Genomic DNA, 61,578 nt, shown 5'->3' with positions numbered 1-61,578 from the left:
AATGGAAATGGGGCCAAAAACACCGGAGGCTCTTTTCATCCTCCCTGGCGTGAAACCCGACCACCCTGACATTTCCACAGAGGGGCCTCCTACCGGCCGCGACTGTTGCTATGAACGACTGATTGAGCTGCTCACAAACGGGTCCTGTGTTCGTGCCCAGAGCCCCTTTCCTCTGGATCTTCGTCGGCCATTCCCATGTTACAGGGTGCTTTAAAAAAAAATTGGTTAACACTTATATGGGACTATCGTCTTTAATGGAAAAGAACGGATAACACGCTGTGCCGTGATAACAAATGTATGTTAATAGCTGCAAAGAGTCTCCACTTGTTCACCATCATTGTCAACACGTGCTTGGAATATTCTCCAGGTGGTCTCCAAAGCCCGGAGGCACATTTCTCGTGGTGTTGTTGCAAATTCTCAGAAGTGAGACTTGTATTGTTTTTGGTTTCGCAAAGCGCGCATTGTGAGATTTATCCAGGTGTGGCGATGGTTGTGGTGATGGCGGTACCCGTGGCAGTACTGTTAAAGTGGCAGTACTGTAGCAGTGATGGTGGTCCACAATGTGTCGTTAAACCCGCCACCACCCGGCAAAGCCAATTAGTAAGGTTTCGTCACGTGAAAAAAAACATTGCAGTGAGTTACGACTTCAGCACACCGGTGTGTTGGGAGAGTAAACCCACGATATTTACAATTCGTTGGTGATTACAACCAGCCTCATCAGACGATTAGCCAGAATTGTGGCATTTGTGTTGGTGCTGGTGCAAGTGGTACTGATGCTAGTGGTGGCAGTGTTATCGGTGTTGATGGTGATGTTGCTCCCGGTGCTGGTGGTGGTCCATTTCCTGAGAACCCCTCTAATCCTATTGCAATGATAATTGGGCCCAGGAATGCATCAATAAGTGGATTATGCTAATTACAGTTTCATTGACCTCACTGCAGCCGGGCAGTGGTGGCTGTTCGCTGCCTGTGACCCAGCACTGCGGAGGCATCAGAGAGGGTTGGTGGTTCACACGCACACACAGATATGAAACTCCCTTCCCGTGGACATCGCGGTGCCACACCCCTGGCTCGCCAGAAGGCAGTAACAGCAAGTTGCAAAACCGCCATCTGTTTCCGTCTGTATCGAGCAGGGCTCTGCAACCAAAACAACAAGAGGAGAACCATTATGAGATCTCTTTTACCAGTGGCAAAATATAATGGTAGGTTTTTACCCTTTTAACTGGTACAAAACTGACACCTTTATTCAAGGCATCATGTTTGCAATGACCATAACACAAGTAGTCAATTGTGGTGCCACAGCGACGGGGCCGCTCGGCCGAGCCAGGGAGCCGCCCGGCTTCCACCGCCGCACTGCCCCCCATCACCCCCCCCACATAAACACGCACCCGCACCCACGTAGGGCCTCGTGGTCGGGTCACCTACCCTGAGTTTTCACCCGAGGGCCCCCTAGGGGGGTTACCCCACGGTTTCTCAGGGCCAGGGAATTGGACAGGACCCTTCCCAGGCCAAGTAACACTGCGGCGCCGTGGGCGGATTTGAGATCGCACGACCACGGCGAGCTCAGAGAGCCCCGCAGTTAGAAACGCATACAAACACAAACACGGGTCAGCAAGGCAGATAGCTGGGATCAGGACCCGGGACGACTGATTGGTCGAAAGTTCAAAGGCCGGCGGGATCGCAAAAGAGCGGGAAATCCTAGGCTCAGGATTGGTCGAGAGACCAAGGCGGTCGGGACGGGGGCGCCTAGCCTTTGATGTGAATAGTTTAAAAGAAAACGCAGGGGCAGTAGGGAAGTCTCTTCTTCTGGAGTTTGGACACGGAGTCGGCGACGAAGGAGTCATCGGGCGAGCCGCTAGATTGTCTGCAGGACGATCTGAGCGCCGCAGGGTCACCAGGGACTACAGACGGTATCGTGTTGCGCGCCTTACAACACCTCAGAGCGGAGAGTAGGATCCGTGGGAGAGGATTAGTTCGGGGTAAGGACGGGTAGGAAAGCGGTTTAGCGGAGGGCGCAGCATAGAGTGGGTTAGGAGCGCCTTGCAGGCCCGCACACACACACGGGTGGCTCGGTGGGTTAACAAGGGCTAATAAAATCTCGAGCGTAGTAACGGAACCGTTTTGTTGGGTGTTTTTGAACGTGGTATTAGCGTGCACTGCATTCGCGGGTGTGTGGTCGTTGTATGCATAAAGGCCGTGGTCTCTGTACGATTGTGCGGGTACGGAGGTGTGTGCGTTAACGCCCGGGGAGAGCACTTTTGTGTGTTGGCGTGACTACGCAGCCGTGTGAGAGGAGAATCGTCCTTGTACGGTATTTGTCTCGCGCGCACGGCGGCGGCTTGAGTCGTTGTGTCGGCGTGTGCCCCGCTTGTGTGTGCTCGTTACTTGCGTAAGCTCTCGGCGTGCGTAATCGGCGTACCCCAGGTGCGCGATCGTAACGTGAGCGGCCAGTGCGGCGCAGAGCGGCGCAAGAGTGGGTCTCGCGTGTGGAGCTGTATGTGTGTGCGCGCACGTTCACGACGTGTGTAACACAGGTGCGCGATCCTAACGTGAGTGGTCAGTGTTGGGTGAGTGCCGTGCAGAGCTGTGTGTGGGTGCGCGCGTACGTGGTTAACCATGCCTGCTACGCGGACCCGCGGTGGAGGGGAATCCTCGGGTGACGGCTCCCACACCATGGGTGAGGAGCCTAGCGGCGGTTCGCTTAGCAGCGGGGGGGCGATTGATGATGTTAGTCCGGCCGTTAGTATTATCGAGGGAGGGATCTCGGGGGCTAGCGACCCCCACAAATTGGTGTCAGAAGCGGTACGGACCCCCGCGTTACCTCACGCTAAAATAAGACTAATATTTACCGGCAGGGGGGCCCCTTCGTGGAAGGCATTCGCCCGCAATCTCTTAGGGGCTAAGGAAATTAATGGATGGACGGACGTGCAGGCAGTACGTCAACTTAATATGAATCTTGATGGGCGGGCAGCCGATTTTGTAGAAGCGTTACCCGCGAGCGCACAGACACAGCTAGAGGAGCTGATGCGCCGACTCGATCAGCGTTTTGGCACGCGTGACGAGGAGGAAGCAAAATCGGCCTTAGAGGCGCGCCGTCGCCAACCTGGCGAAGATCTCCGTGATTACGCCGAGGATGTGCGCGAGTTAACAAAGATCGCACGCCCGGGGTACGCAACTGAGGTTATTGAGGAACTGGCTGCCGAGAAAATCCAGCGGTACCTGTCTCGCACGGCGTGGTGGCAGCCAGACATGAGCTGCCCACGTCTTCCCTTTAACACCCTTGTCGAGCGCGCACGTAAGTGTGAAAGAATTCACAGCGAACGCGCGCAGCTCCGGGGGCTGGGACGAGAGCGCGCCATTGCGAGCCTGCTCTCGGAAGACGAGGAGGAGGAACAGGAGCTCGCGAGGACGGTAAGGGGCCGGGAAAGAGAGCCTCCAGTGTCCCGCGAGACAACCCCGGGATGGGTTGCCGGTATACAAACGGGTATAAAGGATGTCTCCGGCCAGGTAACCCAGATAGACAACAAGGTAAACCAAGTAGGTGAGGAAACGAATAAAAATATGGCCAAACTGCAATCCTCCGTTGAGACCATCCGATCCGAAATGGGGGACCTACGCGCCACGGTGGGAGGGTTATCTGGGAGGGTAGCCCGACTAGAGGCGGAGGGTGGACAGCGGCGTAATGGGGGGGGAGGGAGTGGGCAGGGGGCCCACTACGGAGCCACCCCCCCTCCCCGGGCATGTTATATGTGCGATCGCCGAGGGCATCTAGTGAGAGACTGTCCTGAAATCACCCGAGCTAGGCAGGCGCGGGGGTTAAACTCCAACGCCTCCTAGTGAGCGGACCAACTAGGGGTGCAATCGACGCGGTCCCGATACAAATAGACGGTAATGAGAATAATGGCGAGCGAGTGATCCATAAACAGGTTACAACAACAACACCCAAGGGCGCCGGGACCTCGGGCGATTGGCTGCGGGAGCTGGTGGCAGGGATAACGGGAGCCACGTCGCTGGTGGAAGGCCAGGTGAACGGGCAGCGCACCCGGATCCTGCTGGACACGGGCGCTGTGGCCTCTCTCATGAGCGCCGCGCACTGCAGCATGCTCGGGGTGGACGTGGGCTGCCTGCAGGCCCCGGATCGCGCGCTGCACACGGCAAGCGGAGCCGGGATGGGGTTGCTGGGGAAGGTCTCCCTCGAGGTCCGTCTAGGAAACCAGGTGTGCACACAGGAATTCTACGTTTCGAGTGTGTTGTGCCACGAGTGCATTGCAGGAACGGACCTCCTGGAAAAGTTGGGACTTAACGTACAGCCCCGGCAACGATGCGCTACGGTGGAGGGCAGCGGGGAGCGGATTCCGTTCCTAGGACAGGAGCCGAATCGCCCACGCTTCACACCCGTGGCCGCTACGCTGGTGTCGGCCGTCACCATCGGGCCTCTCGCCGAGATGCTGGTGCCAGTGGCAACCCTCTCCACCGACCCAACCCACCGACCATCGGGCGAGGTAATGCTGACTCCTCACCCGGAGTTGGCATCGCGATACGGGGTGGTAGGGTCAGCCACACTGGTAAACGCAGATGGGGGCCGGCTGTTTATACGTGTGTTTAACCCCCACAGTACCCCAGCGATACTGCGGCGGCGCACCCCGATAGCCACCGTACACCCCCTGCACGCACGCCACTCTAACGACTCGGTGTTCGCACTCTGGGCTGAGGACCCCGGGCGTCCTGAGGGTGACCAGGACCTGGCCTGGCGAGTCGGCCCGACTCCCCGAGCCGAGGTCGTTCCCCTGCTCGACGCGTTACATGTACCATGGGCGGATTTACCTAAGGGAGAGGCCGATCGGCTGCGCGAGTTACTGCGGGAGTATGCCGACGTATTCAGTGAACACAACTCGGACGTGGGTCGGACCGATCTTGTTAAGCACCAAATTGACACCGGTGCAGCCCGACCAATCAAACTCCCTGCGTACCGAGTGGGCGCACCCGAACGCGCCCAAATCAAAGAGGCAGTTGGGGACATGCTTCGCGATAACATAATTCAGCCCTCGGCGAGCCCCTGGTCAGCCCCAGTGGTACTAGTAACGAAAAAGGATGGGTCAACCCGGTTCTGCGTCGATTACCGTAAACTAAATGCAGTCACGCTCGGCGATGCCTTCCCCATACCCCGCATCGACGACACCTTCGACAGCCTCGCCGGAGCGCGATATTTTTCCACCCTCGATCTCGCGTCCGGGTACTGGCAGGTGGAGATGACGGAGGAGGATCGGCCAAAAACAGCATTCACCACCCCGATGGGCCTGTTTGAGTTTCAAGTGTTGCCGTTCGGACTCACTAACGCGCCCGCGACGTTCCAGCGGTTGATGGAGTTGGTGATGCGGGGCTTGCAGTGGGAACAGTGCCTGATTTACTTGGACGATGTGATAGTGTTCAGTAGATCTTTGTCTGAGCATTGGTCCAGGCTTCGAGAGGTGTTCCAGCGACTGCGAGCGGCTCATCTCAAGCTCAAGCCACGTAAGTGTTACATCGCACAACGCGAGGTGGGGTACCTCGGGCATCGCGTCAGCGAGGCAGGCGTGCACACCGATCCGGAGAAGGTACGCGCCGTAGTGGAGTGGCCACGGCCAAGGAATCTGACGGAGATCAGATCATTTTTGGGGCTCGCCACCTATTATCGTCGATTTGTAAAGGGATTCAGTGAGATTGCACGCCCTCTCACCCAACTCACCTCCCCTAAGCACCCCTACCAGTGGACGGGGGCCTGCCAGACGGCCTTCACCACTCTCAAAGATCACCTCACCCACGCCCCCACCCTCGCTTTCCCCGATTTTACCACCGATTTTATTTTGGACACCGACGCCTGCAGCAGCGGGCTGGGCGCGGTGTTGTCACAAGTACAGGATGGGACGGAACGAGTCATCGCGTACGCCAGCCGGACCTTGAGTGGGGCCGAGCTGAACTATTGCGTGACCCGCCAAGAGTTGTACGCCGTAATTTTCGCATGCAAACAGTTCCGGCCGTATTTGTACGGCAGGAGATGTCGCGTACGCACTGACCATTATGCTCTGCAGTTCCTTCTTACATTCAAGGAGCCGCGGGGGCAGATGGCCCGGTGGTTGGCGCAGTTGCAGGAGTACAACCTGCAAATCGAGTATCGGGCTGGCCGGACGCATGCAAACGCGGACGCCTTGTCGAGGCGACCCACGGTGTTCGCCGAGACGAGGGCGGAGGAGGCCTGCCCGTGTTTCACGGGGGGACGCTGCCGGCAGGCAACGGACCCCCGAGAGGCCGCGGCCACTGACCCCCCCCCAGCGAGAGAGAGTGCAGTGTGCGCCACAGAGACCCTCGCAGGTGGCACCGAGGATCCCGTCGACCGCCCGGCAAGCGCGGGACCCGCAGCTCGGGACCCGATCGGACGGATCCAGGAGGACGTCGGCTGCGCCTTCCCGGGCCTGAACGACGAGCAGCTGAGACAGACCCAGCAGCGAGATCCGGATCTGGCGGCGGTGGAGGCGACACTGCGTGAGAAGGAGGATGCACTACCAGGGCCCTGGAGCGGTTTGTATGCCCGGTTGTGTGTGGAAAACGGGGTGGTGAGGGAACTGGCCGACGCTGGGCAGCCTGGGTGCATCTGCGTTCCCGCCCATGTGCGACCCCAACTACTACGACTGGTACACGACCACCCGCTCGGGGGCCATGATGGGGAACGGCGCACCTGGGAGACTCTGCGTCGCCAGTATCTCTGGCCTAAATTGGCACAAGATGTGGCCGCCTGGGTGCAGGGCTGCCGGGCCTGTCAGCAGTGTGGGCAAAAGCCGGCGAGGTACCAGGTACCCCTGAGGCCGTTCCGAGTCAGTCGGACGAATCAGTTGGTCGGAATCGACCTGCAGGGGCCCTTTCCACGATCCCACCGGGGCAACCGATATATTCTTGTAGCGGTGGAGTACTTCACCCGCTACCCCGTGGCGGTGGCTATCCCGGATAAAACAGCCCTCGTAGTGGCCCGGGCCTTCGTGGAAAACTACGTACTTAAGTGCGGGATCCCCGAACGAGTCATTACCGACCAGGGTAGTGAATTTGAGGCCGAACTATTCCAGGCGCTGTGCCGAGAGTTCGGGATCCAGAAGGACCGAACCACGGCATATCACCCCCAGGCGAACGGGATGGTAGAGAGGATGAACCAGACTCTGGCCGGGAAGCTTAAACGCATGGCAGCCGCGAATCAACAGGACTGGGACGAACACCTCCCCTATGCCCTGTTCGCCTACACCACCGCCGTTCACACATCTACAGGACAGACCCCGATCCTAATGATGTTTGGTCGCGAGTCTCGCCTGCCCGCAGATCTGCTGTTCGGTGTCCCTCCGCCGCAACGGGAGGAAGGGAGCCACCCCGTGGAGCACTTGCTGGAGACCCTGCGAGGGGCCAGGGGCCGAGCCTACCCGCACGGAGAGGCCGCGCACCAGCGGCAAGAGCAGGGCGCCCGACCCCGTATGGAGCCCCCCTTCTACACTGCGGGCTCCGAGGTGTGGCTGTACACTCCCCGCGTCGGTGCCGGACAGGTGGGGAAGCTGACCACCTACTGGCGAGGACCCTGAATTGTGAGACGGCAGATCTCACCATGGACGGTGCTGATTCAGGGAGGAGAGAGGGGCCGGGAGATGGTGGTCAACATCCGCCGACTGAAGCCGTGGCGAGCAGCCCCCGAGGGGGGGAGCCCCGCCGTCCAAGTACCCCGAAACCCCGGGGTCCCCCCACCCCCCGTGCCCGGGGGCCTCGCGCAGTATATGGGCCCCACGGAGCCCCGGGCTCCGAGGGGCCCCGGGCGGGGCCGGGGGCGACGAGGACGGCGACCCTTAAACCCCACCGCCTCTGAGTTTGTTCCCCAGCCCGCAGGTGCCAGAGACCGAGGGGAGCCGTTGGAATGGAGGAGGAGACCACCGCCGGAGCCCCAGGAGACGGAGCCGCCACCCCCGAGGCCAGCCACAAGGGCCGGGCGAATCCCGCGGACCCCGCGGCGATACCTCGTGGGGGCAACCCAGGCGAGGTGCTCCAGTCAACCCGGGACGGGGACTGGCACCCCGGGGGGCTATGTGGTGCCACAGCGACGGGGCCGCTCGGCCGAGCCAGGGAGCCGCCCGGCTTCCACCGCCGCACTGCCCCCCATTACCCCCCCACATAAACACGCACCCGCACCCACGTAGGGCCTCGTGGTCGGGTCACCTACCCTGAGTTTTCACCCGAGGGCCCCCTAGGGGGGTTACCCCACGGTTTCTCAGGGCCAGGGAATTGGACAGGACCCTTCCCAGGCCAAGTAACACTGCGGCGCCGTGGGCGGATTTGAGATCGCACGACCACGGCGAGCTCAGAGAGCCCCGCAGTTAGAAACGCATACAAACACAAACACGGGTCAGCAAGGCAGATAGCTGGGATCAGGACCCGGGACGACTGATTGGTCGAAAGTTCAAAGGCCGGCGGGATCGCAAAAGAGCGGGAAATCCTAGGCTCAGGATTGGTCGAGAGACCAAGGCGGTCGGGACGGGGGCGCCTAGCCTTTGATGTGAATAGTTGAAAAGAAAACGCAGGGGCAGTAGGGAAGTCTCTTCTTCTGGAGTTTGGACACGGAGTCGGCGACGAAGGAGTCATCGGGCGAGCCGCTAGATTGTCTGCAGGACGATCTGAGCGCCGCAGGGTCACCAGGGACTACAGACGGTATCGTGTTGCGTGCCTTACAACACCTCAGAGCGGAGAGTAGGATCCGTGGGAGAGGATTAGTTCGGGGTAAGGACGGGTAGGAAAGCGGTTTAGCGGAGGGCGCAGCACAATAAAGCAAACAAAAAGAAGCAACTCTGATAAGGATAATAATATGCACTGTCCTTGAAGTTGATTGGCCCACACCCGAGACGGCTTTCTTTAGAGCCTAGTCCCCATTGGTGTAGGGCCAGATGACACCAGAAGGCGTACAACTGTAGGCGTACAACTGTACGCCTTCTGGTGTCATCTGGCCCTACACCAATGGGGACTAGGCTCTAAAGAAAGCCGTCTCGGGTGTGGGCCAATCAACTTCAAGGACAGTGCATATTATTATCCTTATCAGAGTTGCTTCTTTTTGTTTGCTTTATTGACTACTTGTGTTGTGGTCATTGCAAACATGATGCCTTGAATAAAGGTGTCAGTTTTGTACCAGTTAAAAGGGTAAAAACCTACCATTAAGAGGAGAACCATTTCAGGCATTTTTTTCGAATTCGGTGAAAAGAAAACCCAATATTTCAAGAGCCACAATCTCCGTGAGTAGGAGACGATCCTGAATAAATAAAGAGTTACGGAGCAGTCTCTACGAACCGCAGGGATCCGACCCTCTGGCCCATGCTAAACTGAACTTCCATGGTGAAGTGGACTTCCATGGTCAGCGTGGGCACGGCTCGTTAAACAACGTAACAAGAGGAGCCATATTTTCATATTTCCGCAGTTCATTAAAGAGCCGCATGCGGCTCCCGAGCTGCATGTTGCTGACCCCCTGGTAGTGTTGCCCCCTCCCCCAACCTCGTGTGTTGCGTGGTTTTTTTTCCGGGTGCTCCGCTTTATTCTCTCACTTCTATAAAAATGCTCAGTAATTGACAAAAAAAATCTTAAGATTAAATACAATGCAGGGCCCTCTTGAAAAAGAGTCATATGGCTCGGTGTGGATTTCCTGGATACAAAAATAAAATAAACCACAGGTCCACCCATAATGCAATTTGCCAGCAACATTTTATAATTATGCTGGCTTTTAATACAAATTAAAGCTGATTTTATTTATTATTTATACGTTTTGCTTTTTGAAACGTGTGTCTGCTACTCAACAGAGACTTAATAGGTAACTCCATACACCGATTTTAAAACTGGTAATCAGGAAACACACTAAACATTTACTTCTCATCAGGCCTTATGGTTTAAATAAGTGTCGTCTCCAACTCTTTCTCATCCACTCTGTCTCTTTGCTGGCCTCTAAATATAGGTGCTATGAAGAAGGGTCATTGCCTGAAACGTCGCCTAGTATATACTAGGGGTGCCACGTTGGTGATATGTTAACTACCTCGCCTAGTATACAGGAGGTCGTGAGTTTGATTCCGATCCTGACGCCTGCTGTATATTTGGAGTTTGCATGTTTCACTTTCCCCGTGGTCGCGTGGATTTTTCTCCGGGTGCTCCAGTTTTTGCCTCCACAATTAGAATCAACATCTCGCGTTTAGTGTATTTGGCTGCATTTTACATTTCCACCCCATAAGCCACTTCGTTGAGCTATCATTTGTGGCCAGGTGGCTTCGGAAAAGTGTGCCTTCCCTGGTAAAATACATGTTTTATATATAGTTTTAGTTTAGTTTATATATCGGAATCAGAATGTTCATTCATACTGGAGGAATCCGATGAGATATAAAGCTCTTTTTCACATGTCCAGTAGGGGCGGGTCAGAACGTTACAACAACTAATACAAAAACACGATAGGAGTACAACGTTTAGGAAAGGTAAGGGGCCGTCCATAAATGACGTCACGCACCTGGAGGGGGGGGGATTTGTGACGAGGGGGGGGGGGTTGAGAAATGTGACGGCACATCAAATGCGCAACTTTAAATAAATATAGACAACACGTTCTCCTTAATTAAATAGACTTTTTTTTTTATAAATGTTTTCTCCTACGACAGAGTGCAGCGCCACATTAAATACGCACTACAATGACAATAGTTTAAAGCGATTTGAAGCATGTTTGATTTTCAAAATGGAAATATGGTTTGGGGGGGGGGGCTTTGTGACGTCATATTAGAGGGGGGGGTCTGACTTTTTGCGACGCCGTGTGACGAGGGGGGGGGTCAAAAATCGTCCAAAATCGCGTGACGTCATTTATGGATGGCCCCTAAACAAATCACTTAAAATATATATGCAAATAAAACTCAATTATTTAACTTGCCAGGTAAAGTCCACTGAGGTATTCATTTATTTTTCAGAAACGACGTGGCCCACAAATGATAGATCAACAAAGGGGGTTATCATGTGGAAATGTATCGCAGCAAAATAATCTAAATGATCTCACGCCGTGGTCAGGACCAATGTTGGCTGTGAGCAGGGTCATTTTTCTATTTGGACATATGTGAAAACTCCTTAGATACCTGTGCACAAGAGCTTTATAGCTTATCGGATTTCTCCTCCAGTATAAATATGGGAACTCGTCTACCGACGAACATTCGGTTTACGAACTTTCAGATGTACGAACAAACGTGTCTGCATATCCAATTGATTGTTCGGACTGAGAGTCGTAAGCACCTGTTGTGAACATGCAAAACACACGTGTTCTGATAATATATGGCATTGTTTTTGAAACTGATTGGCCAACATCAGAGACAGCCTTCTTTAGGGCCTAGTCTCACCAGTGTCAGACCAGAAAATGCTAAAAGGCGAACAGATCCTAACTTGTTAGGCTATGTCCTCTGTAACCTAACTGTACTCTGCAACCTAACTCGTTATGTTATGTCCTCTGGGACCTAACTGTCCTCTGGAACCTAACTCGTTATGTTATGTCATCTGGAACCTAACTGCCCTCTGGAACCTAACTCATTAGGTTATGTCCTCTGGAACGTAACTCGCTAGATTCTATACTCTGTAACCTCACTGTCCTCTGGAACCTAACTGTCCTCTGGAACCTAACTTGTTATGTTATGTCCTCTGGGACCTAACTGCCCTCTGCAACCTAACTCGTTATGTTATGTCCTCTGGGACCTAACTGCCCTCTGGAACCTAATTCGTTAGGTTATGTCATCTGGAAACTAACTATACTCTGGAACCTAACCCGTTCGTTAGTCGAGGGGTCGTTGTGTTCAGATTAATTTGTTTAAAGGCAAGGCTACGTGACGAGCAGGCCACGTGCTCCGCGCCAACCAATCAGAGCCGTCTTCCCCCGGGGGGTGACGGGGGGACTCCGTCCGGGCTCTTGCGATCAACTCGCGGCTCCGCCTCACCGCTCCCTCGGCTCCCCGAGGCTTCCTCCACACCTCCTCTGCGCTCCCGTTACCCCGCGCGGGTGTCGTCGCGGTTGCTCTGGGGTCTGGCGGCGTCTGCTAGAATCCGCTGGGATTCGCGTACGGCGTTCTTGGGGTTGGTGGGTGGTGTTTGCGCCGGGGGAGCCGCCCGGATACCGCACCTCGGCTAGTTGCCCTGCCCGGGGAGGCGCCCCTCGTCCCGCAGGGCCGTGCGCGGCGAGACGTAGGCCCGCCTTCGGGACCCGCCCAGGTAACATTGACGGACAATATTGCGGTGGTGGCATTGTTATAATGTCAATAATTATATTGTAATGCGTTGAATGATTTTTATGGCACGTGCTTGATTCACTTACTGTTATTCTTTAGCAATGGAGCGTGTTTTATGTACTGTCTATATTAATCTTGAATAATGCCGACATCCAATGACATTGTTATCTAATGTTATTCATGTAGAGATAAGCGTGCATTATATAATACAAGTATGCGTTGTTAAATTTCGATTTAAAGCTTTCGTGACTGCAGGGATTCATCTTCTTGGTTTTTCGGTAAAGTCACGTAGAAGGGAAGTAATAAAATAATAAAAATAAAACATAATAAAATGAAACAATTCTCACGACGTTTCGGCCACAACGCAAGCAGCCGTCCTCAGGTGAAGAATGAGACAATCCAAGCTAGGAGCTTACATATAAGCTGGGTTGGGGGTGGGAGAAGAGCGCCTTAACAAAAAGAATGTGCATATCAAGAGGAATTTAGCATATACGGCGATATTACAGACCAAATATGCGTTGTTAATAATGCCAGTGATTTAATAATGCTGTTGAATGTTTAATCATGTCGGGTATAATGCAATGTAATATAATTTGGTTAATTGTACAGTGTTATAATTTACTGGGTTACCTTGGTTGTAGTAGCGCCTGGCAATTGCTATTTTGAGTGTCGGGTCCAGCATTGAACCCTTGGGCATTTCACTGGTGCCTTTGCCTCGACTGGTTTGCAGCAATACGCATTATTTTTTAAGTTCGAAGATTTTACCACAATCCCTTGATATTACAGACCAATTCAGGCCTTATTGATCACCCAGTGCCCCTTAGACATCTCAACATTCATCCTACCAGGTCCAATCACAGGGGAGAAACACAAATAGACCAAACAAACATTTGCCCGTATCGAAACGGCTGTACGCCGTATGGTGATAACTCAATTTCCCTGTACAAGAATACGGGGTAAACCGTATGGGTTGACACGGTATGGCAACCTCGTTTGCAAGAGTGTCCAGTGTGTCACAAGACCCATGCATTGTGTATGCGTGTCTGTGGCGACTGCTCTAGTCGGCATTTACTTTATTTATGATGGAATCTATAAAACAATGTTTGTGTACATGTCGTGTAGCACATGCCGTTGACTGCGTAGCGTCGGACGCAACACGACAATGCTGTAATGTCACAGATGATTACAACCGAGGTTCGACTTGAACGTCGTTTGGAGTGAAACGCGTCTCCTTTATGCACTATTATCGACGCACCTTATGTGAGCATTGCATCTTGCATCTGTGTGCGCTCCTCCATATTGCCAATTTATCAGAGCCATCGCAGAGATTAAGAGAGGTTGTGATCAGAATTGTGTTTGGCGAATCCTCGCTATTATCCGTGCCTCGGCAAAGACACGAGGGAATCGCCAGGGGCTTTGGCAGATCCTGTTGTCTGGTTATCTGCGACAAGGTAAATACTCTAGCCGATATAAGACGAGGTGTAGGAACATACAGGCGGATCACGCCTTTTCCCACCTGCTCGTCTGGTGATGTTTTTTTATGACGCTACTGGGCAGTTGGAGGCAATCGCCCTTCCCAGCAAAAACGGAGAGCAGAGGAGCGATGCTCACAACAACGAGCAGAGCGCCGGGTGGATAAAACACAGCACAGTAGGGGTCACAGGTGGTGCATCGCCCAGTCATCTCAGTCAGTCGACCCATGGCACCTGCTGGGTCTGTTCCGTGACCTGCCAGCGGGCGTTCGATCCTTCACGCGGCCTTAACGTGCACATAGCCTGGCACAAGCGCCGTGGTAATGTCACCACCACTTAGTGGCGAATGGCGGTTGTTGTTGGTCATGGACTGGCGATGATGATACTGTTATTGTTGAGCGATTAATTGTGTGAGAATGACTCTCTTTCTGTGTTCCACTTTGTCGGGGTAAAAACGGTGGCGATGTTGATTGCGGTAATGTTCATCAGCGGTGATGGTTGCGGTGATATTGATGATGACGACGATGGTATTGATTATGCTGAGTAAATGCGAAGATAAACACGGACGATAGGATCCATGGTGAGCTTCTTCCTCATCAGTTCATGCTAAAGGGGATTTCCCATTGCACGAATGTTTATGTTTTTACACGACGCCTTTTCAAGGTCTCGGACTCGTTTTCAGGAGTGCCCCCTGCCACATTCAGATGTCTGGCCAATTCATTTTTAAGGAGTGCTTTGTGTGAGGAAACCCGAGTACCTGGCGAAAACGTATGCATGAGAGAAGATACGACACAGATGGGTTAGAAGCCTACTTGGTGTACTGCTATATCCTGGCTATCTTACTGCTTTTACGGGTTTTTACACTATACACCTCTACATGATCCACTAACCCTTGCCTCCAAATCATGTGCCCTATGCGTGTGAGTGTGTGTTGGGTTTGTAAATATCATTGTTCACATGTAATTTTAATAATTCCCACAATATTCAACGTGAATATGCTGTTGTACAATACAGCTGTTGCTGTTGTGGTCATTACTATACCACTGCATTGTGGAGGGAAAGCATTGAAGTAAGCAATAGGGATTGTTAAGGTTAGGGTCATCCACTCCAGAATAATATGAAATTCATGTCATCGGCTCAGGACCTGTAGTGGCAATAAGCACAGTCATGAATCGCTGAGCCTGTTGGAAACCTGTCCTGAATTTGTATTGTCTACGCATCGAGTCTTTAATGCAAGGTTTTTCTGGTCAAGTGTGCTCAACTCATTTGAGGAGTTACTTTTGAGCAGATCTTTATGAGCTTATCTCCGTATTGAGTGGTGAAAACTCTACATTCTTCAGGAAGGGCCGAACCATCCATTCTTGGGTGGGGGGAGCTTATGGGCTGTGTTTATCTTCAACCGGGATGTTAACCTGCAGTCTGCTGATTGCGAGTCTGGCGTTCCAGCAAACAATTCTTTTAGAAAAATTGTCCAGTTTTATTTCTTTTTAAACCATAGGTTTGCTGTGACAACGCTCGGTCGGCGTCGGCTTCGCCCATTATCTCATGGGGGTTGATGAACCGAGTGCCAGTTGAGATACTAGCCCACGTCACAGGAATGTGGAATTTCCCCTGACTATTAGGTTGCAAACAGAGATGAACGCCACAACAGTGCTCGGGGTACACTTTTGACTTTTGATTGCATATGTTACAATTACCAAATTAGTTGGATTTATTTTTGTTGATTTTATATTGTCGTTAAGCTTAGGGTGTTGTACTGTTGCGAGTCTTGCCGCCTGTACAGTAATTGTGGTGTGACTGTTGACGTTTTGTGAAACCTTAACCACACAATCATTAACAGAATCTCATCCAGCTGTGTTTCTTCAGCAACAGGGTGGTACCTGGCTACACGTGTAGGAAAATTCACAAGCTCAAATGGCGGAATCTCAAAGTCCACTGCTGGCTGTGTGGGGGAGGAGGCAAACAGGGGATTTCTGTCACTGGGTCAGTGATTTGGGGGTTATGATGGTTCAATGGATTTGTTTAGTGACAGAACCAGCCTGGCAGCCTGAGAATGTGTCATTGTTCATGTCTGAGGCTTGGAAAACCAAACCTTAAGCCACCCATAAGATTTGGATACGTTTCGTGTAGCCCAGGGGTTGGCAAACTATGGCTCCGAACTGCATGCAGTGGCTCTTTGGCTGCTCCCTTGTGGACAGCTGTTTAAAAAACAAACGGATTTTAGTTTAACACGTAGAGTAGTATGCTTTCGCGACCAATATTATCCATAATGGAACCGTCACAGCAAAATTACTATTCTTAGGTTTTTTCGGTAAAGTCACCTACGTGACTTTACCGAAAAAACCTAAGAATATGAATCCTTGCAGTTACGAAACCTTCAAATCTAGAAGCAAAATTGCTGTATCAGTAATTTTGCTGTGTTGCCTCCGAAACGTCGTGATTTAATTTATTTGTTTTCTTTTTTAACCTACGTGACTTTAACAAAAAAAAAACAGCGAGTATGGTATGCATTTAATCAAACCTGGGATTAATTTAGGTAATGATGATGGGAATGTGTGTCCCTCCGATTATGTGTGTTTTTACTAATAATTGACAGACTTTATATTCTGTACATCAATTCACGTGAAATAATTGACAAGGTTGGTGTATCATCTTTTATCATTGTGAAAGGGTAATGTGTTAGTGAACTTATTCAGTGTGTGGTAGGTGGGAGGACTTGCGTATTAATTCAATGACCTAACTTATAAGTAGGTGAGTTAATTTTAGACCAAAATTCTTTCTCAAGTGAGAGATTTAGCTGAATATTCGAGAGATTATGGGAAGAAAAATGTTGCAAAACCAGAAACGCGGCATGTGGGTTTATTCTGTGACTCAACTACAGTAAGACAATAAGATGAACAAGAGTTGTATATGCTTATACAGGTAAAGAATCATTGGAAATGCCAGCTGAAAGTCAGCCAAGTGGTATTATTTGGCTTAATGGCAAAGACACTGAATTGGCAATGCCAAGATCCTGGGTTGGAGTGCGGGTTTTGGCCATTTGTTATTCTAACAGGGTCTTCAAGTGTTGTGAATTATTGGTCTCAGCCTAGTTACGATTGACTGCACACAAAATATAATGTTATAATGTTTTGCTTTATGCAGCAAAGCCCAGTATTGAGGAATAAGGTTGTAAATATAACGGTTGATTGACTTGTGACAACCCCTCTACAGAACGTGAAGGAGCGTTGCCTCATTGGTTGAGGTGACTCATGGCTAAGTACTGTGCGAAAGACGTTCAACATACAAGTTGTTCTGTGGTGTTTTCCGTCACTGGGTCTGATGATTGGGGGTTATGATGGTTCAGTGGATTTTTTTAGAGACAGAACCAGCCTGGCAGCCTTAGAATGTGTCATTTTTCATGTCTGAGGCTTGGAAAAACAAACCTTAAGCCACCCATAAGGTTTGGCTAAGATTCATGTAGCCCAAGGTTCTGCAACCCCTGTCGTGCCGTGTCGGCCTTCATAGGTGCTCGCTAACAGCACTTGCCCCCAACAGTCTCACAGGCTACACGGGGTATCTTTGTCTTTATCCTGTGTGTGGGGGGGGGGAGCGACTGCGTAGCGATTCGTGCGCTGCGCTACGAACCCGGCGACCCGAGTTCGATTCCCGCTCACTGCCACCACCGGTGACGATTATTTGAACCGGTCTTGGGCCTCCCCTAGGTCGACTCAGCCTCAAACGAGTAACTGGTGTGGTGTTTGCACATCGCCACTGGAGAGACAAAGGCGACCGGACGTGGTGAATCCAAGTCCTGGGTGAAGCCTGGTAGTAAAGCTCGTATTGTATATAGGCTGAGCAGTTCAGATATCAAACGGGGGCACTAACGCGGCTTAACACGTCAATTTGCAGCCGCATTGATGACTGATCAACGGCAACATTCAAAACCTGTATTTTAATTAAATTTAAAAGTTATGCCCTGCTCGCATGAGCAACGGTGAGCCCTAAGCCAGTATAAATATATTCTGCCTTCTTGTTTCGAGAGGACTGCTCTGTTCAAAGCATGACCGACGTTTTCCTACAGAGCAACAAAGTGATACTCATTTTATCGACTGCACAGGGATGATGTTTGGAGTGGACCCCTGAGCGCGAATTTATCTTCTGACCTTCCCATTGAATCGAGCGCCTTGACCACAGCACCGCATGACAGCAGTGGCATCGTTGCCATGTGGGAATTTTAATGCATACTGTTCATTTAATTTATAATTTACTAACCCCTACCATGGAAATATGGAATTTTACCGCCAGTTCGTGGCTGCCGAAGGAATGCTACTATGGTATAATAGAGGACACCAGACCTGAAATCCAGAGGTTTCCGGTTCCATCTCCCATCACGGTAGTTGAAACAATGGGCAAGTGTTTTTAATATCCCACCGTTTCTGTCCATCCAGGAGTACAAATCCACGAACCACAGTTAGTCAATCTGCAGGTTGTGTGTTTTGGGAGCAAGTTGTGGGTACTTCTTCACCCAAGGTATCTGGCAAGTGGACAAGTAGGCCAACATACCCTCTAGAGGAGAGCTTTCTATAGATCCCTCTAATGGGGGAGGCCCTTCTGACAGCAGTGGCATGAGAAAGTCATTGTGGGGACTGCACCTTTGCTACGGCTGCCAAATAAGATGAGCGCCACCTCTTGCTCATTTAAATAGGGCAGTGTTCTTCATTACAAGGCTCGTGGGCCACTGGTGGCCTTTAGTGCGGCCCCCAATGTGTGACACCTGACAATACACAAATGTGAAACGCCCCATCATGCTCTCAAACCCTAATGGTTTCAAATGTGTGGCGGCCCTCACACTGATGTCTTATCGGCGAAAGTGGGCCCCACTTTGAAAATTGGTTATAAACATTGAGTAGGGAGACCCTGTGACTCTAATTGCGTGGCTTGCCATTGCGTTTGTGTGCTTAATGAATTGGTAGACTAAGTCATAACGTTCCGTGTAACTTTAATTCTGGTATAATTGTAGGGCGGTGTAGCATATACACTTATTGAGCAGTGGGGAAGGCGGTCAGGCAAATGCAATTATGAACAACAATTTGAGAATGAGTAGAGAGAGAGTATGTAGCGTGCAGGTTAATTTGCATGCTAGAATATAATTAACTTTTTATTTGATGCAGGTCAAAGTGTCTCCCTGTTCAAATTAGCCTACGATGTTACGCATCTTCATTGGCAGCTTTGAGCCAGTGGTGGACATTCCACGTTTCAGTAGCGTGAGCATTTTTCTCCATACGACGAGTATTGTTGACATCCCACCAATTGTGCTACTTTATTGACCCTGGCAAATTTATGGGGATGAGCTGAGATTTGAACTCCAACTGGGATTTTAATTCGCAGCTTTCTGACTGCGAGCTGAGAGCTCTGGCACTAGCAAAAATTGAGACCATTATTGATATTAAGATTCATATCCTTGTACAGTTATTGTTTAGGACATTTGTATGATCTCGTATTGACATTTAGTACACTTTTAATCGTACTATACTCATTAAGTGGCTAACTTGGGTTGTCAGTATGTTACCCAAGTGTAACTGTAAGTTCGATAAAAAAAATGCCCGTGCACTCTTGTTGATAAAGGGAGAAATGCTCATAAAAATGCCATGGTGCCCGACTTGGACAACCGGACGTTTTCATTTACGCTGGAATGGCAATGGCCAATGGCGCATTCGGTTTCCTGTACGCGTCAAGCCGACGTGTCCAATAAAAAAGCCGCGCTTTCTGAAACTAGACATATATAATTACCTTCAAGGCTGATGCATTGCTTATATTTTGGATGATTTTGAAATCTTGACCGAGGTTGCCTAATTTGTGGAACCATCCTGTAATGAACTGGGCATAACGAGTTCGTTCGTTACGTGTCTTGTTTGAGTTGGGCGTTTCCAGAGGCGCTTGTGCGAACGAATGCAACGTACATGCACGCAGACACAACTGTCAAGGTGTTGCTTGTGCCGGGACATTACTGAGGGTGGCTCTCAATCTCTACGCTGCAATGGGAGATGGATGGGAGTCTCTAACTGGAGGTATTGGTTGATTAAGGATGGACACTGTAGTAGTATTATTGGTGTCTATGATAGTCTGATTGTTGGATAGTGAGAAATGACAACCATCCAGCAGTGGATTGTTCATGGTTGCTGTTGTGATGGTGAGGTAAAAATTCAGTTTAATACGAAAGGTAAAAGTCTATGGGAGGTGTATAGTTATATGGTCAATCTTGACTTAAAGCTTTCGTGACTGCAGGAATTCATATTATTTGGGTCTTTCGGTAAAGCAATGTAGATAGAAAAATAGTAAAATTATCATGACGTTTCAATCGCAACACAAGCAGTCGTCATCAGGTGAAAAAATATAGCGAGAGAGCTACCAAGGCAGGACAAAAATGCAGCGGGAGAGCTGCTGAAACACGAAGTTATATAGGCTTGAGATGGGCTCAGCCCAAGGGTAAGTGGGCGGGGCTAGAGGTGGAATTTGCATGTAAATGTAAGATTGGTGATGTACCTCCATAACGACGCAGCTGTGGAGGTGGCCATTGTATTGTGAGAGATTAGCTTATCAATGTAAATGCTCGATTTAAAGCTTTCGTGACTGCAGGGATTCATCTTCTTGGTTCTTTCGGTAAAGTCACGTAGAAGGGAAGTAATAAAATAATAAAAATAAAACATAATAAAACAATTCTCACGACGTTTCGGCTACAACGCAAGCAGCCGTCTTCAGGTGAAGAATGAGACACTGCCAAGCTAGGAGCTTATATATAAGCTGAGTTGGAGGTGGAAGAAGAAGAGAGCCTTAACAAAAGAATGTGCATATCAAGAGGAATTTAGCATATTCATGGGAAATGCGTAGGAGGTGGGCGGGGGGGTTTCAAAGTCATATTATGCCCATGCATTATGCAGGATCAGCAGCACCAAAGGGAGGGGGGGGGGTAGCATTAACAACGGGAGGGCATGTTAATAGTATGTAGAAGCAATGAAACATGTGAATGGGAAAACGGTGGCAGGAGATCCGCAGTGGAGCAAATAATGCATTCCCTGTGGAGAACACAAGATACACAGTTAATGCCAGTGAGTGGACTGCGGTCTGAAAGTCACCATAAACGTGAACAACAATCAGTTAAACAAGGCACCGTATTTACCGGGTAATACTTCACGCTACCTTTACCCTACCGGGTAATTCTTCCGAGCTACCTTTACCCTACCCTTTACCTTACCCCTTGGCATATCGACATCTTTACCCTTTACCATTTTACCCGGTAAAAAGGGTAAATTACCTTACCTTGCCGAGGCCTACTATCAGAATATGAGGGCTCGGGGTAAGCATTTATATCATGAGGCTGTGATGTTCCCACCCTACCTGCCGATGCTACCAGTCTCTCTGAGTTACATACACGCTAAATGTCTCACTAACACAGCCACCGTTGCTCCTTTTCCTCAATGTGGTGTTGTCCCTCGTTTTTTTTACGAGCTGGATGTCTCACTCGCACAGCATTTACATTGACAAGCTAATCTCTCACAATACAATGGCCACCTCCACAGCTGCGTCGTCATGGAGGTACATCACCAATCTTACATTTACATGCAAATTCCACCTCTAGCCCCGCCCACTTACCCTTGGGCTGAGCCCATCTCAAGCCTATAAAATCTTATTGGTTCTTTCGGTAAAGTCACGTAGAAGGGAAGTAATAAAATAATAAAAATAAAACATAATAAAATAAAATAAATTTTATTTTTATTATTTTATTACTTCCCTTCTACGTGACTTTACCGAAAGAACCAAGAAGATGAATCCCTGCAGTCACGAAAGCTTTAAATCGAAGCCTATAAAACTTCGTGTTTCAGCAGCTCTCCAGCTGCATTTTTGTCCTGCCTTGGTAGCTCTCTCGCTATATTTTTTCACCTGATGACGATTGCTTGTGTTGCGATGGAAACGTCGTGATAATTTTATTATTTTTATATCTACGTGTTCTTTCCGAAAGACCCAAAGAATATATGTTCAATGTCTTCACAAACTATTGTGTAAATTAAAATACAACTCAAAACTTTATCTGCGGGTGGATGTTATAGCTTGGTGGACTTTGCTGTGGCTTTGAAATGCTGGATAGTAAAGAGTAATGGCACAGGGTTTGAAATTGTAATTTGTTTTCCTAAAGCCACTGATGATTATCAACATTTGATTTTCATATTTCAGAAATTTCTAATCTTTCACCGTGCAGTGCATATTTGCATGATAATTGCGTGCTTTTTGTATTTGTGTTTTAGATTGTACTTCTGACTTGTGTACTTTTAATAGTGTTTGTTTTTATTGTTTTGTACATTGTCTACCTTGCAAAACTGATGCGTTTGTCAAAATGGCCTCTCACCTGGTTTTAACAAAGAGCCACCTATGTTGAACTTCTTTCGCACCCTATGCAGCCAAGCATGCTAATCTGAGGTGCGGAGGGGGGGACAACAAACGAAATACAAATAGCAGTTCTAAAGAAATAAGTTCAACCTAGAATTACCTCACCTGCAAGTTTTGTTAAAAGTTCTCGTTTTGCGTTTCCAGTAACCCGAATGACAAACACGATTGGTTGCCGGTTTGCCGCACAAATAGCAACAACATCTCTAGGGTTTGTGCAACACCAGTTGCTGAGCACAGAGCCAAAATGCCAAGCGGTCAGCAACATGACGGCACTATCAAAGTTGTAACGGATGAAGAGTGCAACGCGTTTCTTGAATTAAGCAGGGAAGCGCTTCGGAAAACCGATGATTGGCGGGAATTCCAAAGTGGAGCTATTCCTGGAAAGAAGCCGAAATGTAGACTTGTGGCTTGCAGGTATGGTGGTTGAACACAGTACAGATGAGATTAAACAGTCTGGTAGACTCCACATGAGTGCAGACGTTGAGTGGACTTCATGAGAACAGTAACCATAGTATTAGTGATAGCGATAGATGTTGCCACCGTGGGCATCATGGTGGCGAGATCTCAACTACCTCGCCTGGTGTACAGGAGGTCCTGGATTCGATCCCAACCCTGACGCCTGTATATTTAGAGTTTGCATGTTCTCCCCGTGGATTTTTCTCTAGGTCCTCCGGTTTTTCCTTCCACATTTAGAAACAATGTGTATTTTAGAGTATTTGGCTGCTATAAATTTCCACGTGATAAACCACTTGGTTGAGCTATCATTTGTGGCCAGGTTGCTTCTGAAACAGAGCGATTATAGCTCACTGAGCCTTACCTGGTAAAATAAAAAAATAGGTTTAGTTTTTTTTATTACGACGAGGGATAAGTAGGTGACTGACCGCCGATGAGCGGGTAACTTGAGTGAATCAGTGAGTGCTCAATCATCAATCACCCTGACTTCATTATAGTTCATTCTATCAAGTGCAACTAGATAGGAACTGGGTTCTCAACTCCAGATATGGCAACCACTGATCCAACTTTGGCTGAATATGTGCTGTGATTTTAGCAGGAGTAATAATTGTAATGTTGAAGGATTTGGAGCGGAACAGAATACCGGGATTCTTTAATGCCTCCTTATCCATATTATTAACACAGCCGTTCCATGACAGCTCAGATGAGATCGTTGCACCAAGCCAGTTTTAATGATGTCACTACGGATTAGAATATCATTGTTAAATATAATGGGAGGCACTGTGGATTTGCTAGCCATACGTGTTATCATGGACTGGGCTATTTTCTTAGTTTAATATGACCAGGTTTTTGTCACCCCAATTTAGTCATATATTTTATCCATTATTCCAACTTAAATCAACAATGTCACCCCTATAAATAATTGTGTAGTGATTGTAATTGTCACTGTGTAGAGCCGGGACTTGCGAAGTCACGGCCGGTAATGTTGTCATTGCGGGCAGCCCGGGTTGCGGGCTGCAGTACCAACACTAGCGGTGGTTGGGTCAGCGCTGGTTAGCGCGGAGGCACCGCGAGTAGTGTGGGGTGCCGGCTCCCAGTGAGGGAGCGAGAACGAGCGTTAGCCAGCCAGGGTTACGCTGGGGCATGATACTCTGGCTGACTTGTTGTCACGTGACCGGACGATATTGGAAGGGGGCCACTGGTGGCCGAGGGGCGAGGGGCGGTCACGTGGTCCCGGAGAGCTCTCAGGAACGTTCGAGAAGGGGCCCGAGGAGCCTGGAAAGTGGGCGGGGCTAAGGGCGGAGCCAGCCCCAGCCCGGGGGCATATAATGAGAGCTCTGTGAGGAGCTCGGGGTTCTTCAAGTGTTGGTGTTCGAAGATTCACATCGGGGAGAAGAAGCCTTTAGCCACGCGGTCTGGGACCCAGCAGCTTGTGGTCCGGACCGGGATAGCGAACCGTGTCTAGTTCTGCCGTAGCGGGGCTAGATGGGCATTCGAGACCCGAGCGTAGGTTATGTTGTGTTCGTGTTGTTGTGTTAATAAATAGTGTTGCTCCCAAGTTAATGTCTGCGACTAAGTTGGGCTCACTACAATTGTTTTCAAGTCAGGTTTGATTGCTTATGGGGTGCCACGGTCGTGAGATGTTAACTACCTCGCTTGGTATACACGAGGTCGTTGGTTTGATCTCTACCCTGATGCCTGTATATTTGGGGCCGTCCATAAATTACGTCACGCACCTGGGGGGGGGGGGGGGTCAGACATTTGTGACGAGGGGGGGGGGTTTGAGAAATGTGACGTCACATCAAAATGCGCAACTTTAAATGAATATAGACAACACGTTCTACTTAATTAAATAGACTTTTTAATGAATGTTTTCTCCTACAACAGAGTGCATCTCCACATTAAATACGCACTACAATGACAATAGTTTAAAGCGATTTGAATCATGTTTTATTTTCAAAATGGAAATATGGTTTGGGGGGGGGGGGCAGAGCTTTGTGACATCATATTTGAGGGGAGGGTCTGACTTTTTGTGACGCCGTGTGACGAGGGGGGGGGGGTCAAAAATCGTCCAAAATTGCGTGACGTCATTTATGGACGGCCCCTTTGGAGTTTGCATGTTCTCACCGTGGTCGCATGGATGTTTCTCCTGGTCCTCTGGGTTTTCCCTCCACATTTCAAAACAAGCATTTCGAGTGTTTGGCTGCTATACATTTTCACAGAACCCACTCCATTCGGCTATCTTTTGTGGCAAGGTCGTTTCTGAAAAAAAGCTGTTGCTCAGTGGGCCTTACCTGGTAAAATAAAAAAATAGTTCATAGTTTAGATAGTGCAGTGTCCAGTGCATTAGGCAGCGAAATGTCTTTTACTTTCAGCCTCGGATGATCACCCAAGACAACAATAATGACTCAAGTTATCGAGGAGCTGGTTTGTTAATGGTTGATGGTTCCCTCACTTTGCATGGTACAGCAGAATTGAAATGAATCGGCATAATTTTGCATGCAATTTCCTGTAATTCGCACATTATTGGCAATTTGTGACTGCCCCCTTAATCTCTGGGAGCAGAGATCCACGGAAAAATTGTTTGATTTCTTTCCGGGAGCGGATAATTCCTCCTGTAATCCTCGGCATATTACGCTGGCAGCTTTCGCGGATTAAGTTACCAGCATGGCCAACCTCCTAATCCGTAAATTTTTCACGGATTAACGGAAGCGCATTGCTAATTGTTCCCACAATCCTTTGGCACACCAAGTCATTGGTGCTAATTTTCCCACCCCCTCCCCGCAGATTATAGGTCTAACCTCCATGGGTGCGCCACAGATTACAGGATCTACGATTCAATCCCCCCAAATCAATGTGGATTAAGTCAAGGCGATAGGATGATAAGTACACGCATGAGTTGGATCATCCTTTTTTCGGGACTTGGGACCCGAGCTACATTGCCAGTTGTTGGTACAATGCTATAATTAGAGCTTGAATAGCCTACGAAGAATTGGGGCAAGTTCTGTAGCCAGCATTTTTTGACACGCAGCCTTGTATACCATTGGGACCATGAGCCTTGGAGGTGTTAAGTTTGGATTTTTCCTGATATACATTATGCACAGTGAATCTTTGTTGCTTCATCCGACTTTTAGAAGGAATTGCTGTCGGTGGCATTTTATTATTGCCATCAAGAGTCGAAATTGATGCATATGAAGTACCGTTGATGACTCTTGGACACCGTTGGTGAGGCACGTATTTATTCCGTACAAGTAGTCACAACTGTGGACATACAATACTAGAGGGGGTATCGGCCCCCTCACCCGGCTAGCTGGGAATACACTGCTAGCTATCTCTGACCTACCTCCTAGTCCTCCACTAACGGGCTAGGGGAGGCTGTCTGGCCCGACACTGGTAAGTCGGGCTACGGTACCCGGAGTCCCAGAGCACTATCTCTGGTTCTCGGGACCACGCCGCTGGCTCGGTCCTGCGCGGCCCTGACAAGGGCGGCGTCCCAGGGGAGTCCAGGGCTCTAGCTAGACGATCTTCAGTCTTCACTGGTTTAGCTTTAACATTCTGCCCCGAGCCCTCTGACACATCCCCCTTTATACTCCACCCCCGCTGAGGGGTGGGGCCCCGGGCTGCCTGGTGCGGACGTCGTTGAGAGCACCCCCCCCCCCGTGCACTCACGTAGCCCCGCCCACTGTGTTTGTTTCCCATAAGCTGCCATGCATAACGGCTCTCTCTCTAACACCCCTACACATATATGAATCAAAGCGATTGGCCTTGTCTTTTTGTATCAACAATAACAGACCCAGATTCATCCCTTTATTGGTTGAAATAGTTTGACAGCTTTAGCAAATTACTCGAATGGATTAGAACCAACTGGACAAAATGCTGCCAGTTTCTTGCATTCACTATTTTACAAAGAAATATTTAGCTCGCTTGATGTCACGTTTTGTTGTTGCAGTTATGTATTTGCCAAGCAGACAGAACGACTGGCAGTAACACCATCTTATGTAGAGGCTCTCTTTAAAAGGGACTGGTGCTTGGCGTTTCAGGTTACGTCTTGGTTCCGAGTTTTAGTCTTCCCAAAAATGATGACCATAAGGGACAACGACTAACATGCCCAGTACCATAACATGAGTAACAGCTGGTACACGCATTGATAATAATTCCATTTATCGCGCCTTTCTTAAAGGATATCAAGTGCTGTACAGGACACAGCAGCAGCAGACACTGAGCATACAATAAATTATATTATCAATTTCCTAAATTAGCAAAAAGTTTCATAAGCAGAAGCGTATAAATAGGTTTTAAGGCGCATTTTTAAAACGTCCACAGACTCCGAGATCCTGATATCCCATGGAAGACCGTTCAATAGCCTGGGGGCTACACGGGAAATAGCTCGGTCACCCATAGACCGAAACCTCAACCTGGGAATGCAAAAAATATCGGCATCCCCAAATCTTAGGGACCTTGAGGGGACATATGGGTGCAGCATATCAATGATGTAGACTTGGGCAAGATTCGGCATTTGCTGCAAAACAACTTTGTGCGCCAAAGGAAGTGAGAATCAAGTTCAAGGAGGCCCTCCTAAGCAGAAATATTGTCGCGCCAACCAGTGCACTAAGCCTCGTTAATGTTATGTTTTAGACTCTTGTGAGATGTACCAATTGGTTCGGTAACACCGACGGTGTACGGAGATGGGGTAGGAAGTCAGGAAACGCATCGATGGGACTGGTTGCCGGTTAGAGACATAATTTGGCATGCGAGTAGCACAGTGAGACGATTGTTGAGTTGCAAAAAAGGGAGCTTGTGGCCAGGTTCAGTTATTTGAAGGTGATGATGAATGGACGTGATGTGACTTAATGGAGAAAATGTTGCAGATATTAATACTTTAAAAAAAAATCTGATTATTTGAAGTGGGAGCCTTCCATTTTAGCAGCGGGAAAGAAATTAACATTATTTTTTACATATAATATATATTTTTTTGAATTAATCTTTAGGTTGAATAAATATTCTGAAAGAATAAAGGGGGTGGGGGGGGGGAGATAATACTCTTCACGAGAATTAACTGCTGTAGTGAACATACCTACAGCCAATGGCCACTCGATTCTCGAATGTGGCCTCACATGAGGGCCCCAAGAAACCATCTGCTTGAAGCTCCCCCTGAACCGAACTGGCCCAAAAGATGATTCCAGGTCACACACACACACACCTGCTAATGAGACAGGCTCCCTCCCAAATTGTCACCTATAGTTTCGGGCTCTGTATTATCAGATTGCCTACGGAAAACCGTTTTATTGGGGTACCATTGAAGAACACGCCAACTCAAGCTCGAGCAGAAAATAGGTACCGGCTACCTCGGGTACGGAAGTGGTGGTCACCTCCCTGGGCACGGTCTGTTAAGAAGACACTGGTGCTTAAGTGTTCACATGAGCCTAGTGCAACACAAACTATACAAATATAAAATAATAAATTCCTGCATGATGCTATGCATGTCATGAGAGTAAGAATCGATTTCAATTGATAGCATTTTTTGTTACACGTATACCACCTACCCGCCCATGTAAACCTACCCACATACCCATCCACTGACGCCTGGTGTTGTGTCACCAACCAAACGGAATGGTAGTGGAGATGCTTGTCTTACGTCCTCTGAGGTTGTGCATTACAGGGTTATTAATGTTTGTGCCACGATTCTCTTTCGCTTCTATTTTTGTCTCTTATTGCATGGTTATGTCGGCTTGGTGACATGATAAATATACACAGGCTGCCACAATGGTTAGCTCTGTTTGGTTTAGGGTTGGGTGAATAGCTGTGTCAACCCAAGTCTATTTTAAAAGTAATGTTGCTTCGATGCCTGTTCTGTCAGTCTATTAAAGTATTATTGTTTGAGGACACCCCCCATTTCAGATGCTGCTCTTATCAGACCATTTTCTAGAGACCCCAGCACAGACAGAGGTGATGCTCATCTTTGTTGATGAGTCAGTATCTAAAATTCCACATTTCTGTGGTGTATAATATCGCACATTTTTTACTTATCACAACTGAGTGCAATTTTTTTTTTACCCGAGAGGTATAACGACGATGAACATGATCACATATACATGGGATTATTTGACCATTGACTGGGATTTTATCTTGCGACCTTCCTTCCGATTGTGAATGAAGCAACCCAATAACGGCACCAGTCATCCGACTGGCCTAGTAATACGTCGAACTGCGTACGTTCACCTGGCACCGCCGAGGGCAGCGGCGGCACCTCGCTGCTGTCGGCGTCCACGGCACTCTCAGACCTTTTTATGACGCGCCGAGGACGAGCGTGCTGTTAAGGGCCCGACGGAACCTGCCTCGCAACCAAGCCACCGTGGCTGGCAGCACAGCCGCGTTGGAGGGACTGTTGACAAACGTGGCATTTGGCAAGGCCATTTGATCTGCTTTGCCTGTAAGCAGTAGAGGGTGGAGATGTTCAGAATAGCATTCGACTTCTGTTTTCCCGATCTGAGTAGAATGTTAGGTAATGCCACTGTTGGTGATTTTCAAAGTCGCTTAATCTAATTTATTTAATGATCACACAAGTGGACATCCCTTTACAAAAAAAATCCACCGCCGGATTAAAGCCTTTGCGTGTCGTTTGGTCTTGAGAATTGTTTTGCTGTACTTCTCCGCGGCTGGTCCTTGCGTGTTGGCGTAGGCTTGATTGCACCTATGAATGATCGCTTTATTCAAAACTAGCTTTACTACCCGGCTTCGCCCGGGACTTGGATTCACCTTTGTCTCCCCAGTGGCGATGTTCACACACCACACCAGTTACTCGTTTAAGGCTGAGTCGACCTAGGGGATGCCCAGGACCGGTTCAAATAATCGTCACTGGTGGTGGCCGTGAGCGGGAATCGAACTCGGGTCGCCGGGTTCGTAGAGCAGCGCGCTAACCACAACACTACAATGCGTTACGCTTCCACATGCGCGGGTCACGTGACAGATATGACGTCACAGCTCACTTGCCTTGCAAAAAATATATGCATTATTGAGCTCCCCCCCCCCCCCCCAAAAAAAAGTGTATATTTCTAATTTTTGCATGGTGTACAGTCTGGAAAGTACCCACATGGCAAATTAGCAGTTTGTTGCATGTCGGGAAGTACGCTAAACATTTTTAACAGACACACATATTCACAACTTTGTCTTTTATATATATGGAGATAAACCTGTGCTGCGACTGCAGCTTTGTGGTTTCATCTGGGTGCATTGTCTGCAGCTGTTCTCACTGTTTACCTAAGCCGCTGACGGCATTTCCCATTTTTCATTGTATTACGATTATTTTTTGTATTATTTTTTTAAGTAGTCAATCGGTACGTGCTAAATAATAGTAATCGAATTAAAGACTGAAAATTGCGTCATAATAAAGAATTACATTTACCTGCCTGAGCTTATCGGATTAGAATGTCTTTCTTCCAGATGCTGGACGCATGTTGCTTTGATCTTCATATATCTCGGCCAATAAAACTTACATCTGTGAAGAATTGAATGTGCATCTGGTGTGTATATCAAACACCACCATATGCCCAGCTGCCTTGGCCTTTATTGATTCCATTGCACTGTTTGCCAATGTTAAACATAACAAGGCAGCCGTGCAGGCCATCCATAAATGTTTCTCCCACATCCTGTACAGTCTAGGGCGCCTTACTTTGCCTACAAAGCTTGGGTAATTCTGTGGAATCTTAAGAATTGTAAACATTTATTTCTGTGCCTCCCTTTTAGAAATCGGGTGTTTACGATTTGCTAAAAATCCTAAATATGCCTAATTTTGGCTTTAACCAATAGTGGTGGCACATAGCTCCCAAACACAGCTGCAGCCGTGAGAATAACTGAGCCTGCTGAAATTGTGCACTTCCAGAAGACTGGCTGATGGGATATGTAAAATAATTACTTTTATTTTATTGTGTGGAGGGATGATATGGGAAGGAGAAGGTGTATTGTCTGCTTCTTTGTTTTATTGCGTATAGGCTTGGTTACAACCACTATTGGACTAACCACAAAGTGATAATAATGTTATTGACCCAGTTCATGTGAATGGCTGAGTCTTTCCCCCAACTGGGATTTTAATTCAGAATCTGATTATTGCAAATCCAGTGCTCCAAGCAAGTGCCACCTGGTTAGCAGTGGGTCGAGTGGTGGCTCAGTGGTTATCACATTTATCTACAAACCCTGAATCTAGGGTTCGATTCCTGGCCACCAACTTTGGTTTTGAATATCATAACTATTGCTGTATCTCTTATAGTTCGACTCTTCCTGAAATGAGTACCTGGTACATTGTGTAAATGTCAGCATTGGGGCGACAAAGACGGCCGGGCGTGTTTCGGACCACACCACCCCTTCGTGTCCTGCACTCGCCTTAATAACTGCTAAATAATAGGACTTTCTCCAAAAGTCTGAAATGCTGTGCGGGAGATCTTTTGCATTGGCTTTGTTGCATTAATGTTCGTATGTGTTTTTCTGTGCTGTTGCTGTCAGGCTCTGGGATATGGGAGTCTAGTCCTGAAAGAGCCAAGCCCTGGTGTTGGAGGAGGCCATGGATGGCCTCAAGGAGACCGAGGAGGGGGGCGTTGGGAATGCAGAGCTGGGCTCCGAGGGCACGAGCATCGTGTGCAAGCTGTGCCTGGGCGACACGGCACCGGCAGATGTCACAGCTCTACAGACGTGCCGTTGTGTCTACTGCACACAAGTGAGACGCCACCACCGTCTTCATCATTGCTCGCCATCAGCAGAGTCACAGCCTCGTATACAATCATCAGCATCATGACAATCAGTGGCACGATTATCTTTATCGGTAACATCGTCATCTTCATCATCTTCGTCATTGCGGTGATAATCGTATTCATAACTAGCTTTACTACCCGGCTTCGCCCGGGACTTGGATTCACCACGTCTCCCCAGTGGCGATGTTCACACACCACGTTTGAGGCTGAGTCGACCTAGGGGAGGCCCAGGACCGGTTCAAATAATCGTCACCGGTGGTGGCCGTGAGCGGAAATCGAACTCTGATCGTCGGGTTCGTAGCGCTATGCATGCGCGGGTGACATGACAGATGACAGATGTGACGTCACAGCTCACTTGCCGTGCATTATTCCCCACAAACTTTGCTTTTGTGGCCAGGACAGTGATATTTCGAAATTTACCTATTTTCAATGAGAAAACGGGCGAATTTGTGTATTTTCGATCACATAAAGTCAGAAAAAAATAACATGAATCAAGAGACAAATTCACCCGTTTTCTCATTGAAAATGGTCACAAAAGCAAAGTTTGTGGGAAATAGCCATAAGCAATTAGGAAATAACACTTGCTACCCAAGAACAAAAAAAAATGTTACACAGTCTTATTAGCAGTGGCAGCAGCAGTAAAGTCTTAATAATAATTACGCTTCTGAACCTGCATCCAGAGACCAGACTCTCTGCTGTCTCGAGATACCATCATAGACTGGTCTGTCACTCTTTTATCTAAAGACACATTTTCCTTCTGTGGCATTTGAAAAATAAATGACCGTGCTTTTCACTGTAAATGTTGAGTTTATAAAGCCATTCGGTGGCATCTGCGGTCACCAGGTTCATTCCATTCCTGCTTCCTGCAAAAGTGCAAGTTAAAATTTCAGTCGTGGGTCGACTCGGCATCTGCCTGGATCAAAAAAATAATAATGAGCTCCACTTTAGTTAAAAGGCAGCAGTCGTCATCCGTTGCAGACTGCAGCCATAGAAATGTCGAAATTACAAACACTGGCTGAGGGCCTCAAGCAGAGTTGCTCTCCGCAATGCCCCTTGTTTGAGCAGGGAGACGCTTTTGCCCTCTGACCTTGGAGCAAAGACATTTGGAATTTCTGATGCGAAACATGTCTTGCATCTTATCGCAGACCTGTGCACACCTTGCCCCACCGGTGCTGCTCTTCGGGCCAAGATTTTATCCGCCGCAGCATTTATTTTAATCCTCGCGTTCCATTCTCTCCACTGGGGTACTGAACGACCATTCTGAACTGGCTTTAAACGCTCACTGGGGTTGCTGCGTGAGGGACCTCTAAATACGAGGAAACACTCGGCCATCGGAACGCTTGTCGCACCAGTTTGTGAATGCGAGATTGTTCAAGCCCCACGGATGGATGAGGTAATGGGGTATTTTGCATTGGACATGTTTTGATTCACAATAAGTAATAATAATAATAGTAAGAAATGGACGCACCCACAACTGTTCTGACAAGTTTGGCAGGTAGCCACATGTTTCATGTACACACACTTTCGACTCGGCCCATTATCCGTCTGAGATGAATTAAATTGGCACTGCTTTGTGTGTTTATAAAACAGTTTATATATGTCAGTTGTATCATATTAATGTCAACATCAAACATCCCCCTGTTTTCAAGGTGCACTGCTTTGCAAGATGCAGTCTCCAACCATAAATTTACCAATTTCTCCATATTCTGAGAATAGCCATATGTCAAAACATTAGCCTGCTGTTCTAGTTATGGATGTGTGTTCCATTTGTAAATGTATACTTTGGGTGGATGGTAAGGTTCTAGGTTTGGGCTAGAGGCTGGCTGTGTTGGATGTGAGCCATTTTATGTCTGGACTATAGGGTGGATGTTTTAAGTTCACCCTCTAGCCCAAGCTATATAAAAGGAATGTTTACGATTTTTAGGAATCAGTTGAAATGTTCCTCACTCAAAGAACAACATGTGTGCGTGACCCGTCGCGAATTTTTAATAATTTGCAGACATTACATATGCAGCATGTACCGCGTGCACACATTTTGCGTAACACGACAAAGCATACAGGAGCAAGGTAATGGATGCACATACACATGACACGCACATTGAAAATTCAAGAAAGTCTGGTCAGGAAATCAAAATACATTATGCAAAAGAATGTGGATCATTGCTGCATTACCCCATATATGCCTGGCATGTATTTGCAGCTAACTCCAGTTCATTCAGTGCTTGCAATATCATCATCATTGTAATCATTATCATCATCAACTTGTAATCATTATCACCACCAGCATCAATACCATCACCCCCGTTATGATGATCATCAATCACACCTCTGCCATCGTAACGACCATGCGGCTTAAGCAATCCCCACCACAATCACTGCTGTCATCATCATTATCAGCATGCCACTGCCATCATTACTACTCTATTGCCATACATTGCAGTTGTACTTTTTTCATTATTTGCTTCTACACAACCATTGTTTTTTTTACATTTTAGTTGCAGACGTTTTTTTATTTGCCTTTGTCACCATATCTCGGCTTGACTTCTGTCCAGTTGACATCCAACCTCTAAATAACTGCCCCGAGTCTCATTACCATTTGGCTTTAGGTGTTTACCTCCTTCCACAGCCGACATGTCCTTCAAAGACCATCAAGGTCCATTTTTGCAGTGCCAACCCCACAATTCAACTCTAGGTCTTCCCTTTGGCCTGAGTGCCACTCGATGCCTGTATCGGTAACCTGCCCTCCCTCATCCTGCGCGCACAACATCTCCCTGGTGTTGTCTTCGATGCTATCAAAGCAATGCACCAATAACCTATCTTGGCATGACATTGTCCTCTGTTTTGAGCGCACCAATATTCAAAAGTCGTAAGCGTCTTTCCTAGTTGTTTTGTTCGTGTCGGGTTCTATGACTCGGACATTAATAGAGGCATGACTGCAATGGTAAACATCTGTCTGTTAACACTAACGCTAAAGTTTACGTCTCCTACTATTTCGAAATGGGTTTTGCATCTCATCAAAAACCTGCCCTGCATGGAACAGTACCTTGATTGAACTCGCACCTCCCTGTGTGTTGTGAGGTTTACCTACCCGGGAACACGGTGCCCGGGTTAAAATTAGTATGAAGACAGTGTTCTCAGGGACGGGCCGCAGTGGCCAGGTGGTTTGCTAAATTGGGCCGTGCCTAACAGGATATACTGTTCGCCTCATCGCCTCTTGCTTACAAAAACCCGGGAGTCAAAACAATCAAAATATCCAATCCTCAAATCGCAGCGTCTCCTCTTCTCAAACGAGCACATGGGTAGCACTAATGTATTCTTTATCGTCCCAATCCTGTGGTGGAAATTCCACATTCCCATGGAGGGGGCCCAACTCATAACATTTGTTTCCCCCTCACAGAAAATTATTGTCCAAGATCATTGTCACAGTTAACCAAACCTAGGTCATTGACAGTCCTTTTTCAATCCACTGCTGGATGAAAACATTCCCATGCCATTTTGGTAGTGGGGCCTATTTGTCCATAATTCACACTGATCACTGCAGATTTGTCAAGGTGAAGAGCATAGACATTGGAGCATAGTAGAGTACAACAACAGTTCATTTTACTCTTTGCATGTTTCTGACAACATTGCCACACAGTCTGAAACCTGTGGTCGTGTATTTTTCTCCAGGTCCTCCGGTTTTTCTGTCCACATTTAGAAACATGCGTTTAGAGTATTTGGCTGCAATAAATTTCCACATGATAAGCCACTTCGTTGAACTATCATTTGTGGCCAAGTTGCTTCTGAAAAAAGGGCTATATTGCTCAGTGGAGCTTACCTGGTGAAATAAAAAGTTTAGTTTATATCGGGCACACTACGGGTTAATTGGTCATTGGAAAATCCTAGGTAAAACTCCGCGTCAACTGAGAAGACTCTCTCGTCCTTTCTCTGCCCCCCTTCTAACCCTTGCTATCCCCAGTGCATGGGGCGCTACGTGGAGCTGGAGATCTCGAAGGGCTTGGGGGAGCCCATCACTTGCCCGGATGCCGCGTGTCCCATCACAGGCCTTCTCTCCCAGGCTGAGGTGAGGCTCGTCTCTCGCTCACACACTCACTTGCACAAAGTAAATATCTCCCATGTGTAGCATTTAACGGCTATATTGGGACAAGTAGTGAAACACACATCAAGGCCGGAATGAAGAATCGGAGTGTGGCCCGCACCACGCCCAGCCACCTTTTTTTTCCGACACTACACCATGTACTGATTTAAGGCTGAGTCAGCCTATGGAAGGCCCGGGACTGTTTCTGATTTTTTGCGACCGATGTTAGCCATGAGCGGAAATTAACAGGTTCCTACCACATACATGCACACAAACGCACACACAGTGTTGTGGTTATGGGTAGATTAGCGCTAAGGCCTGTGTGTATGACTGTTGGGGGATTAGTGTTATGGTAATGGATAGGATTACTGTTGTGGATTGTGGCTGCCTCTTAGGGTGAATGATATAATTTGAGCCGTGGTCAGTGTTTAGAGTGGGGTGGGTGGGTTGTGGCTCTTAGGCTAAGTGTTAGGATTTGCAGTGTCAGTGATGGCTTTGTGTTTGTGTTTAGGGTTAGAGTTAGATTAAAGCTCACAATTACGATTAATGCTATGCAATGGGCCAAGTGGAAATGTCGTGGGTTCATATTTGTTTGCTTATGGTTGGTGTTAAAGATGGTGTTTTGGCTAGTGCCATGGTTGTATTAGATTTACGATTTGTATTAATGTTTAAATAAATCCTAGTGTGAGGGTATGGACTTAATATTTACGAGTGAATTAGAAATCAAATTGCTGTCTTCGTGCTCAAATGGGTAGTAAAAATTCGACATTCTTATGCCAGGGACCAGATTCTCCATCCGGCAACCACTGTGAACCCTAGATCTAACCATGACACTCTTAACACTCCCATCAAACTAAGCTATTTTTATATTAGTAGGTAAGGCCCACTGAGCTGTATAGCTCTTTTTCAGAAGCGACCTGTCCACAAATGATGGCTCAACGAAGTGGCTTATGTGCAAATGTATAGTAGCCAAATACTCTAACGGGGAGAACACGCAAACTCCACAACCTCCTGTATACCAGGCGAGGTATTTAACATCTCGCCTCTACTATTCCCAACAACAATCCAAACCTCCGCTACCACTTTTGTGGTGGAGCTCAATTTTGCCTCTTTGAAGGTTTTTTGTTCCGATCCGCATCAAGGGGTGACTCCGCCAATCAACCGTCCCTCCACAGTCGGTAATTTAGTGAAGTGTTGCGGGAAAATTTCGATTTAAAGCTTTCGTGACTGCAGGGATTCATATTCTGGGTTCTTTCGGTAAAGTCACGTAGAAGGTAAATAATATAATAAAAACTCAACAATAAATTTCTCAAGACGTTTCGATTGCAACACAAGCAATCATCATCAGGTGTGAAAACCACAGATTTTCACACATGATGATGATTGTGGTTTTCACACCTGATGATGATTGCTTGTGTTGCAATTGAAACGTGAGAATGTTATTGTTTTATTTGTATTATTTTATTATTTCCCTTCTACGTGACTTTACCGAAAGAACCAAGAATATGTTTCGGGAAGTCAACTGTGCGCATCTTTTAATAAATAGATAGGTTTGATGAAACAAAGTAAGTTGTACTTACGTGGCCATGCTTAATTTTTGTTCGATGATTTACCTTCTAAAAAAATCTGGCCATGTCTCACACCCCCCCCCCACCCCAGAAAAGGCATCTCCAGGGGTTGTATGCACCCCAGGTTAAGAACCACTGCCCGATGCTTTATTGTTCTATATCGTATCACGTGGCGTCGCATCGTCCTACACCGCGGTATGTCGTATTACCCCCCCCCCCCCCCATGTGTTATGTGGCTCCCCCCCACCGGCCCGGGCGTCTGCGCGAGTTATCTGCCGTGTGATTGTGGAATTTCCACCATTTGGCAAATAACATTAAGTGTCGCTCCGTTGTTCATATGCAAAGGGAGACACCTGACTTTGACCCTAACTCCAACTACGACATATTCTTATGTTTTTTCGGTAAAGTCACGTAGGTAAAACATCAAAATTAATGAAAATAAAATAAAACAAAAATCACGACGTTTCGGAGGCAACACAAGTCTCCGTCATCAGGTGGGACCGTCACAGCCGAATTAGCTGCATCAAGTGAGGCAATGATTCAAGATGTAATCCCTTATAAGCAAGTTGAAGGGGGGAGGAGAGGGGGGGGGGAGCTCATCAGAATGTGGTAGCCAATGAATGGAACGTATCGGGAGGGAGGGGGGCGGGGCTCAAAGACAGCACGGAGTGCTAAGTACAACGCATCGGGAGGGGGGGGGGGCAAAAAAAAAATGGACGACGGCTTGGACGCGGTTGCTGCTGCACACGCCAACACAATGGACAGAGTGGGGGAGGGGAGGCCTGATACACATGATAGACAAAAGAACGAAAATGCCCATGTTTATACCAATGCTGGCTGAACAATGAAGAGAGTACTGTTAAAAAATAATAACTGGGGATGTTAACACTCGGTAAAGTAAAGTAAAATAGTGCCTGTCAGATAAGATGGTCCAAAAAAGTGTAATTAAGTCTTTTTTGCGTGGTTGATAACATCTTTCCAATGATTACTAAGTTTGTACCCATCATCACGGTTGAAATTATGTCTGTGTTTGTATATTTGTATGGCTTCGTGTACAAACCTTTGATGGTAGCCGGGAGGTTTGCAGAGAACCTTGGTCTCGGAAAAGACAATTTCATGAGAGCCCACCGAGTTGTAGCAATGATCGGCAACGGCAGAAGAATCAGTTCTGCCGTGTTTCAGATCTGACTTGTGCTCGCGGACACGATCAGAAACATGACGTTTCGTTTCTCCAATGTAGCAATCACCACAAATGCAACTAAATTTGTAGACTCCAGGATACTGTAAGTCAGGAACGACATCCTTCACAGATGGAATCAGATCACGGATTTTATGCACTGTACTGAATCGGACTTGGATCTTATTTTTGTTTAGAATTTTGGAGATCTTTTTGGTCACGCCTGCTATGTATGGTAACGTGATGGTTTTGGTCGGAGTTTCATGTGGCTGTTTCTGTGTGGTGGGAGAGACAGCTTGGCAGATAGTACAGTCAGAGTATCCGTTCATCCTGAGGGCCCGATGTACATGTCTTAATTCACCGGTCAGGTGGTGTTTGTCAGAAATGCCATGGGCTCTGTGGTATAGCGTTTTGATGAGAGAATTCTTTTGAGATGGGTGGTGGTGGGAATCCGGTTTCAAGTAGGAATCTGTGTGGGTGGCTTTCCTGTAGACAGAATGTCCCAAGGATCCGTCAGGCCTCCTCTCAAACAGAATATCCAAGAATGGTAGTTTACTGTCTTTCTCCACTTCCATGGTGAATCTGATGGATGGGTGTCTAGAATTGATGTGGTCCAAGAAGTGGTTCAATGCTGGGAGGCCATGTGGCCAGATGACGAAAGTGTCATCCACATACCTCTTCCACAGGGAAGGACGCAGGGTAGATGTCTGGATGGCGTCTGATTCAAACTTTTCCATGAACATGTTGGCTATAACTGGTGACAAAGGGGAGCCCATAGGGGTACCCTCATTCTGTTTGTAGAAGGTGCCATTCCAGGTAAAATAGGTGTTGGTGAGGCAATGCCTAACCAGCGCAGGTGCATCAGAATTCAATCCATGTTGGACTAAGTCCTCAATTATTGTTAGGGCGTTAGGTTTGGGTATAGTCTGAGCTAGGGGTGGCTTAGCGATTACTGCTACATTTGACTTTTTGCGTGTGAAATGGCTCGTGCTAGGATAAATGTTGAAGACAGTGTTAAATAATTATTTAGAAAATTTCTTTCTCGGAACAGCCCTAGCACAACACGCTAATTTGAGCTGAAAAATAACCAAAGCCAGTCCACCCCTGGACCTGGTTCAAATCACGCATCGAGTTTCTAGTCCTATTGCCTTTCCGATGCTTGCTCAGACACACGTTGGGGGATTTGGAAAGCACCACGCGATCGATTTAAGCTGCACAATGACGGTGAAATATAATTCCCCCCCCCCACCCTAACGTTTGAAGATCGCAACAAGAGGTCATCGCGGTCACTGCCGTTGATGTTGCAACGATTCTCAATGCTTCCTTCATTCTGCCACGTCCTGCAACTATTGCGCAATCGGGATTCAATCTCCACGGCCTGATCTTAGTATCGTCACCTGCCATCCGTGCTTTAGGTCTTCCTCTTCTTACACCGTTGACAAGTGTTCTCAGGGACCACTCTTAGTCTTGCCAAAGATTGATTCCCTATATAGCCATATTAGACTGTTTGGGAAAGGTTTTTGCCATCGCATCATCATCTTCATGGCCTCGTCTCACACCTTAATCGATCGCGGCGCTTGATGCCATGTGGAGGTGGATTTCCTGATGCACACAAAGATCCCCCGTATAGCCTTTTTTTACCAGAATGTTGGGGCAAGTGCTGCAAGCAAGTAGCACCTATGAAGGCCGGCACAGCACACGAGGGGTGGTGGGTGGCCAGCACCACCCCCGGCCGCCTTTGTCTCCCGAGTGGCGATGTTTACACATCAAACCAGGTACTCATTTGAAGCTGAGTCGACCTTGGGTAGGCCCAGGACCGGTTAAGATAATCGTCACGGGTGATGGTCGTGAGGCAGGAATCGAACTCTGCTCGCCGGGTTCGTAGCGCAGTGCGCTGACCGCTACGCTACCGCTCTTACCCCCACCACATTGGTTTTAGGTTTTCCCCGTGGTGGCCCACCTGGGTGTCACTCCAATTCCAACCTCCGTCACCTGCACACACGTCCCACCCATCACAACTTCCTCTTTCTTGTTCACGTCTACAGTGCTGCTATCCTGACACATTCTATTCGGAACTGAAAAGTTGCTCATGCTATCCTTCATCATTCGTGTACACCTCTACTCAAAAGCCAAATTGTAATTTTCTAGCTGCTTTGTTCAGCTGCAACTCTGTGATCCATACATTTGTGGCCAGGTTGCTTTTTAAAAATAAGTTCAATACCTCAGTGGGCTTTGTCTGGTAAAATGGGGATGGTTTCGTTTTATTTGTATGTGTTTGGGTGATGTGTTTACCTTTCATGTACTTTGGACTACTATTGTGTGTCTGTACTGTTTATTGTTGTACCGTTCTTACCCTCCCCAACTGGACATCTGAAAAATAGCTTTTATTGCTCATCGGATTCCTCCCAGTATAAATACTTATACTGGTAGGAACCTCCTGGTTACACCAGCCCACAGGGGATTATTGTGTCCGTCGTGCAGGGAGGGGCTGGGTGGGGAGGGAGGGGCTGGGTGGGGAGGGTGGGGAGGGGCTGGGTGGGGAGGGGCTGGGTGGGGAGGGGCTGGCTTGTGCCCGCCCTCACAGTCGGGCATATTTGCGGAATACACCACGCCGCCGTTGACCCTGGCCATTGACCGAGCAACCCAACGTCCCTACCAGCTCCCTCCGCAGGAATGTGTTTCTGATTCTGTAACGGAGCCATTACTGCTGCCTCAGACACGCCAGTTCGCACGGATCAAAAGTTGGATTTCGTCCCGCAGATGCCTTAACGCTTTTCTGTTTGTTATTATGAGCTGCAGAGTGCCGTCTGCTGCCAAGCGGGCGAGAAAGACCCTGGAGTTGGTGGTGATTTTGTTGTTTTGCTTTGCAGATTGAGAAGCTGACCTCGACAGAGATGGTAGACAAGTACAAGAGGTTTCAGTTTGAGCAAGGTGACACGCATGTGTGGTGTGATGCCTTGTTGTCCGTTGTGATGCTAGTGTTTGCATTGTGATCTGATTGTTCCCACTGTCTTTCCATTGTTCTCACTTGTGATGGTCGTGATTAATATTCTGATGTTGTGTTCCCATCCCTGGGCGGCAGCTGTTGATTGTCCTTGTTCGTTGGTGTTGTTGGTTGTTGATTGTCATTGTTGGTTTGTTTTCGTTGTTATTATTGGTTGTTTGTCAGTGTTGATTTGTTTCTTGTTGTTGTTGTTGGTTATTGCTGGTTGTGGTTGTTGTTGGTTGTTGTTGGTTGTCGTTGTTGGTTGTCGTTGTAGGTTATTGTTGATTGTCTTTGTTTGTGGTTATATTTGTTGATTTAGTTGTCGTTTTATTATGGTTGCTGCACACAGGCCCCTAGGCTCAAAATCCAATGCAGCCGGCAAGAAACGGCACTGTCAAAGTTGTGTTAAGCAAGAGTTAACGCTTCTCTTGAATTGAGCAAGGTTTTAAGAACTTGGACAAATATGATGATGGGAGGGGATTCTAAAGTGGAACGGTAGAGCGGATGCATTGTGACCTCTGCGGTGTGACGAGTGAGCGAGGGGCGAGTTGGTGGCTCGGTGAGTGAACGAGTTGTTGTGATCTTCAATGTGGTGGTATAACACCTTGTGACAGTCGGTCTGGTAGAGCGAGTGCTCAACACGGAATGAGGATAAGGTGGATGAAAAGGAGGAGGGGAAAGAGGTGGAGGGGGAAGAGGAGATGGATGAGGAGGAGGAGGTAGATGAGCAGGAGGAGGAAGAGGTGGATGAGGAGGAGGTGGATGAGGAGGTGGATGAGGAGGTGGATGATGAGGAGGAGGTGGATGATGAGGAGGAGGTGGATGATGAGGAGGTGGTGGAGGATGATGCGGAGGAGGTGGATGAGGAGGAGGAGGTGGATGAGGAGGAGGAGGTGGATGAGGAGGAGGAGGTGGATGAGGAGGAGGAGGTGGATGAGGAGGAGGAGGTGGATGAGGAGGAGGAGGAGGTGGATGTGGAGGAGGAGGTGGATGAGGAGGAGGTGGGTGAGGAGGAGGAGGTGGATGAGGAGGAGGAGGATGAGGAGGAGGTGGAGGATGAGGAGATGGATGAGGAAGAGGTGGATGAGGTAGAAGTGGAGGAGGATGAGGTTGTTGCTGTGCGTGTCTGCAGAGGTTCACCTGGACCCCGCGCGGCGGTTCTGCCCATCCCCGGGCTGCCAGGCCGCATGCCGCGTGCCGGACGGCTGCTCGCCGGGATCGGCGGCGCGCGTACTCTGCGCCGCGTGCCACCACGAGTTCTGCGCGGCGTGCGGGGTGGCGTGGCACGGCGGGGGGCGGCCCTGTGCGGACCACGGCACCGCCACGGCGGCGGGCCCCGGGGGGGCAGCGCGGGGCAGGGGACGAGGGGGCAGCATGGTGGGAGCGGCCGCCGCGCGGGCGACGCGGGACTCCAGGTGTGAGGGGGGCACGGCACACCGTGGACGAACGCACACAAAGACAAAACACCCTCCGTATCGCCTGAACGGAATGTCGGGGCAAGTGCTTTTAGCGAGTACCAATGAAGGCCAGCACGGCACACGAGGTGGTTTGTGGGCTGCACCATGCCCGGCCGCCTTTGTCTCCCTAAATAGAGATGTTTACATCGCACCAGGTACTTGTTTGAGGTTAAGTCGACCTAGGGGAGGCCCAGAACCGGTTCAGATAATTGTCACTGGTGTTGCCCGTGAGCGGGAATTGAACTCTGGTCGCCGGGATCGTAGCGCAGTGCGGACAAACGCACAAACACGTAGGCACATGTAGATAACGTTTCGGAAGGGTGGACAACACGGACATAGACACAGACTTCGTAGTTAAACAATGAGACGTTTAATCTACATGTAAGCAGCAAAAGCTCCCGTTCGTAGCACGGTTGGCTACCTATGGTGCGAAAGAAGTTACATCCATGCAGGCGGGAGACTGCTGGTGCATGATTGTGTAGACGCACGATCTTAAAGTTACAAATCACACAGAGAGGCTGAAGCGGGGAGGGGTGGAACGGATAAAGAGATCTGGACAGCTAAACTGATAAACGGGTAGAATAACAGAATTCAGTTATTAGCGATTTCGACATTATTTCAGGCATGTTTGGAATTCTAACATGAATTTAAGTGGTAAGTATTTTAATTCCCTTTTTACTGTTGGGGGGGGGGGGGGCAGGGGGTTGTAGGTTCTGCACAAACTCGTGGTGAACGCGTGTCTTTGTTGTGCTCGTACTGCCTGGTTGCTGCGTGGTGCCGGATATACGAACAAATGAATCAGCATGCAGCTGAATGAATTGATGCATGAACAATGCATAAACAAGTCTATAAACGAATACTTTCATGAATACCACCAACGGATAAACAATGAATAAATCAATAAATTATTTAACGGACGGACGCGTGATTGAACGAATGAATTCGTGGACATCATGGTCAATGCACGGAGTATTAAATATCAAATGAATGTGTTGATGACGGACGAATGAATGTGCGACTCGACAAACAAATTATTTTCCGTTGAAGCGCTCTGCTGGGGGAGCTGTCGGAGGCACCCATCAAGCGCTGCCCGGCGTGCGGGGTCCTCATCGAGCGCAACGAGGGCTGTGCCCAGATGATGTGCGGCAAGTGTCGCCACGCGTTCTGCTGGTACTGCCTGCAGTCGCTCGACGTGAGTGCACGCGCAGACATGCGTTCTCTCTTGCGCGCACGCACACATTCACATGCATGCACGCACGCACAAAGACGACGATCCCCCTTACATCCTTGACAGACATTTCATGCAAGTGCTGTTACAGAGCGCCTATGAAGGCCAGGACGGTACACGAGGGGGTGGGTGGCCATCACCACGCCCGACCGCCTTTGTGTCTTCGAGTGGCGATGCTTACTGCACTGTACCAGGTAGTCATTTGAAGCTGAGTCGACCTAGGGTAGGCCCGGGACCGGTTCAGATAATCGTCACTGGCGTTGGCCGTGAGAGGCAATCGAACGCGGGCCCCCACCATGTCACCGCTCCCCACTATTCACAAACAAAGATCGCCCTTTTTTCCATAACAGACTTGTAGGGACAAGTGCTGTTAGCGAGCAGCTAATGAGGGCCATGCACACACACACAGTCGTAGGGATGCTTGCATATAAACACATGCGTGTGCATATTCACATGCCCTTAGGTGCCACTTTTCTTACTGTTGCTGCTGTTGCTTCTTCTGGCTGTTACTAATATTGTTTTGAAAAAATAAGTACATGTTTTATCCTTTCTGACAATAAAACAGGAGTTGTGTTAAGATATTCAAACACCAAATAGAAACTTTTTGCAAGGAATAATGTCTGCATTAACCACATGTACTTGTGGTGAACATGAAAATATAACATGCTCTGATAATATATGCATTGTCTTTGAAACTGATTGGCCTCTTCCAGAGGAAGCCTTCTTTCGGGCCTAGTCTCACCGATGTCAGACCAGAGAATGCCAAAAGACGAACAGCACAAAGACAATGCATTGGGGCATTTAGAGCTCGGTGAGCAGCTACAACATGGGACCTTTTTTGCCAGTATCAAAGTATGAAAAAACAAGAATATTGCATGTTCACAAGTACATGTAGTGATTGCAGACATTATTCCTTGCAATAGGTTTATATTTGGTGTTTGAACATCTTAGCACCTGTTTGATTGCCAGAAAGGGTAAAAAACTATTCTTATTTTTTCATACTTTGTTACTGGCAAAAAAGGTCCCATTTTTATATGTTTTTGCTATCACTGGTGCTTATGCTGCCTCTGCTGCTTCTGATGTTGCTACTGTTCATGATACGCATTCTACTGAAGATGATGCAGGTGCTGCTGCGGTTTCTGACGTTGTTGATCTCGTTGATGCTGATGATGTGCTGTTACTGTTGGTGCTAATTCTATAATCCTGGTGTGGGTACCAATGCTGCTGTTGCAGGGAGACTTCTTGTTGAGGCACTATGACCGCGGACCTTGCAGAAACAAGCTGGGCCACACACGCGCCTCTGTGCTCTGGCATCGAACCCAGGTATTTGTTGCTGTCTTTGTCACTCGCAAGAGATCATGAACCCATTGTTATTACACTGTAACAATTTTTTTTTTGTTCCTGGGTACTAAGTGTTATTTGCTAATTGCTTATGCCTCAAAAGTACAGAAAATGGCTATTATTCCCCACAAACTTTGCTTTTGTGACCAGGAAAGTGATATTTTTAAATTTACCTATTTTTAATGAGAAAACGGGCGAATTTGTGTCTTTTCGTTCACATAAAGTCAGAAAAAAATAACATGAATCAAGAGACAAATTCACCCGTTTTCTCATTGAAAATGGTCACAAAAGCAAAGTTTGTGGGAAATAGCCATAAGCAATTAGGAAGTAACACTTACTACCGAGGAACAAAAAAAAATGTTACACAGTGTTATTAGCAGTGGCAGCAGCAGTTAATTAGCATGTATTTATACTGAAGTAATACAAAAATGACTACAAAAGATTTAGACACCAAGGCGCGCACTACCACAGGCGGGACTGGCCACAGCGGACCGAGTTCTCTGGGGAGGAACAACGTCAAGTGGGCGCCACTTGTGGACCCCTGGAAGGTGCTGATGCAACCACTGCACATCAAATTGGGCCTTATGAAACAATTTGTCAGAGCTGTAGGTAAGGAGTCGGCAGCCTTCAAGTACTTCAAGATTTCTTCCCTAAGCTGTCTGAGGCAAAGGTCAAAGCCGGTGTTTTCGTCGGGCCACGGATAAAGAAGATCCTGGAGTGCAATGAATTCCCCAAGAAGCTCACGAGTAAGGAGAAAGCGGCTTGGAACAGCTTTGTCGCAGTGGTTCGTGCCTTCCTGGGCAATCAGAAGGTCGAAAACTATGTGGAGCTGGTTGAGACTCTGGTGAAGAACTACGGCACAATGGGCTGTAGGATGTCCCTCAAAGTCCATATCCTTGATGCACACCTTGATAAATTCAAGGAGAACATGGGAGTGTACTCGGAGGATCAAGGCGAGCGCCTCCACCAGGATATACGTACTGGACTTTGAACGCCGCTACCAAGGACAGTATAACGAGAACATGATGGGAGCCTACATTTGGGGGCTGATTCGTGGAAGTGATTTACAGTATAATCTAAAATCTCGAAAAACTACTCACTTTTAAATATTTTGTCATCATTTTTGTATTACTTTAGGATACATACATGTAAATTTTTATTCATATGTTTTTTTATGACTTTATGTGAACGAAAAGACAAAATTTGAACGTTTTCTCATTGAAAATAAGTACATTTCAAAATATCACTGTCCTGGTCACAAAAGCAAAATTTGTGGAGGAATAATATCCATTTTCTATACTTTTTAGGCATAAGCAATTACAAAATAACACTTACTACCCAGGAACAAAAATTGTGTTACATAGTGTTATCAAGCATAGCTCTCATTTGGTCCACCAATTAATTCTGCTTATTCAACCCTTACGATTAAAATTATTGCATCAAAGCAACATGGCAATTAATTTGTTTTCCTAATTTATTTGCCTAGATTTCAGCTGTGAGAATTAAAATATCAATCTGACTGTTTCCGGCGACCAAACATTGCTCCCATATGCAGAGCAGGTTGGAAAGTGCTGCCCTCCTCCCGTGTGGAGCAGAGGTCATGCTCCAACACAAAGGGTCGCACCGCTCGGCGAGAAGACGTGAATGGCCACTCGGCCTCTTGAGGCAATGCCAACGGCTCAGTCGGGAGTGGTACCAATGCCACACTCCGTCTCTGTACCGCCCCCCCCCCCTCTGCCTGCCCAGGTGGTGTGCATCTTCGCGGGGCTGGGCGTGCTACTTATCGCCGCCTCTCCCTTCCTGCTGCTGGCGGCGCCGTGCGTGCTGTGCGCGCGTTGCCGGCCCCGCTGCCTCCGCAAGCGCCGTGGCACCGACGCCAACGCGCCCTCCTCCTGAGAGCCGCGGGCACCGTCCGTCTCTGCTCTAGCAGCCTCCCACCCGCTGCAGCAGCAGCGCGGGGGTCACGGGGGTGGTCTAAACGGAGCGACCAGTTGGTCCACGCCATAGGATCGGAATTCTCAACACTGGCTCAGGACCGCTTACGGAGATGAAACACCATTACCGAATGCTCGATTTGAGCAGGGACTCTTTGACTTGACTTTTTTTGGCATCATATAAAGTACGTAGTGTTGTGTTTTAAATTTAATTCGGTGTGCTTTATGTAGGAGTAAAGCAAAGGGCCTTGTTAGGAGACTGGGTGTGGGTGCGGTGTTCGGATCGTTCGCCGTTGAGCCAGACCTGATGCCTCTGTTCCTACTACAGCTGTTTCATCACGATCGTTGGAACAGGGGGAGATGCTTTGATGTAAGCGACTTGACTTTGGAAGACAAACAAAACTTGAGTTGGTGGCATACTTCTAAACCAGTGCGTTGAGGTCAGGAGTTGGTGGAGAACGTGTGGCAATCCCAGTGCGGTTAAGAGTCCCAATCTACTTGGCTACAATGTGCTCAGATGTCATTGCGGCCATGCCCTCCGCTTGCACGCATATGTGTTCTCCAGTTTCACCCCCTGCATTCGAAAGGAATTTGTCCAACATTCCAATGCAGAAACCTAGTTACAAAGTAAGTTCTTGCATATTTATTTTCTTGTAAGTTTTTGAGCTGACCGTTGTGCAGCTGATTAATGATGTCAGATGACACCAGGAGCTTTTTTCTTTGTCTACCTTGAGAAGGCCCTTTGTCAAGGTAGACGTCGCACCAATTGCCTCCGTCACAGCCAGCAATCGAACCTGTGTCGCGTGGATTCTTGCGCAGCGTGCTCCCTAACCCCAATCGCCGCATGATACTCTTTGGGTACGTGCTGTTAGCGAGCGTTAGGCGGAGGCGACCTAGGAGAGACGCAGGACAGATTCGGACAGTGCTCGTGTTGCCTGTCATGGCTAGAAATTGAACCGGGTGTCAAGAAATGTAGCGCACTGCGCTAACCCATGGTCACACGTGCACATGTATATGCATGTCGAACACTGTCACACACGCTAAGATGCAGCATGTGCATACAGTACTGCAGTGTGTTGTGGGACACGACCCACAAGACTTTTGAAGCACTCACTATAGCGTATGCTGTGTGTATGCACAGCCTGATTAGTAGACTTAAGACATCGGTTGTTGTTAATTTTTTTTTACAAGCTGACCCTTTACCAATTTAGTTATTTTTGTATTGTTGGAGGTATCGTCGGTAAAGCTCCGCCACCCTATAAGCACAACTTGCGCTTCTCGTCCACTTGGGGTGGACGTGGTCGGCTCGCGCTCACCATGGAGGATACACCCGCATAGAGGCCATCTCGCGCGCGTTGCTCTCAGCCGACCCAGGTGTGGGAAGTGAACGGGAGATGAGAGGAGAGGCCAAGTAGGATGTCGACCGATTTGTGAAGGCGGTGCGGGGGGAGTGGTTAAGTGTTTCCGACAGGAACGCTTGGGTCTTCCCCAAGGCAACTCTGGTTCCTCCCACGTGCACCAAACAGGAAGGAACAGAACAAATTGGCCCTACACTCTGATGCAGAGAACCCGCTTGGTCTTTTATTTGCCCGTATAAAGATTTACTCTTGATGCTCGGTTTAAAGACCGATTTGTTTGAACGCAAGCGAATCCACTACTCGCTGGCAGTGGTTGATGATATTTTTTGTGGTAATTTAAATAGTGCGTGTTTTCTTAACGTTTGTGATCGGGCAAAAATTCGTCAACTCTTTACGAACCAAACAAAGACGCCGTCATTAGGCAACAGTCGGTCGTGTGTGTCGTGACATGGGCATTCAGTGTGGTGTGTTTGTTCAGGTTCTGTATTGGATGTGGAAAGTTCTGCGTTGCACGAGTCATTGGGTTTGTTTCAGGTGTGGGGATTCAGTGCTGAGCGAAGTTTATTGGAACAAATGAAGGTTCTGTGTTTGCGGAGACGAGAGCTCGGTGGTGATGAACACAGGGACTCTGTTAGATGCAAGACTGAGGTTCTGCATTGGATGAGGGTTAAAATTTTGGATGGATTGCTATGCCCTGTACTTGGAAACTGTTTTTCCCACAATCTTAACTTCACAAATCCGATGCATGTTAATACTTTTTGTTTGGTTGCCACTAACAATTGACAAATCGTTTTTGCTATAATACACTTTATGTAAATAGACACCCCTCTACCCTGCCACTTCAGTGTAAGTGTAACCCATTTCGTCAGCAAACACGACTCGCGGTTCGTTCATCGGCAGACCTGTGTGATGGATGCAACGTCCCATGTGGCATGAATGAACAACCGGGATATGTCCCCACTGAACGGTGACATGATTGAGAAGTTGTCATGTGAGGGCTTATCATGGCCGTGGCGCTGTGTGGCGGTCACTTGTGCTGCAGCAGATGGCACGTGTTTGCTGCTCAGTTATCCAGGAACTTTGAAAGAATCGCTCGCATCAGGATTACTCCGAACGTACTGCTGCCTCTTCTCGTTTAGAGTAAACGTTGTGCGATGCAGACCACATGGCCTCGGCCTGTGTGGATCCTCAAACGGGCAACCACTTCCTTGTGCGGCGCGAAGAGCACCCCTCCACAACTCCTGCCCCTGCGTTATGGGGGTCGCTTGACTTTACCTTGCCACACTGCTCCGTGCGGGTTTGTGGTTGGTGCGGCTTTGTGTAGAAGTCAAGGGGGCCAGGATCGATTTCGGATAACTCTCACCACTGTTGTTTGCTGTGGCCAGGATTCGAACTTGGGTCGCTGGGTTTATAGTGCAGTCTGCTAACAATTGCGCCCCTTCTTAACATCACTTCTGGCTGCCCTGTGGCATTAATGCCCGATTCACGCCGCCTGTCTTAATTTCGCGACACCGAGCCCCACAACGTTGAAATCCGGTTTCCACATTTCCTACTCGGGCCACAGTTTGGTTTATATATCTCTCCACATTTTTTTATTGCCATCAAATCACGAAGGCGTAACTTGTGGGGTGTCCTCGTACCTCTGTTGTGAGGTGCTTTTTGTTCATTTGAATACTCGTCAGATCGTAAAGACTTTATTAATTGGAGACCGTGGTTAAAATGGGCTGGGTATATGGCCGAATGCCAGTGGTGCTTCTCACAACGCCAGACACGTACACGGGCTCTTTCCAGAAGAGTTCCTATTCCTACGCTACATTGTTTTCTTAGAGGAAACGGCAGTGAACATGGGCTGCATGACAAATGGGTGTCATAACGGCACTTTTTTAGTCTCCGTTTTGACCACTGATTAGTGACATAATGAGTCCATCATAGTGTCTTACGATTCCAGCATGGCTGTGTAGGAATTGTGCCCATCATGAACATACGTTACATATTTTCCGAACTCAAGGCTACACCAGTTGTCATTGCCAAGTTTGTTTTTAAAGATGGGGTTTGGAAACCGTCCTCCCGCTTTGCGTAATGTGTGAAAAGCACAGGCTTGTACATGCCAAGTGTTTATCTTAATTCTCTTCACGAAGATGTGAAGGCGTTTAGTGAAATAAGTTGTGGTCTCCGCACTTGCTGATGTTTTGAGTTTTTTATTGATTTGTAATGCAATGTGAACCTCATTTTCAGGCCATGCTGCCATTGTGGGTGTAATGCGGTCCTGGGGCTACGTGTCGTTAAAGTTGCATTCAATAGATGGCTCGTTATTGGCTCCATTGTGCAGGTGAGGGAATTCTATGACTTTATTGTCTCGGTATGATTAAAAATGCAAAACGTTTCTTCAAAAGGAGATGCAACCCAAAAAATTACTCTCATCTCCTCGCCGGAACAATTGTCAATTCATCGCAGTGCGGCAGTTAAAATGTTTTTTGTAAACAGACTAATGCCAGTGTTCTCTCTCATCTGGACTACCAGCTACAGGGAGGATTACAGCCATTAGGGTTGTTAAAATAGGGGCTTCAAAACATCGAATTGGACAGGTTCGGTGTTTAGTTATCACAGAAAGTGTCTTTTTAGGTTGCATCTTTACATTTTTACTTGCAGCGTCCACCGAGTTTGCAGAACATAATTCTTTTTGGCTGCTATAAATTTCCACAATGATAAGCCACTCAATTGGGCTATCATTTGTGGCCAGGTTGCTTCTGAAAAAGAGGTATGTAGCTTAGTGAGCCTTACCTGGTAAATAGAATAAAAAATGGTTTACTTTTATCTTGAAGCCTCTTCCCCCCCCCCCCCCCCCACTGCACTTCAAGGAATAAAATTGCAGGGTCGTGGTGGGATTGTGGCGATGAGTATCGACTCTAGATGGTGGACTTCAAACTCATTGGCACGACAATTCCGTCATTTCTAATACAGTGACCCCCCCCCAAAGTGCTTGGGATTATTAATGTAGGAAATCAAATTGCAAGGCTAAAAACTTCCAAGAGGTCTCTAATGATGTATTTAACCAGGAATTAAATGCTACATCCAATGCCTATTTAAAATCGCAACGTAGGAAGAACTAAGTCTCTCCCTGTTAGAATGAGTGTGGGGTGTTGCTCATTTCCTTTGGCAACCCTCAACCAGTCATGGAAAAATGTCACATTCATATTGAGGGGCGGCCTCTTGTAGGTGGCAAAATGGTTGACTCTCCACAGTGATACTTGTTCTATCCAGCCCAGCGGGATAATGGGTGATGGGCTGTCGACTTATGCGATTTTTTTTAAAAACTCGCAGCCAATTATATGTCCAATATAGCATCACTTTATGGAGGCCACATTCCCAAATAAAGAACTTGAAAAATAAAGAACTTTTTGCAGCTCGGGCTATACAGCTCAGTGGGCCTTACCTGGTAAATAAAATAAATAAATAAAACTGTTTATTTTAACGGTATACAGCACTGCAACACAATTCCGGCTGCAAAGTCGTGGAGACGACTTACCTCCCAATGTTCTGCAAATTCCAAGTCGCGAGTGCTGCAATACTCAAATTCGTCCAGCAGAGGACACTTTGTATGGGTGGGGCGGGGGAATTTAATCGAATTAATCGTACACGTTTCCACTGTGAATTCAGCAGCTTGATGGTTAGGTTTATATATATACACACACGTTCAAAGTGTCTTGAATGTAACGGAGGCTGTAGTTGTCAACACGTGGTCGCTATCGCTTGTGGGACCCCAGGCTGTGTGCAGGAGCAGTCTTTGCAGCCTTCACGTCACGAGCAGAACCCACGGTGCAATGTTAAATTCATGATATAAGAGCACTACAACAGTTAATCCAGTTTACTTTTTGCATCCATTGTGAATCGTCCCATGCCGCTTTGATAATTGATCCCATTTATTTTGTTTGATGGAGATGCAATTGCCAGATAACTATGGCCATATAGAGATACCAGTTCCCTGTCATTATGAATGGAATTTGCACCCTCTGACTCGAGGTCACTAACCGTTCAAAAGCTCTAAACCCGTTCTGTACTTAGCAGCTGTGAGCCAGCAATATAAATTCCTAATGGTGGTGGCCAGTTTCTCCATAGGACAGCTACTGTTGTATCAGAATTAAAGCTGCGGTCTGCTACGCTGCTCTGTGAAGTTAAGGTTGCAAGGCTGCTGCCGTGCAGCGTTGGCACAGCTACGTTTTATTATGAACATTATTTAAATGGGAGTAAAAGGGACTTCTCGTAGATGTGAACACTTGTGTAATCTTGTAGGCAACAAACACCGTTTGCAAAACCATGGAATGGATGAAATTAAATTTGTTTAAAGGAAGCCACATTTTTAAATATCACAGTTCATTGCTTTATTAATAATGACTTTTAATTGACTTTCAGGAGTACCGTCTTCACACACTCGTGACATTAATGTGTTGTGAAATGCCTTTAGCTGACACTTAAGTGATGTCACTTACGTGCTACGGTGGTGCTTCTGAAAGACACTCAATTATATAATATTCTTCATTTGAGAGATTCAAACTTGTGTAAGACAGCCCGGCTCGGTCTGTGTGTGTGGCTACACCAGCCGTTTGTATTTTGGTGGACTCTGTCGGCTTTTGCGGCTTTTCTCAATTGCATTCGGTTGATGTAGGTTCGGTTCGGTGATGATGAAAGGGTAGGTTTGCATTACTCAACACCTTACTGGGATGTTTTCACTGTTCATTTATGAAACTTTAAACATGAGAAAAATATTTCTTACTTGCACTTTGCTCTAATGTATCAGCCTATTTCTGAGGATTAAAAAATGTCTAATTTGTATTAAAGATGTTATATTCTGTGGATGTACTGGCTTGTTGTTTCATTTTTTCTGGAGATAATATTTTATTTTATTTCCGAGAGGAGATTAAGCAATGAAATCTGCTTGTTTGCAGGTGGATTGTTGCATTCCAGGTTCGTGAGAGCTGGTGGCGTCGTGAGGCCTTCAGCCAGAAGTTAATTGACTGGCTGATGATGATGAGCGCCACGTTAGCAGTGACATGCAATCACGTTGTCTCTCACGGACACTGTCCGCCTACGATCTGGCTCTAGTCTAAATAAATTTGCCTATTCAACTGCTGTGCCAGGAGATTGAATCAAGTTCAGTATACTCAGCATTACACTACAGTTGCATATTCTGCACTTAATCTGTGCAATTTTATATCTCTGGGAAGGAATACATATGTAGTGAGTCCAACTGAGTCGCAGACGTTGTCTTAGGAGCAACACGTGTATTAACTATTCGCACAACACACTCTCGCGTGGTGACTAACCAACTAACCACGCTACGGCGGAACTATACACGGTTCAACTATCCCGGTCCGGACCACAAGCTGGGTCCTGGACCGCGTGGCTGGAGGCTTCCTCAAGCTTGACGTGGATCTCCTGCCTCTCCCAACAGTAAGAACCCCGAGCCCCTCACATGGCCTTATATCGGCCCGGGCTGGCTCCGCCTCTCGCCCCGCCCACCTCGATCTCTCGCCCTTGCCCAAAGGCTCTCGAGAGTTCTTCCCGGACCATGTGACCACCCATTGGCCCCCTCCACCGGTGGTCCCGCTCCAGTATCATCCGGTCACATGTCCCCAGGTCAGCCAGAGTATATCATGCCCCCAACGTAACTCTAGCTGGCTGACACACTCTCGATCTCTCAACGGGAGCCCGCACCGCACGCTGTGCGTGGTGCCACCGCGCTTAACCAGTGCACACCAAAGCCCCCACTAGGGCTGTTACTACACCCCATGTTCGGGGTGTACACACAACAGTGTCCATCCCGCCGTGGCCTCGCAGGCCCGGCACCACACTGACATTCCCAGTCACTACACATATAAGGGGTTAGGTTCCTGGAAAATGCGTTGGGCAAAACCAAAAGACCTTATGGGAAAACGGTTACGTTCCTGGGTCCAAAATTATCACTCCCTCTTTTGTTTAATTAATTCTACATGATGTATGCCCTTGTACTAAAGGATATGCTGGGTCGTTCTCCATGTGTTGTGTGTACACACTTTATTTTTCAATTTCACCTCGACACAAAACCCCCGTCCAGCGCTCGCCCCTAACACTGAATCTCCGAACCTCGCTCTCCATTCGTCCACATCTTCATGAACCAATCATTGCCCGAGTTTGGCGTACTTGGTGTTGTCTGTCTGTGCACGTCGCGGTTCCTTGAACGTTAACGATTTGCCATCTAGGCGTCCGTATGACTAACGTTCTCGACGACTGAATGGCATGCGGCAACGTGTGAACATTTTCGTTGTGCCGTTATGCGCAAGTGCGAGTTTCTCACATTATCACACGAAAACATACTTAAAACACACGCAAAAGCATACATGGTAAATTAAGCGTTTTTGATCGATTGATTCCCACATTCCAACGGATGCAGCACTCTCGTGACACTACCTTTTGAAGCGCAGCTGAGAATCTTAGTAAATGGACCACAATACTTGGCTGATCTCTTCAAAGAGCATAAACTATCATGCAAAGTCCGATCGTCCTCGCAGGAACCATCTCACAAAGACGGTCCCTGCATCGTGAGCTTTCAAATGTGCTTCTGCGGCTGTATGGAACGCGCTTCATTACGATATTAGGAAGCCACTGGAGCTCTGCACTTTGAAATAATCTAGTTTGATAACTCATTTATTTATAACTGATTTTGTGTTTAGTTTGTTGTCCTTCCTCCGCACCTCCGAGTAGCACGGTTGGCTATGCACAGTACAAAAGAAGTTCAACATACAAACCGCATGCAGCTAAAACATCACCCCCATGTTCGGGAAAACATAACTTATTGGGTAAAGCGTGTATTGTACTGGCATAGCTGAAACACGCATTCGATAAAGCCGCGTTGGGGCAAGGTTCTACCGTATTGTGTTTGTTTGACTGGCATACGATGAACATTGCTCTGATATGGCAAAGGGGCAGGGTGAGTGCTGCCCCTTTACTCTATAAACCAGAGGTCACTTTCAGGGATATGTAGAACTTTTTCGCACCGTATGTAGCCAACTGCTCTCGGAGGTGCGGTATCTCTGTGATATCCACTTCCGTGGGCCATTGTCGAACATTAAGATTTGTATTCCTGCACGGGATATTAGAATGTCATGTCAAGTGTATTTGTTTAACCAGGCGTTCAACTCAAGAGACCAGAATAGTCTCAGGTTGCAAGAGTGGCCTGGGTCATGGTCACTTCGCCATAGATATTTTATACTGGCAGGAGGAACCGGGTGAACTATGAAGCTTTCTCTCATAATTGTTTTGTCCCATGACAATAAACTGATAGCATAACTGGGATATAATTGAAGGAAAATTCAATTTTTTTTTCTTACACATGGATAAAATATGTCAAGTAAAATAGTCAGTTTCCTTATAAACCCCAATTCCTATACGGCAATACCTCGCTTAATGCACGGTGTTCACACAACGCGTTTTCGCTATAACGCGGTTCTTCCATTCGGGAACCCTTTTCACACAATGCGGAACGTGCACCGTTATCACGTGGTTTCTGAGAGGTTGACGAAGGACGACGTTGGCGCTGTGTGACCGAGTGGTATGATACAGTTTCGCGGAATGATACAGAAACCCGGCCGCTTACCCTCGGCTATTATTTGTCCACCATCTTACTGTGTGTGCGTACATCGTATCTTGCCTAAATTTGCAGCATTATTTATAGGGACATTGTTTTCGTTTCAAAAAGGCCTTTTCAGGAGCGCATATATCGCGTTAAACGAGGACTCGTTGTATTTGTTAAGAGTTTGAAGAGTGCACTTTTACACCATGGGGTCGGATGAAAATTGTATATGCAGTAGACTCTCGATTATCCGCGGTAATGACGGCAAATATGGGCGTGGATATTTAGTGGGTTCTATTGAGGTGCACACTTGAACTAACACAACAGGTAACTTTTAACTGTAACAGGATAACGACATAGGGTGGTGACCACCGCTCATAACTAACTAACACTCGAGGGGATAGCTAACAGGCTGCCTGGTCCACGAGCGGAGACCGAACATCGTAGATGGCGGCTTCATTCTCAAAGTTGTCCCACCAGAACAGCCGCGCTCCCTCTCGGGATTTGGCTTATAGCCGCTCTGGCGTGGCCGGCTCTGCCCACGCCCCCTTCCAGATCCTTCGGGCGGGACCCTGGGGGTCCACATCACGTGACCCTCACAATCCCATTTGGGGGTCCCCTTGCCCCCTCGTGCAGTCACGTGCTCTCTCGGGTTCACCCAGGATATCATGTCCTGACCCGACCTCAGTGACACCCAGACCCTGCCCTCTAGTGAGCCATTCCGTGCCATGCTCACACTGGTGCCAGAGAGCGGCACCACGCATACAGTACCACTCTTCACTCGGTACTCACTACAGTAGTGACACCATTTATGTCACTACAGATAATTTAATATCGCGGATAATCCAAGAATGTCACTATTTTCCGCGACTCTCCATGCCAAAAACCACTAATATCGGTACAAATTGTATTATTTTGTTCTTTCGGTCAAGTCATGTAGATAGGTTCAAAGAAAATCACCTATCGACGTGACTTTATCGAAAGACCCAAAGAATATGAATTCCTGCAGTCACAAAAGCTTTAAGTCGAGGTATAAATTGTGTTTGAGTGAACAAAGTGAGTTTGTTAATCAACAAAACATCATGAGACCTTCTTTGCCAATGTCAAAATATAAAAATAGGTTTCCCCTTTTTTCTGGCAACAAAACAGGTGTTAAGATGTTAAAACACCAAACTGTAACCTTTTGCAAGGAATCATGCTCTGACAGTGTATGCATTGTCTTTGAAACTGATTGGTCCACACCAGAGACAGCTTTCTTTAGAGCCTCGTCTCTGAACAAAACAACAATTTGTAGTAAAGAATGTATTAATCTTGCTTTATTACAACAGTCCATACATACACACTCGCTTGAACAGGTTTGAAAGAATCATGAAATCGCTCAAAATGAAGCACACCTAACGATTTGTATTGTTACTTTTGCGATTTAGAACGATCGATGCGCTTGCTCAGTGATAATAACACTTTGCTGCTTCCGCGCAGAACACTCGGCCCACTAATTGGATGATACAGTGAGGGAAAAAAGTATTTGATCCCCTGCTGATTTTGTACGTTAGCCCACTGACAAAGAAATTATCAGTCTATAATTTTAATGGTGGGTGTATTTGAACAGTGAGAGACAGAATAACAACAAAAAATCCAGAAAAACGCATGTCAAAAATGTTATAAATTGATTTGCATTTTAATGAGGGAAATACGTATTTGACCCCCTCTCAATCAAAAAGATTTCTGGCTACCAGGTGTCTTTTATACAGGTAACGAGCTGAGATTAGGAGCACACTCTTAAACGGAGTGCTCCTAATCTCAGCTTGTTACCTATATAAAAGACACCTGTTCACAGAAGCAATCAATCAATCAGATTCCAAACTCTCCACCATGGCCAAGACCAAAGAGCTCTCCAAGGATGTCAGGGACAAGATTGTAGACCTACACAAGGCTGGAATGGGCTACAAGACCATCGCCAAGCAGCTTGGTGAGAAGGTGACAACAGTTGGTGCGATTATTCGCAAATGGAAGAAACACAAAAGAACTGTCTATCTCCCTCGGCCTGGGGCTCCATGCAAGATCTCACCTCGTGGAGTTGCAATGATCATGAGAACGGTGAGGAATAAGCCCAGAACTACACGGGAGGATCTTGTCAATGATCTCAAGGCAGCTGGGACCATAGTCACCAAGAAAACAGTTGGTAACACACTACGCCATGAAGGACTGAAATCCTGCAGCGCCCGCAATGTCCCCCTGCTCAAGAAAGCACATATACATGCCCGTCTGAAGTTTGGCAATGGACATCTCAATGATTCAGAGGACAACTGGGTGAAAGTGTTGTGGTCAGATGAGACCAAAATAGAGCTCTTTGGCATCAACTCAACTCGCCGTGTTTGGTGGAGGAGGAATGCTGCCGATGACCCCAAGAACACCATCCCCACCGTCAAACATGGAGGTGGAAACATTATGCTTTGGGGGTGTTTTTCTGCTAAGGGGACTTCACCGCATCAAAGGGACGATGGACGGGGCCATGTACCGTCAACTCTTGGGTGAGAACCTCCTTCCCTCAGCCAGGGCATTGAAAATGGGTCGTGGAAGGGTATTCCAGCATGACAATGACCCAAAACACACGGCCAAGGCAACAAAGGAGTGGCTCAAGAAGAAGCACATTAAGGTCCTGGAGTGGCCTAGCCAGTGTCCAGACCTTAATCCCATAGACAATCTGTGGAAGGAGCTGAAGGTTCGAGTTGCCAAACGTCAGCCTCGAAACCTTAATGTCTTGGAGAAGATCTGCAAAGAGGAGTGGGACAAAATCCCTCCTGAGATGTGTGCAAACCTGGTGGCCAACTACAAGAAACGTCTGACCTCTGTGATTGCCAACAAGGGTTTTGCCACCAAGTACTAAGTCATGTTTTGCAGAGGGGTCAAATACTTGTTCCCCTCATTAAAATGCAAATCAATTGATAACATTTTGACATGCCTTTTTCTGGATTTTGTTGTTGTTATTCTGTCTCTCACTGTTCAAATACATCTACCATTAAAATAATAGACTGATCATTTCTTTGTCAGTGGGCAAACGTACAAAATCACCAGGGGATCAAATACTTTTTCCCCTCACTGTAGCAGAGCCACGCCAATAAACATCAATCAAACTCCGCCCACTGTTGTAAAGATATTGCAACTACTGTACTGTAGTGGTGATTGAGTGGATTTAAGATTAACCGGAGCAACATATTTGTTCGGTTGAAGCATGTGACTTGTAATAAGCATTTCCAAGATTAACAATGGATTACTGTTTCTAGATTATTAATTTGTGCTTAATGGAAAATCCACGAGTTTTACATTTATGCCAATCTCAGGTGCACTGTTAATCCGCAAATCGGATAAACCGCACACGGATAATCGAGAATCCACTGTATTGATTATCAGTTTTGAATTGGTATAAGAATACCTCCATATGTAGTAGCTATTAACTGTATTCAAATTACGTCTCGTAATTAGCGTATTCTCCCGACGTGGAAGTAGGATTCCTTATTAACATCAGCGGCTCTGGGCGAAGACCCCGGGGCCGGCTCAGGACACGCTGGCGGGACGATGTCGCTCAGCTGGCGTGGGAATTCCCCAGGAAGAGCTAGAGTCTGTGCATAGTAATGTAGTAGTGTATAGTGATGTATAGCAGTGTGTAGTGTATAGTAACAGAGCCGGCCCAGCCACTAAGCGACCCATGCAATTGCAAAGGGCCCCGCGGCCAGCAGAGGGCCCTCTAGAGTCACTGCTAGCTAGTGGGTGAAAAAAATCATACATCAAAGGGGCCTCCAACCAAATTTTGCTTAGGGCCCCCAAAGGTCTAGGGCCGGTTCTGTATAGTAATGTATAATAGTGTAGTAGTATGCGGTAGTATATAGTAGTGTTACTAGTGTATAGTGCATTACAGTGCAGTAGTGTATAGTCGATTAGTGTAGTGTATAGTGTAGTAGTGTAGTGTATACGTGCCGACATGTTAAAGCGTATAATTGTGTATAGTGTAGTATAGTCGTGTATAGTGTATAGTTGTGTATAGTGTAGAATATAGTAGTGTATAGTAGTCCGCCGTTAAAACACACAGCTAACTAGTAAGGGTTGTCACGTAAACAGAACGTGGCCAATTCGTCCCTAGTACAACACACCGGTGTGTTGGAGAGCCAAGCCACAACATTTATTTACAATCTGAGTACGACGTTTCGCCAGTAATTACAACTAGCTTCATCAGACGACAGCCAGATTTTTGGAGAAGTCTTACTGTTTCGTTCCTTATATAGAGGCGTAGATGTGTTTGACCACGCTTCTGCGCTCTTGCACAATGTGGGGGGGGGGGGATTACTGAGGCAACTCACATTGTGCGAGCCCTTTAAACTTGTCCTTCCTCTCTGTTGTGTTTATTAAAATAGCCCTACTAACGGTAATCCCTATTGAAGAAAAGCATGGATTTAAATAATGTATTATTTGATTATTCGCTTCCACGTAGCACTAAGGCGGTAGCTATCCGAACGGTTAAAGTTATTTTGATTTTCTTGGTTCTTTCGGTAAAGTCACGTGGAAGGGAAAAAATGAAATAAAAAAAATACAAATATGTAAAAAAAAAGTAGTATTTTTATTATTTTATTATTTCCCTTCTATGTGACTTTACCGAAAGAACCAAGAAGATGAATCCCTGCAGTCACGAAAGCTTTAAATCGAAATTCATTTTGATTTATTTCAATTTCGATAGATTCTCTAATTAGTCTTGGCCAGTAGTAGCTAGTTTTGCACAAAACTTCAATATTATCAAAATCAATTGTGTCCTTGTTGGCACGCGTGTTCTGCTACTGCTGACAGTTATATATGGGATCATTTTATATTTCTCTGATATTCTTTTAGTCTCGTGCTGATCATTCGTCCTGTTTGCCCAACATAACATTTACCACACGTGCATTTAATCCTGTAGATACCTTCTGTTGATAACTTCGGTAAAACATCGTTTGTACCAGATATTAATTTCTGTATTTTATGTACCATGCCAAATCTGACTCGGATGTTTTGTTTTTCCAAACATCTGGCTCGTTTATCAGTTGCTCCCGCAATATACGGTATTTTGATCGTTTTAATTACTTGGGCAATTTCAATGCTCGTGTTATTTGATTTGGTTTTGGTATTCAATGCCCTGTTGATTTGTGCATCATTGTAACTCGTTCATTTGCAGCGTTTCTTTAACATGTTGAATTTTACTTCTCAGACTGTATAGTGTCGTATATAGTAGTCTATAGTGTAGTTGTCTATAGTGTAGTATATAGTAGTGTATAGTATATAGGTGTGTATAGTGTAGTATATAGTAGTGTATAGTGTCGTGGTGCTGGAGTATGTCGCCAAGGAAAGCGAGGTGTGGACTGCCACTACTCAACACGCTGCTGCCACCACCGCGACCCTCACCAGGAAAATCGTATTGAGAAACGAGCATCGGTGTCTTTCTCTCTGTGTCTCACTCT

The 61,578-nt window shown here is 47.4% G+C and overlaps 1 protein-coding gene across 1 annotated transcript; it reads left to right on the top strand.

Moving 5' to 3' along the window:
• Nucleotides 1-11,915: 11,915 nt before the first annotated feature.
• LOC144931623 (putative E3 ubiquitin-protein ligase RNF144A) lies at nt 11,916-53,339 on the top strand. The gene is made up of 8 exons (XM_078855707.1): nt 11,916-12,255; nt 31,118-31,328; nt 35,321-35,425; nt 41,056-41,116; nt 42,304-42,586; nt 43,676-43,820; nt 45,090-45,179; nt 46,944-53,339. Exons 2-8 carry the CDS (start codon nt 31,176-31,178, stop codon nt 47,091-47,093), a joined length of 987 nt encoding a protein of 328 aa, XP_078711833.1. The 5' UTR covers nt 11,916-12,255; nt 31,118-31,175; the 3' UTR covers nt 47,094-53,339.
• The last annotated feature ends 8,239 nt before the right edge of the window (nt 53,340-61,578 follow it).

This window comes from Lampetra fluviatilis, chromosome 4 (assembly GCF_964198595.1).
Source record: "Lampetra fluviatilis chromosome 4, kcLamFluv1.1, whole genome shotgun sequence".
In the NCBI taxonomy this organism is placed as follows: Eukaryota; Metazoa; Chordata; class Hyperoartia; order Petromyzontiformes; family Petromyzontidae; genus Lampetra; species Lampetra fluviatilis.
The sequence above is the reverse complement of the archived record's forward strand: the minus strand, read 5'-3'. Positions and strand labels throughout refer to the sequence as shown.

Bases quoted from the DNA above. Each gene is read 5' to 3' on its own strand.
- LOC144931623 (XM_078855707.1), top strand. From the start codon at position 31,176: ATGGATGGCCTCAAGGAGACCGAGGAGGGGGGCGTTGGGAATGCAGAG. The intron at 31,329-35,320 runs GTGAGACGCCAC...TGCTATCCCCAG, and splicing joins GTTGTGTCTACTGCACACAA to TGCATGGGGCGCTACGTGGA. The intron at 35,426-41,055 runs GTGAGGCTCGTC...TTTGCTTTGCAG, and splicing joins GCCTTCTCTCCCAGGCTGAG to ATTGAGAAGCTGACCTCGAC.